The 72,089-nt window shown below is 36.2% G+C and overlaps 4 protein-coding genes across 10 annotated transcripts in view; 3 read left to right on the top strand and 1 right to left on the bottom strand.

Moving 5' to 3' along the window:
- The window catches only part of LOC141433431 (traB domain-containing protein-like), a 17,898-nt gene extending 8,767 nt beyond the window's left edge, over nucleotides 1–9,131 (top strand). The window contains exons 8-11 of the mRNA XM_074095468.1: nucleotides 200–351; nucleotides 971–1,076; nucleotides 2,436–2,571; nucleotides 5,169–9,131. Coding sequence (XP_073951569.1) covers nucleotides 200–351; nucleotides 971–1,076; nucleotides 2,436–2,550 — 373 coding nt within the window. The 3' untranslated portion in view covers nucleotides 2,551–2,571; nucleotides 5,169–9,131. The remainder of the gene's footprint in view (nucleotides 1–199; nucleotides 352–970; nucleotides 1,077–2,435; nucleotides 2,572–5,168) is intronic.
- Nucleotides 9,132–16,052: 6,921 nt separating this feature from the next.
- On the top strand, nucleotides 16,053–19,606 carry LOC141433801 (traB domain-containing protein-like). 3 transcript variants are annotated; one of them, XR_012451956.1, is made up of 9 exons: nucleotides 16,056–16,322; nucleotides 16,413–16,561; nucleotides 16,640–16,764; nucleotides 16,854–16,980; nucleotides 17,158–17,303; nucleotides 18,312–18,469; nucleotides 18,548–18,656; nucleotides 19,013–19,109; nucleotides 19,464–19,606. XR_012451956.1 is itself a non-coding variant. In XM_074095903.1 (8 exons), the coding sequence occupies exons 1-8, from the start codon at nucleotides 16,235–16,237 to the stop codon at nucleotides 19,564–19,566; spliced, it is 1,002 nt and encodes a 333-aa protein (XP_073952004.1). In that variant the 5' UTR covers nucleotides 16,053–16,234; the 3' UTR covers nucleotides 19,567–19,606. The 3 variants fall into 3 exon arrangements, 2 of the variants coding, with proteins under 2 accessions (XP_073952004.1, XP_073952003.1); XM_074095903.1 differs by lacking the exon at nucleotides 19,013–19,109 and having other exon boundaries at nucleotides 16,053–16,322; nucleotides 18,551–18,656; XM_074095902.1 differs by lacking the exon at nucleotides 19,013–19,109 and having other exon boundaries at nucleotides 16,055–16,322.
- A 1,616-nt stretch (nucleotides 19,607–21,222) lies between these two features.
- Nucleotides 21,223–23,819, top strand: LOC141433428 (formylglycine-generating enzyme). Its single transcript, XM_074095466.1, has 2 exons — nucleotides 21,223–21,988; nucleotides 22,385–23,819. Exons 1-2 carry the CDS (start codon nucleotides 21,448–21,450, stop codon nucleotides 22,579–22,581), a joined length of 738 nt encoding a protein of 245 aa, XP_073951567.1. The 5' UTR covers nucleotides 21,223–21,447; the 3' UTR covers nucleotides 22,582–23,819.
- A 135-nt stretch (nucleotides 23,820–23,954) lies between these two features.
- LOC141433425 (very long chain fatty acid elongase AAEL008004-like) lies at nucleotides 23,955–62,570 on the bottom strand. 5 transcript variants are annotated; one of them, XM_074095462.1, is made up of 10 exons: nucleotides 62,353–62,570; nucleotides 38,674–38,737; nucleotides 36,388–36,456; nucleotides 35,356–35,438; nucleotides 35,025–35,132; nucleotides 33,547–33,627; nucleotides 31,196–31,252; nucleotides 30,332–30,574; nucleotides 27,361–27,516; nucleotides 23,955–25,117 (listed from the first exon to the last, which is right to left on the bottom strand). In XM_074095462.1, the coding sequence occupies exons 3-10, from the start codon at nucleotides 36,443–36,445 to the stop codon at nucleotides 24,968–24,970; spliced, it is 936 nt and encodes a 311-aa protein (XP_073951563.1). In that variant the 5' UTR covers nucleotides 36,446–36,456; nucleotides 38,674–38,737; nucleotides 62,353–62,570; the 3' UTR covers nucleotides 23,955–24,967. The 5 variants fall into 5 exon arrangements, with proteins under 5 accessions (XP_073951563.1, XP_073951560.1, XP_073951561.1 ...); XM_074095459.1 differs by lacking the exon at nucleotides 33,547–33,627 and adding an exon at nucleotides 32,923–33,006 and having other exon boundaries at nucleotides 62,353–62,563; XM_074095460.1 differs by lacking the exons at nucleotides 33,547–33,627; nucleotides 62,353–62,570 and adding exons at nucleotides 32,923–33,006; nucleotides 43,878–44,096.
- Between the last annotated feature and the right edge of the window lie 9,519 nt (nucleotides 62,571–72,089).

Below are 72,089 nucleotides of genomic sequence, written 5' to 3'. Positions count from 1 at the left end.
GTTACGGTAGGTATTATGGGATACAAATCTATTTATTTCTTTTTTATTAGCAATAACTTTGCTCAACAAAATCTTACAATTCTCTTATCTTGAAATTTTCGGTTCGTTGGTCGAATTCTCTGGTGGTGGCCAAGCTCTCCCAAGATTTAAATAGTCTAGTCCACTAACCTCTCGGTTTCCACATAATTGTTTGTTCCAGCGTGGAGGAAGTAGAGAAGTGTAAGCAGAAGAAGATGCTCGAAGACATGCTGGAGGAGATGGCTGAGGAGTTCCCGGCGCTGAAGCGCGTGTTCGTACTTGAGCGAGACATGTACCTGTGCCACTCGCTGCAGGTCGCGGCCGTGCAACCACGTGAGTTCATCATCATCCCAGCCTATACAGGCCTCCTATCAGAATGAGAGGGCTTGGGCCATTCGCACGCGGGCCCAGTGCGGATAATAAACTTCACACACACCATTGAATTACTTCACAGGTTTGCGCAATGTTTTTCTTCACCATAGAGCTTGTGGTAAATTTCAAATGTAATTTCGCACATGAATTTAAAACAACAGAGGTGCGAGCCGGGGTTTGAACCCACGAGCCTCTCTGCTTGAGGGGTCATAGGTCAAACACTATATAGGCATCCATGGCTCCCTACGCGCGTGAGTTCCGTCACTCCATTTTTTTATATGATAGGGCGAAAACGAGCGGAAGAAATGGCCTGATGGAAATTAATCACCGTCGCTATGGACAAAGTTATGATAGGGATGCGTTGCCGGTTCTTTGTTAAAAGACTAGGCTTGTTTTTTGAAGATCCCCATGTTGTACCGGCCTCAAGTTTCAATAAACTCAAGAAATTTAACGCATGTATTGTGTGTACCCCCTTTTACGTATTTGTGAAGTGTGTTGCCAATCCTAATTTTTGCTTGTCAGACTTTACATTTTGTTATTTAAGACGAGAGAGGAGTAAAGCTTGATTGTACGGGGCCAGGTCGCGAGCCGTGCCGCATCGTCGGCGTGGTGGGCATTGGGCACGTGGCCGGCATCGTCGAACACTGGGGCAAGGTGCGCCCGCACGACATACCGCCGTTGCTCAAGTAAGTCATCAAATATCTACCTGACCCTAGTGAAATTTCCAAATTATTAAATCATGCAATATTACAAAAAATAAATAAATAAAAAAACTTCCTTAGGGGTGCCACTTTTTTAAAATTTAAATAGGATCAAATAGGAGGCATACTTTTCTAAATAAAAAAACCGGCCAGCAGCGTGTCGGACACGCCCAAAATAGGGAACCCTAATTTGTGCGTGTCCGTGTAATATTTTTCGAAGGATTTCGTATTTTATACGGAATCTTCCAAGTTTAGGTATATTTTATACCTTAGGCTGCTATTTCCCCTTAAACTACTAATAATTCTCAAGCAAACTTAGCCATTATAGTTTTCCTTGTAAGGTTGATATAGTTCTACAATCCTAATTTTTTTAAAAAAAATCCACCCACCGGTTTAAAGTTGTATGCAAGTTGAATATTTCGCAAACAAATCACTGAATCAAAAATCGTCTTAGCAAACCCCTAATGGCTTTTAAAGACCTATCCAACGATACCCCACACTATAGGGTTAGATGAGAAAAAAAAATCACCCCCACTTTACGTCTATGGGAGGTACCGTAAAAAAATTTGTTTATTGAATTTTTATTGTACCATTTTGTCGGCATAGTTTATATATATCCGTGCAAAATTACAGCTTTCTATCATTGATAGTCACTGAACAAAGCCGCGGACGGACAGACAGACAGACAGACAGACATGGCGAAACTATAAGGGTTCCGTTTTTGCCGCTTTGGCTCAAAATCCTAAAAAAGTTCAAAAATTAAGGATTTCTGAGTTAATATTATAACCAAATTGAGATTTCCTTTTGAAGTCTGAAGAAACCACATTCCAAGCAAGATCCGTAATAGTTCGAGCGTTTCCGTTGATTACTGGCTAGTTACCAATTGGTACTTAATAAAGGGACTCTTAAAAATGTACTCCATTCAATTTTTATTTTTTGTATATTCTATATTATAAGAGAATTATAGTATAATTTTATTTTGAAAAAAAAAAGATCTTTTGCTTAGTTTCTTGCGGCGCATTCTTCGTAGCAGTGTAGGTTTTTCCGAAAGCGCTGGTAGTATAAAAAAGTGACATGTAAAAGTGCCCTTTGCGGCCTACTTACGTAATCATGTGGCTGTGGTGTGGGTGTGTGGTTTCATGTTTTTTTTTGTAATATTGGTTAAACATCTCTAAATGTTTTATTCAATGATCTATTTGTGCTTTATAAAGTACATTTGGCCATTATTCTTAGTGTTAATTTGTTATTTATAAAGTACGCGGGGCATCACGAGGACAAAGAAGCCCTTTGCGGCTTATTACGAAATGTTTTTTTTTTAAATTTTGTATTTTGATTTTTGTCCAGGATCCCGCCAGAGTCGCTGTCGACGCGCATAATCCGCGTGTCGGTGCGCGTGGCGTGCGTGGGCGCCGTCGTGTATGGCTGCTACCGGCTGCTGCCGCGCCGCTGGTTGCCGTGATCGTGCTCGTAAACGCATTAGGTACGTTATTAGCTGACCACGTTACCAGTGGTGGAAGTTCATTCAAAACCCTACGGTAGGCACTGCACATGAATATTTGAAGGGTCACGGAAAGAACATGCCTAGTCACCTAAGCAACTTTTTGAGTTATAGCGGCTTGAAAGTTAGTCATCACCACAAACTTGAAATACTAATATAATAGCAGACTTAACATAACAAGTCCGAATCATGGCAAAACCTAACAAATCTCTATTACACAAACACACTAATGAGCCCTTAGGCCACTTGGTCCGATCGCCTTGTCCGATTGATCGGACGACGAATTTTTTTTTTACTGTTGGTTTGATTGATCGAACTTTAAAGTTCTCGTAGCCCGAGTGTCGAACTACTATATAGGACGATTACATTTCCTTGAAGTCCGCATCAGTCAGTAGGGCCTTTAGGTCGGTTTTTTTTCCTGTTTGACCACCGATTGATCCACCCGGCCACCACCCTGTAGTACGTTCAGTGTTTTCTGTGAATGAAATATATATTTTGAACATATGTGTAGACTTTAATATTTTTCTTTAAACATTTAAATAGTGTTTTAAGGAAGTAGGTGTGTTCGAAAGTTTAACGAAACTCGGAATACGTTAGTCCATACTTCGCTGGTAATTCATTGAGTAGCTTATACCCCGTTTAATTTAAGGTTGGAATTAACGGTCAAGTTGTAACACTCGTTTCTCGGTATTTCGAATACAAATGGACTAAAAATACTTACATGTACATTTATTAGCTGTATTTATTATGTTTTTATTATTATAGAAGTCAACACAATTTTAAATAAATTGTTGTTTCATTTAAAAACGTGTGGAAATTTTACCGTTAAGTTTGAAATGTTAAAATAAATGGAGTATAGTAACCAGTCGATACGTTCTTATATGTACCTACCACTTCTTATAATACTCTTTTTTCTGCTTATTTATTAAGATTAGATTATAAAATTATAATCGTTCTTAACATAATCTGCATTTCTCAACCCGAAAACGAGATGCCAATCTAATCTACTTTTACAACTTTACTGACAACTTCTCACTTGCTTTCCGCTAATACTGGAGTTGCCATCCGAAAAAAATCATAACACAAGGGATTTCTGTCCATATTATATTATGTTCGTCAAAATGTTTCGCACACAGGACGCACACTGGTTTTACTGGGCTTCAAATTTTTTAACCTACTTCAAAAAAGGAGGAGGTTCTACGTTCCAATGTTAGTATTTTTTTTCTGCATGTTTGCAACTCAGGCATTGCCTTCGCAATGCAAAATTCGAACTTCATATCTTGCCGTCCTGCTGACGCATATATTTAATACGAGAGTGATAGGAACGGTACAATAAGAACTTCGAATTTCGTAGTAGCCCCCGTCCTTGGGAAACCTAGAAAAAAAAACAAATGATATGAGTTAACACATTGGCAAAATTACAAGTAGGTAATGCATGCGCTTGATATTAGGAAAAAAAATAGAAATAATAAATTACGTCCTAGAATAAAAACCAAATCCGTCCCCAATTTCTACGAGAGTACTTACTAGAAATGTCAAAATTAGTATCAAAATATTTTCGCAACCAATAACGGTGTGTGTATCGGGGTGAAACCCTTGTGCTACTAATATCATGTTGACATCCTGTACCTTTGTCAAGGAAACCGTAGTGAAATTGACTAATAAAAGGTTCCACCCTGGTACAATCAAACAAATTGAATCATGACCCAGGGTGGAACCTTTTTGCTACTAATGTCATGTTGACATCTCATACTTTTGTCAAGGAAATCATAGTAAAATTGATTATTAAAAGGTTCTACCATTCATCAATTTTTCGAATTTACCTAAACCATTGATTGTATTTAACTCGTAATATGTGTTGCAACTTGCAAAGCGCTTGTCGCACAGTCCCTTAGATCTATGTTCAAAAACACATTAGGATCTGCGGATGTGTACATACGGATGCAGACCCCGATTTTTGAATCAGCGCAGCTACATGTGACTTAGGATTGATCCTACTGTCCCATACTTGTGATGTATAGATATCATTAAATCATTTTGTAAATCAGTTTTAAAAACTCTAGTTGAGTTTCTTGCCGGATTTTTCTCAACAGAGGTTTTTCCGAACCGATGGTAGATTTTTTTCGGCATTCATAAGTGCTTATTATAGCCTAAATTGAATAAAGATATTTTGACTTTGAAAGCCAATCGACGTCTTTTTCGCTCTAATTGTGTAGTGTAGACAGCTTTTTTTCGATAGATTTTGGGAGATCATAACGGTCAACTGTTATCCACTTGTATAGTCGAACCGTTTGATTCCTGACCCACCGTAGAACGTACTCACAGTAAGTGTCATAATAAATTCCGTCAAGTAATGCGATGTCACTATGACTTTTGCTACGAAAAGGTTCCAGAGTGGCTCACGATTCAGTTGGTTCGAGTGTACATCAAATATCAAATCTTTACATTTTTCATGTACCTACTTAATTCAAGCGAAAGTAAACAATGTTTCGTTGCTTCATATTTTTCTCTTAAGATCTTTTTTTTTTAAAACAGAAAGTTTTCTAAGTTTGATTAAAACAACCCAATTTCTTTTTCAGATATCGAAATGGACCATCTGAAACGAATAATGGAACGATAATCTTTATTTCTCTAGACTAAGGCGTGCATTTAAATAAAATAAACATTTGCTCGTCGCTTTTGATTAACTAAAGACTATGGAACAATTTAACTTTTAACCAAGCCTATTTTTGGAACGAAGTGTTTCTTAGCAAATTACACTTAGCGATTGAGAATTAGACAATAAATGTGTCCTGTTCTACACTTTAGCTATTCTACGTTAAATGCCGTGCTTTAAGATGCATGCACTAACTAGTGCATTAAGGACAAATACCTATCAGGGATTATTATAAGGATTTTCATAGGCTTTCGCCAATAGAAAAGGGGATTATTTAGGAAGATTGTAGGCTGTACCTAATTTATGAATATTTTTCGAAAATAAGCTTTCATTCTGCTGATATTAAGTCAGAAAAAAATTATCCTTCCTAAGAGTTCTTGTGACATGCGCTGCGTAAATAGTAAGTGTTACAAGAAATAGTGTTATAGTAGAATACTATCTGTCAAAAGGTTTAAAAAATCTGAACTAAGTATGACCCGTGCGCGTCATACTTACACCTGTAACCTCTCTTCACTATTTTCTAACTCTTATTACTGTTATGTAACTTAGCAAGATGAACCTCGTTCCAATTGGGAACGTATCCCAAGATTGTTGTTCTTTCTTTGACACTAAACCGATTTTTGTCACACTTAGATGGCATGGTTAAAGGTTAAAAGTATTGATTAATCATTTATTAAATTTATTTCAACATCCCTTTGATTTCAAATTTTATTCTAATGTCTTTGTTAATGTGTAATCTCGATTAATTTAATTCGTAATGAAACCCACAGTGAGTGTGGCACGTGGAGTTCTTTTTATCATCAGCATCTCTAAGACGTCTCACATGACACTACCAACGTTGCCAATGCCCCACTTCTCATTAGTTTATTCGCTAGTATATGACGTCCTCTATTATAACGGGCTATCAAAGCGCTTACCAGTAAGCTTAGCATTTTCAACTATGATCGACTAGACACCGAGTCGGAGACCTAACTGAATCATTTATCTTATTGTTGCGACTATGATCTTATGTAGATGTCTCATGAAAATAATGTAAATATTTAATAACAAAAAGAATAAGAATTCATACGTGGAATTAATGAATGATATATTTTTCATGATCGACTTAATTGTGTGTTGAAATCGTGTGGCTCGATATATGTATGTTGTATTTATTTCAAAATCTTTTGTCAATTAATTAATATTTTCTATTTCTGTTTTAGATGTTGTTGTTATTGTATGTAGAATAATTTCTATGAAAATAAGATGTAATATGTGGGATCAACATGGACGTATAGATTTAATGGGACTGGGCATTAGACCATGTATCAATAAAGATATGTATTTAAATAATTCTTACAAAGATAACACTATGTGGGTGATATAATCGTGCACATAGGTACTAACCTAAAAGAATAAGAAGAATAAAATAATTTATTTGAAATATAACAATGTTACAATCAATGTTCATGTAATAAACAAAGCTACACTGACATGCGAAGAAATATATAAAGTACACGTGATTATAATGACTTAAACTAAATAAATTTATTCTATTTTATTCTATAATTAGATGCATAAACTAAAGGACAGCTTACATGATGCACATTATTATTGCCCTGCACACAGTGGCGTAACTAGGCAACCAAAGGCCCTGGGGCAAAAAATAAACTAAACGATATAAAATCGTTTGTCGCGTATTCGTCGTGTTCCGAATTCGACGTACTCCGGATTTGTCATTTATAGTTTGTAAGTCAGAGTCCGAGGGGCCCCCTGAGCTTGGGGGCCCTGTGGCACTGCCCCGTCTAGCCCTCCGGTAGCTACGCCACTGCCTGCACACCAGCTGTTACAATTTAGGACATGACAGTTATGTTTTTTGTCATATCATACTCGTGATTCTTGAGGATCCAAGTAATACATTTACATGCTCCCTACACCCTCCCATTTGTGTGATAAACTCACAATGTGTCCCTCTATCTTAAAAAATCCGCATGCCTTTGCTATCGACAGTCTCTCAGCTTTGTCGATTATGTGAGAATTATATTAATTGTCAATAAATCGCATGGTGTCGTGAGCTCTTAATGTGTTTGACGAGCGTATCCACTTCGCATTCTTCACTGCAATAATTTCTGATTTCAATAAGGAATTAAGCACCATATATAATGCTATTACTTTTCTTTTCTAATCAATGCTGAGGTCGTGGTAAACTGCTGATCCTGTAGCTGTGAAGTTTATGTATACTTAGGTAATGAAATCGGGAGCTTACGGTTGTGTTGACTCTTGATAGTGACAGCAGCTGGGTTCCCCCCAGCAGTATCTTGTATCTTGAAATACTTCTCAGGTTAGATATGGCGTCTGCCGAGCCCGTAGATTTGAGCATGATTGATACTTTATTTCCCCTCAATCCCACTCGCACCATAAATATGATGTCATCTAGAGCGACGGTTTTCCTAAGATTGGACCGCATCTTCACTGCATCGAAGCCCACATAGTTTATGGTTGTTTCTGCCCATGCCTCCACAAATTTGGCTGTATTTTCTGCAAATTTCAAAAAGTTCATAATCCCATTTAAAATATACGTCCATGACAAATAATTATTTTATTACATTGAGCTGTCGATGTATTTGCACATTTTACGCTATTGAATTAATGAATTTGTATGTTTTTTTTACTTTAAGTTTACTACAGTAGGTCGCCGCTAAGAAGTCAATCTTGACACCTGTCATCCTGGTACTCAATACGTCAATGTTTTTGTTTTTGACGTACTCGTATTTAGTGTGGAAGTGACACGTTTCAGGATTAACTTCTAAGGGCCTTATCACACTAGCGATTTGCGGGCAAGTTGAAAGCGAGGACGAGCGCGTAACGATTTCGCCGCGAGCGCGCAACGAATTAGCTGCGTCTAGCGCCGAAGACGCCCTATTATTATTGTACGAGAGTCTACAATGTGGCGTTATTGGCGCTATACGCAGCTAACTCGCTGCGCGCTCGCAGCGACATAGTTGCGCGCTCGCGGCGAAATCGTTACGCCTCGCTTTCAACTCACCTGCAAATCGCTAGTGTGATAAGGCCCTTAACGGTGGACTACTATACATGTCTGGTTAAACTGCCTTACCCTCTCAACTTATTTAATTGAATTAAATCACCAAGTGAATTGAAGATAAGAAAGTGTTGTGGAATTATCACACATTTATTACGCGTGTTTGCCATTTTCTTGCTTGGCTCAGCATCTCCTTTTTTCAGTGCGAGTAAGAAAAGGAGGCAAATATTAACAAAGCTATTCGCTGGGTGCGCGATGACTGCGCCAACTAGCGGTTACAATTACGGCGGACTTTGAAATATCACAAGGCTGGCTGTCATTACAGAGCAAGTAAACAAATAAAAAAAATCAATGAAATATCGTAATTTACATATATTCTATTCGATCATGTAAATCTATAGTGTCGAAAATAACGTTGACCTTTTTTTGTTTCCCGTCTAAAATGGCACAATTAATTACTTTCCGGACACGGAATTTCTCATGAGTCAGATTTTCTTCACGAGAAGTAAAGAAATAATCAATTTTTATCGAATAATGCATTTTATATTTATTGCAGACGATTATTTATGACTGTAGTAGGTCATTAGTAATGCAGACTTTTTGTGTCTTTTCAGTTAATCATGGCTAAATTAATTATAAAAACTGGATTCCGAGCACACTAGTATATACGACATCTATTTCCAACCACAAACAACAATAAAAGGAAAACAATTAGTTTTGGCTCAATATGTCCAAGATGTAAAAGAAACCAAATGTGAAGATCATAAATTCATAATGAGCCACACCATTGAAGCTCGTGTAATTCGTCAAACTTCAGTGGCATCGACGCCGTACAAAACATCTTGCTTGTGGAAATTTATAGAATTTGTGATCATTGTTCTTGCAGCTAACTACGCAGCAGGTTTCGTAACGCATATTTATTTATTTTTGCTTACTAATGCACGAATACGTAAATTTCACTAGTAAATAGTGACCGTTGGTCCGCCGAAAAGTTCCTTGTTTGGCCACGGCGCGCGCTGCGATCGATTCGTGGTTCCCCCACCTCCTACTTTCCACCCAGCGAATAGTAAAGTTGATTAGTGATTACATATAAAATCATACCTTTTCATTGTCAATTATACGACTTTACACCAATCTGTCACTATTAGTATAGAGTTTAGCTTTATTTTAATGTATATGACGCCTTTTAGGATTCCGTAGTCCTACAAAAAATCCTTGTAGTTTCGCCATGTCCGTCCGTCCGTCTGCAGTTAAGTTAAGAAACTATTAAGTAGTGCTAGAAAGTTGTAATTTTGCATTAAAAAAATTTATCAAGCGGGGTAAATATTTTCTCATTTAAACTCATATTGGTGGTTTTCGTTAGGTACCTAGGTATTTTTTTAAATATTATAGGTTTCCTAAGATATTTATTTGATTTACGGATCCCTGCAAAATATTTAGAAACTTGATTCTAATAAACATTAACAGTTTTATTCATAAAAAAATCATATTTATTGTTAGTAAAGTAGCAGTAATAAATACCTAATTTAGAGGATTTTTAAATACAATTCCTAAAAATAATTTTTCCTAGCCTTTTTTTAATCTGTGCGTAACCCTCTCTTCACTAAAAATATCTTCGGTATGGTTTTTTGCTCTTGTCAAAGTCAGCTGTTCAAACTTGTGGTGGCCATTTTGTGACTTAGCAGGGAGATAAATGAGGGTCTACGGTTCTCTAACTTTAGCAGAGCCTTGATCGACTGATTAGCGCTAACAGACGTTTATGAATCATGTTTTTTAGCATCGGGCCTTCAAGGAGCCTTCAAGGAGGCTCCAACTTTTTATGAATAAAGCTGTAAGACTTTACATTTTAGTACTTATAGAATCAAATAAATAGTTGGCTTGAAAGATCTGAAAAAAAAACAGAGATTGTAGTATATAAGGGCGTTTTAAAAAAAGTTTACCTACTCTTTCTTTTTTTTAGAAATTTTGAAAAAAAATATGGTTTTTCCTACTCAGAATTAAGAGCACAATCGGTTCCGATCGTTTAAAAAAAATGTCCCCATTTTTTCATACAAAATTTTATGAGTCAGTTATCACGCCCATACTAAGTGCATGAAAAAAAACGACGCAAAACTGTCATTTTTTTGGGGACATTTTTTTAAACTGTCGGAATCGATTGTGCTCTTAATTCTGAGTAGGAAAATCATATTTTTCCAAAATTTCAAAAAAAAGAAAGGGTACGCTTTTTTTGAAAACGCCCATATAACGAAGTTAACGAGTAATAGTCAGTCAAAAACGAATATTGAAAATTAGCAGCATATTGGTACGGAACCCTACAATGCGCGGGGCCTGACGCGTACTTGGCTGGTTTTTCTACATGGCGTTAAAAAGGTCATTATTTTTTTTAGTTTTAAATTATTTGTTTCACGTTGATTTATATATTTTGATAAGGACTGTGATAATGAAAGAAATTAATGTTAAATTTATCCATCCATTTGTAACATAAGAGGAAAAACATGTTAGAAATAGTACGCTACACTTGTCCTATGATATATATAACCTTTCACAGAAGTAAAATAATTGCTTAGAAAAGAAAAAGTACTGAGTATATAGTTATTTACAACTAAGACTAAAGTTCTTGTCTAAGGACCAAAGGAACTACATTTTACTATATAATAAATAACATATCTTTGCAATTATTTTTTGTTAGAGTAATTTTAATCTTTGACAAAATAAATAATGTACGGAAATTGAGTGTCAAAATTATTGAATGATAAAATAATTCAATCAATATACTTAGCATAACCTACTTAGTACTCTCATTCCGAGAGGAGGCCTGTGCCCAGCAGTGGGATGTATATAGGCTGGGATGATGACTTAGTATAATGCACAGAAAATGGTTTCACATTAAGGTATTTTAAGAGATGTAAATAAATTGGTATAATCTATTATTGCAATTGCGATTAAACAATTTTGCATAGAAAATATTATGTTTCTATCTGGTTACTCCAAATAATTATTTGTGTATAAATATGAAATAAATGCTGTTTTAAAACCTACTATAAATTATTTAATTCAACAAAGATTCATTGAGATAATTCGGCGAAAACAATTTTTTTTTGCAGTGTCTATTTCTTAATTAAGTCATTACTTAAAGATAGAATTCTTCAGTACAAAATCTCATTCTGCATATAGTTAATAGTGGGAGATAGGTATAAGAAATAAATACCCTCATCTATTATTTACTCGTGATAACGTATAGGTCGCGACCCCACGGGGGGTCGCGGCATTTGTAAAATACTCTCATCGTTATTGTGTACTAGCTTTTACCCGCGGCTTCGCTCGCGTTAACCATTAACATTTCAAAGAAGCAAGCAATCAAGCAAGCAAGCCAGCAAGCATGCAAGTGAGCATGTAAGCAAGCATGCAAGTGAGCATGTAAGTAAGCATGCAAGCAAGCATGCAAGCAAGCATGCAAGCAAGCATGTAATTATGCAAGGAATAGTGCAAGCAATCATGCATTCGAGCATGCAAGCAAACATGCATTCAAAGTTGCATTCTAGCATGCAAGCAAGCATGCAAGTGAGCATGTAAGGAAGCATGTAATTATGCAAGGAATAGTGCAAGCAAGCATGCATTCGAGCATGCAAGCAAGCATGCATTCAAAGCTGCATTCTAGCATGCAAGCAAGCATGCAAGTATGTAAGGAATAGTGCAAGCAAGCATGCATTCGAGCATGCAAGCAAACATGCATTAAAGCATGCAAGCAAGCGTGCAAGTAAGCATGCAAGTCAGCATGCAAGCAAGCATGTAAGGAAGCATGTAATTATATTATGCAAGGAATAGTGCAAGCAAGCATGAATTCGAGCATGCAAGCAAGCATGCATTCAAAGCTGCATTCAAGCATGCAAGCAAGCATGTAATTTTGCAAGAAATAGTGCTAGTAGTAAGCATGCATTCGAGCATGCAAGCAAACATGCATTCAAGCATGCAAGCAAGCATGCAAGCAAGCATGCAAGCAAGCATGCATGCATGCAAGCAAGCATGCATGCAAGCAAGCATGCAAGCAAGCATGCATGCAAGCAAGCATGCAAGCAAGCATGCAAGCAAGCATGCAAGCAAGCATGTAATTTTGCAAGAAATAGTGCTAGTAGTAAGCATGCATTCGAGCATGCAAGCAAACATGCATTCAAGCATGCAAGCAAGCATGCAAGAAATCATGCAAGCAAGCATGCAAGCAAGCATGCAAGCAAACATGCAAGCAAGCATGCAAGCAAGCATGCAAGCAAGCATGCAAGCAAGCATGAAAGTGAGCATGTAAGTAAGCATGTAATTATGCAAGGAATGTTGCAAGCTCTGCTGCAAGCAAGCATGCAAGCATGCAAGAAAACAAACATGCAAGCAGGCAAACAAATATGCAAGCAGGCATGCAAGAAGGCATGCAAGTGAGCATGTAAGTGAGCATGTAAGCAAGCATGTAATTATGCAAGGAATAGTGCAAGCAAGCATGCATTCGAGCATGCATTCAAGCATGCAAGCAAGCATGAAATTTTGCAAGAAATAGTTCTAGTAGTAAGCATGCATTCAAGCCTGCATTCAAGCATGCAAGCAAGCATGCAAGCAAGCATGCAAGCAAGCATGCATTAAATCATGCAAGCAAGCGTGGAAGCAATCGTGTAAGCAAGCATGTGATTATGCAAGAAATGGTGCAGCAAGCAAGCAAGCATGCTTTTTAACACATTATTAAGTCAGCTCAGTCAGCTCCGCGGTTAGAATACAAAAACAAACTTTTGGTCATCCCTTGGGAATGGCAATTTTTTTTGGGATAAAAAATATCCTATTATTTATTCTGGACCTCTTATATGACGTATGCAAAGTTTCATAGGAATCGGTGCAGTAGTTACGGCGTGAAAGCGTAACAAACAAACAAAACAACCAAACAAACAAACAAACAAACAAACAAACAAACAAACAAACAAACAAACTCACTTTCCCCTTTATAATAGTAAGGATAAGTAGGTGCTTCAAATTACTTATAGATTCCAAGTTAGTCAAACGATAGCGTGATGTAGTCTACAGGCAGCGCCATCTTTTGGATGTTTTTATAAGTAATTGTAAGCTCGGTGCAATTTTGTGGGTTTCGAAAGCAAAATATTAATCGCTCGTGTGTCAAATTTTTGTAAATAAATATCTCTCTCTCTCTCTCTCTCAAATTTCCTTCCTATTAAATCCTGTTATGTTCTTCATATACGTATGTATATATTTTTTCTAGATTTTGTGATTGAAATTGAGGGTTTTGTGTTAAGAACATCATCATCATCATCATCCCAGCCTATCCTAGTCCTGCTGGGCACTGTTGGGCACAGGCGTCCTCTCAGAATTAGAGGGCTTGGACCGTAGTTCCCACGCGGGCCCAATGCGGGATGGGAACTTCACACATACCATTGAATACCTTTGCAGGGTTGTGCAGGTTTCCTCACGAACAACTGACCAAAATTTCAAGACTAAACCCAGCGTTTGAAATTTCAACATTTTATCCCGTGGGAATATCGGGATAGAAAGTAGACTACTTATGTGTTATTCCAGAAGTCCAGCTACCTACTTACCAGATTTCATGACTATAAACCCAGCGGTTGTTATTTCGTTATTTCGAGATTTTATCCCTATCCCGTGGGAATATCGGGATAAAAAGTAGCCTATGTTTTATTCCAGATGTTCAGCTATCTACATACCAAATTTCATCCAAATCCGTCCAGCCGTTTCAGCGTGAAAGAGTAACAAACATACTCACTCACTCACTCACTCACTCACTCACTCACAAACTTTCGCATTTATAATATTAGTAGGATGATTAATCAATGTTTGTATTATCAACGTAGGATCTGCCAAGAGCGCATCCAGCGGTATCGGCAATTTTTGAAAATAATAGTTTTTTTTTTTTTTTTTTTTTTTTTTTTTAATGGCAATATACAAGTTCGGTAGAACAGACGATTGTGCCAATTACAAAGTGAGGAAACGAAGCGGAATTTAATAAAAAATATTACGGAATTTTGAATTTGGATAGGGAAATATAGGATCAGGATCTATATGAAGGGCTGGCATAATTATATTTTAATATCATTTAAACAATAAAGGACGCAATGGAGGAAAGATACATGAATTATTTGATGAAAGAAGGCAGAGAACGGATGTTGGTAATGGAATACTTTGTGATATAATACTAATGTACAAAGTAACACGGTCATAAAGTGGGCAAGATAAAATCAAGTGATTCAGATCACCTACCTCCGAACCACATTCACAAGCAGGGCTATCTATGATATTAATCTTCGCCAGGTGTTCCGGCGTGCAGACATGACCTAAACGCATTCTTATTAAAACACTAGTACTTCTTTTGCATAATTTAAACTTAAAAAACCAGGGTTTATTAGGGATGGAGGGCTGTATGCGGCTGTAACTTTTACCTTTCACGATACAACTTTGTGACCAACACTCTGCCAGGAATGTTGGAGATATGTTCGCGGAAGATTAATTAAGTCATGAGTATAGTTTTTGTAGGGGAACATATTTCCATTTCAATTGCTAACATTCGCATTTTGTCAGAACTCATTACTTTGATGCCGTAATGACTTAATTAAGAAAAACTAAAGAGAAATTCTTTAGTACAAACACTGCTAAGAATTTAGTCTTAATTTAATGATTACAGGTATGATGGACGGATCTACAGAATGGGTATTTTCAAGAGCCTGCAGAGCACTAAGAGAGTCAGAGAAAATAACAGCTTCCTTTAGCTTCATGATAAAAATATTAGTTTATCTTTTACAAATATAAAATTTTACTCGCAAGTGTGATGAAAAACATTGTATGTCGCACGGGCGGTACTAAAATTACGAACATCGACTCATGGATATCTTGTATGACAAACGAGAGTAAGACCAATGTTTGTCAGAGGAATTTTATCCTGAATAATAATCGTATCGATTAGTATAATAAAATAGCGAGTGTTTGTTTTTTTAGTTTTAGTTGGTTCGAGTCCCGAGCGAGGCAAGCGTGTTTTCGAAAATCTTAGAATGCAGTTTTGTTTCTTTTTAAAAATAAAGGAATGTCTCCTTTAAGTAAAGCGAGCCAACTTAAGGATTTAAGGTAGTTTCCCTCCAGGGCCCGATTTATTTTTCCACACTGTAAATAACATTTACTCACCTTGCAATCCCAGAGTTGGGCAGGGGAGAAAGCAGGCAAGCCTTACTTTTTCAATTTTGTCGGGCATATTCTCTTAACTACCTAGTGTACGATTTTTTTAAATAACCGATGAAGGAAGTAGATACAATAAATTTAATTACAGCTTTTTTTATTTAATATTATTAAGGCAACCTATTTGCGATGTGCAGTGTATATTATCTAGCATTAATTTCTTATCACGAGTAAATAAAAATGAGTGTATATATTTCTTATATCGTACGTATCTTAGACTAATAGGTATGGTTAGGTTAATACATGGTCTAAATATTTACTTCAAATGCAAATAGGCTTTATGTACTTGCGATATTAATGGTTTTATTGGGTGATTTCGATTAAAAATTTGTATTTTGTCGAGATAGTCAATGTACAGTCAAGTGCAAGGATATCGACAAGGCCAAAGTTACAAATATATGTAGGTATACATCCTTAAAGTTAAGTGCATAACGTCGTTTAGATATACATATTTTTGTAACTTTGGCCGTGTCTTTGCACTTGACTGTACCTACTGGTATAGTATCTGTATAACACATGAAGGCTCAATATGCTTGGAAATGCACTGGCATATAATATTTTGACATTTGACTCGTCAAAATATACCCCTGACATGCACAACAAAATGACGTTGTAGGTAAATTATTCAAAAATGGACGAAACCCAATAAATTCTGGTCGCGAAACATTCCATCTACTCGTAATAAATTGTTTGTAATATGCTGAAATTTTATGTGATTTATTACGTAAACCAATTATGAGATGATTCGGACATGGGCAATCACCAGGCAGTTGTGGCATTTAAGGGAAACTGCTGTACTGTGCAAGCAAATTCGACAGAATAGATATTGTAAGTTCCTTTTGACGTACATTTGAAATGTTTGAGCACTTCTCATAATAAGTATATCTACTTTGCGTTCAAATTCTGGCGTGGTTTCAGCCGCGTGTTCGATATTTTCAAGACATTCCTCCGGTAGTTCGTTATCGCTTCCATCTGCAGCAACTCTTTTACAAGATGACGATAAAGCAACAGTTGTTCTCCTCGGCACTGTCCACTTCAGCAAGCAATCCGTGGAAGATGTGTCTCAGGTAGGTTTTTGCTTTAATAATAGCCAAGTATAATGTTGATACCTACACGTTCGTAATCTAATGGTTTTTATAATGCAGATAGTCAAGGTGTTGAATCCAAACGGGATTTTAGTGGAGTTATGTCGGCAAAGAGTTTCGTTGTTGGAGCTGGATGAGAAAAAATTCTTAGAAGATGCTAAGGCTTTTGATTCTAAAAAAATGAAGTGAGTAATTGTCATATATTTTTGTGGATCAAATATTTTCTAGCTTTTCTTAGTGGCTGATATTGATACTCTGTCACGTTTCGCCATAGACAAGCCATGAAAGGTCAGAATGTTGTCTCGGGCATGTTGCATGCAATGCTTCTCAAAACCTACGCGGATATAGCTAAGGAGTTAGGCGTTGCACCCGGTGGTGAATTCCGTAGGGCATACCACGAGGTAAGAAAACAAATTTAATTCTACTTTGGAAATAGTAAACTTATCGTAATATACTCAATGTGTTTTAAGTGGCAATAGTAACGCAAGCTAAAACATTAGCTACGTTTATACAACAAAATTACTTACGCGCAATTAAAAGCAGCATTTAAATTAATAATTATTCCTTCACTGTTCCAGATGAAAAAGATACCCGGCTGCAAACTGTTCCTGGGTGACAGACCCATCCAAGTTACAATAGCAAGAGCATTCCAATCTTTAAGCATTTATGAATTAGGCCAAGTCATGTTCCATCTCAGTAAATCAGGATCATCAAAACCATTAGAGTACGTTATTTCGTAATGATTTAGATAGATATATCTAGCTACAGGGGGAAACGATAAGTGATCTCACTCGATTATTTCTAAACTATACAAGATATCGAAAAACTGGTTATTGATCGTGAAAGTGCTTCACGAGATCTATCAAACTGTATCAACAATAGGTTACAGAATAAACTGGATCTATCCGAAAATTCAATGTTTCCCGCTTCCATACATTAAGTGCAGCCACAGATACTAGATAACAACATTAGAAGTGTTAAAAAATTAATGAAATAATAAACTCTTATAGTTAATAAACTATTAAATTGCATTCTTATTTAAAATAATTTATAAAACATTGGTTTCAGGCTTTACTTGCTATGGTACTATCAAGAGATCATTGCCATGTGGCTGTACTAAATGTATGGAAGCTCATTAACATCTATGTACCTTACGGCACTACACAGCAGGGCTACTACGAAACTCGAAACTCGAAGTTCGTGTCGTGCGGTCCCTCTCGCTCTCGTATTAAACAGTATAAGTGTCAGAGGGACCGCACGACACGAACTTCGATTTTCGTAGTAGCCTTGCTGGCTGTTTGGAACAAAACGCGCGGCGCATCAATCATCAACATTACTTTGACACAACCCCTGTCACGGACGTCAATAAACTACAGTGAAAGGTTCACAAAACCGCGCTGTGAACAAATTTTGTGCACCGTTTTGATGTAAGAAACATGCAGTCTATACTGTATAGACTATACATAGGTAGATGTCGATGATGGAAACTGAAAACATTGAATTTTCGGATAGATCCAGTTTATTCTGTAACATATTAATGATACCGTTTGATAGAGCTCGTGAAGCACTTTCAGGGTCAGTAACCAGTTTTTCGATATCTTGTATAGTTTAGAAACAGACAGAATAATCGAAGTTAACACGTGTAGAGGAAAGGAATAGCAAATGGTTTTGTTAATACCTCTATTCGGAACACTTAACGTTTTTCGTAATTTAATAAGTATTTGTTTCACAGCAAAAATCAACTAGAAAGATATAAAGATAAAGACTTCGTGCAAACTCAATTCGATGAGATTACGCGCGACGTGCCAGCGTTTAAAAAGATATTTCATGTGTTTGTCGACGAACGTGACAAATGTCTTGCTTATTCCTTGCAGGAGTGTGTTCGTAATAGTGAGTGTAATATTTTTTGTACGTAAGTATTTATACCTACAATTTTTAAATGGAATTAATTGATTTTTTCTTCTAAAGCAGTACCTAAAAATCCTCGAGTGCTGGCAGTCGTCGGAATGGGCCATGTAGACGGCATTATGAAATATTACGGCAAAATGAAACAAGAGGATATCGTACCTCTTCTTTTGTAAGTTGCATAAATTTACTTGTTTATTTATTTAACGCGTATAGTTCAACATACGCTTACGCACAATAAGTAGGTACGCACGCGCAGGCGCGAATTCTTAACAGACTGGTAGTAGGTAGGTACTAATTTCTATACTGTATTTGGTTATGAATTATTACGTAGTTCGCCATCGTAAATAGTGTAATTTCGTCTTAAATCACAGTCGTACGATGGTTTGCTTTAGTTAAAGTCTCACTTAAAATTGGTTTTAAAGCCGGAAATTGCAGTAATGTTTAATTTAAGATCTGTTCCTACGCAGTTTTAATTTAAAAAAATTGTACGACTGTGATTTTAATATTTTGTTTTCTTATTTTCAGCGCATAACTATTTACTATGGCAAACCACTAATTTTCTACCAAATAAGTATTATCGAGTCTCCTAAACCCAATCAGTCACCAAAATAATTTCAGCAAGGTGAGATTTATAGTTCTTTGGAGTTTTCAGTGTATATTTACCTATAGTAATTTATTAATATTTTTTTTACGACTAAGCCACGACTCACCTTTTCGCTCGCTCTTTGCATCACTTTCTTAGTAATCTAGATCTCACCCCAAAAAAATACTAGTTGTGGCAATTGTTCCAACCATGTGGGCCAAGAACATAAATAGTTGTTAAAACTTGGTTTAAGATTGACGGTTTCATACATATCGAAGCTACTAAACTGAGCTTAACACTAAATCGATATTTTTTTAGCAAGTGGCCATTAGTTAGTACACTTGGGAAACAAATGTAGTTACATACCCAGTTAATTAATCACTTTTTTTCCAGTGTACCTCCAAAGCCGTATTACACCGTATTGATAAGGAAAGGTCTTAAATTAACATTTTATTTTCTAGTTTTTTCTTTTTTCTATAGGCTATTTTTTGGTTAAGTGAGCTTCAGATAATAAATGTACCTACCTAAACTCTAAACCTGATTTTATTTATTAGTTTTAAACTTTAAAGGATAACATTTAAAGTTCTTAGCTAGATACCAGGCGCGGCGCACTCCGCGATATAAGTAGGTGCGATTCTGTAAGTATCAAAACACCCCACGCCGGCGTGGGTTAACTCACTAGGGCTATGTATGAGCACCGCCCGGCATGCACTCTCGCAGTTTCGCTCGAACTAGTCGCGCCGCGTAACGCTTCGTGTAGCTGTGTGATTTTCGTGAGGATATTAGAATATCTATCATGAAATAGCGTGGTGTTTCGATTTTTGGGATGAGGAGTAGGTATATATTTGAATTGTACAGTTTGAGCCCTGAAACAGTATATGTATAGCCACACTAAACAGTATGGAAACTACATAATGTTATCTGAACATGAATTAAACTTTTTAGGAAATTCATGAAAATTTCATTAATTGCAACACTAAAATATTTACAATTTTCTATTCTGTACATAACATTACACTAACTAACCCAATTCTATTCGAAACCATATTAAGTGCGAGTGCGACAAAAGAACACATAGGTAATAAGAATACATAGCCAATGCCCACTGCACGCCCACTGCGGATGTACAAAACCTTTGAGGCAGCCGACGACGCATTCGTCACGCAACCATGTACAATTATCAATAAAGGCTATCGTTTTTTGTCATTCTAGATGGCGCCACTGTTGCGTGAGGTTTTTAAGTTTGGCTTTCAAAGTCGGTTATTACGGGCGTGAAAACAAAAATTAGATTAAAATCATATTTAATACACATTAAAACCGTACCATAAAAATATTGAGCAACCACAGTGTTGCGTAGACCCGTTTTGTTCGGAAAAAAAGGGAGGACAAAAGTTTCCGAATGACAAAACTGTCTCAAAACACAGACATTCACTGCCCCGTAACGCATTATTGCCATAATTATTTTCAGGTAATGCAAAATATTCACAAAATTATTCTAATTGTAAATAAATCCGCGTAGCTCGCCCAAAAACTATGAGATTTGACATTTCCGAGACCTCACTCTACACTAGCGCCTCTAGCGGCGAATTCATACGCGATAGCCCTCATTTTGTGACCGTTGGAGATCGTAGGCGCGTCAATTTAAAAATGCTAAAAAAAGTATTTGTCCGAATTCACTCTTTAAGTTATCAATCAATCATCCCAGCCTATATACGTCCCACTGCAGGGCACAGGCCTCCTCTCGGAATGAGAGGGCTTGGGCAGTAGTTCCCATGCGGGCCCAGTGTGGATTGGGAACTTCACACACACCGTTGCTTGTTAAGTTATATGTGAGTATTATTTTTTTATTGATTTACAACCCTATCCTAAACCAAAACGTTGGTGCTGAATAATAACGACCTACGCGCGCAGCACTAGAGTTCAATGTTGCTTGGTGGTGCGCTGTGATTTTTCTAATAAAAATGAGGTAGGCAGGTATATAAAATGGCGGCTTTCGTCAACATAAAGAGAGAACCTTCTGTACTTGTACTATTACTTATTCTGTGGTAGAACTAAAAAGAAATGAAATAACCAAAATAAAATGAAACCAATTGTTTTTTAGGTATCTCAAATATGTCTGCTTTATCGTAACTGTCATCACAGCTGTCACTGCTGTCATCTGTCTGTTCGTTCATACGAAGTTACAATAATTATTGTTTTATTCGGCGGTCGCATTCTGAATACATGTTCCTAAATGCAGCGGTATCTTTTTAAAGGTACCTTCTTCATTATATCCTAAGGAGCAGGATTACTGCCGCTCAGACATTTAGTTAACTACTCGAGTAGCCACGGTCGTGTTTAATGTTTTGTTTACAAATTGAATTCTACGTCTGCAGCAATGGTTGTTAAAATTTTACTTATTTGCATAATAAGTTTTGAATATGTATACAATGATGATGGCGGATGTGGCTGTAGCGTTGATCGTGAACATGCCAAGGGCATTCAAAGTAAATATTTAGAAGGAGTTCAACAGACAGAAGCTGATCAATGCCCATTTGACAAAAGCAATACTTTAGCGTCAGGTGCTGCGGAAGGTATCACCGTAGATATGGTCACAGTACCCGCGGGAGACTACCAACTTGGGACTGATGACATCATGATCGAAACTGATAGTGAGGGTCCCCTAAGAACAGTTAAATTAGAAACTTTTCTCATAGACAGATTTGAAGTATCTAACAGAGATTTTATGAAATTCGTTTCATCTACAAATTATAAGACTGAAGCTGAAACTTTTGGGGATAGTTTTGTATTTACACTGTTTTTAAATGCTACATATAGAGAAGAATTGAAGGACTTCAGAGTAGTCCAGGCTCCTTGGTGGTATAAAGTGGATGGAGCTAACTGGAGACATCCTTATGGAAGAGATTCAAATATATCAGGTATCTAATAATATATACCTACTTGTTGATAAGCCAACTTAGTATGAAACTTACTTGAATGTATGTTAAAATATGTTAAATATACCTAAGTAAAGTTTTCTGTGACTTGTGCGTGCAAATACCATGTGCTACATGGCATGACTAAATTTGCATAAACTGTTAATATTATTGGATTATTGTATAAATAACTATAAATTTTAATATTTTTAATATTTACTGTTTTGTTTGGCAAAATTTGATTTTTTATTTAAAGTTTTAATGATGGATTAAAAAAAACATGTGTCTAAGAGTTAATTAATGGTGGAAAAGTATCTTAATTCTTTCAAATATAGCAAACAACTTCTTTGTTTTGTGTCTGGATATAAATTCTAAACTTTTTTATCTATTTTATTTAAGATTCCATGGATCATCCTGTAATCCATGTGTCCTGGAGGGATGCTCGTGCTTATTGCAAATGGCGCGACGCTCGGCTGCCGACAGAACCTGAGTGGGAGGCAGCCTGTCGTGGAGGCAAACATAGGACGAAGTACCCATGGGGTGACAAGTTGTTCCCTGACCGGAAGCATATGTATGATGCATTTATACATAAATGATTATGGACAAATAACTTTTTAACCCCCAACGCAAAAAGAGGCGTGTTTTAGGTTTGACCGCTATGACCGCGTGTCTGTGGCATCGTAGATCTTAAATGGGTGGAATGATTGGAATGCGGTTTTTTTATATTTGAAATCAGGTTTTCTAGCAATGGTTCTTAGACATGTTTTATCAAAATCGGCTTAGCCGTTTTTTAGATATTGAAGTTTGAATTGACAAAGTCGGGGGTTTTCCGACTTTTTGTTGGTTAGGTTAGGTTATTGAAGTCAAAAAAAACTTTGTGGGGTTACTACAGTCAAAATCATCAGTTTTGAAATGAAGGGTTTAAAATTACTAATATGGCTACTAACAATCTACTTAATCAAAACACTGGTGTTGCAGATGTTTATGGGCGGTGGTGATCTCTTACCATCAGGAGACCCACATGCTCGTTTTCCATACAGTCGAATAAAAAAAAAACATATTTTTTTTAAAAATTCAATTTATAAGGCTGGAAACAGTGCTCGACCGACGGTACGTCCTGACCGTCGGTTGCGAAAATTCATTCAGTGCTACGCTGACGGTGAACTGCGACGCGTCTACAGGTTGGTCGCTCTGTCAGCACTGAACGCATCCATACAATCTAATAGCTCGTCGGTCGACGCCTATGCCGACTGACGCCGCGCGACCGAAGAGCCGCACCAAATCACGCGCGTGCACTCAGCGTAGCTGTGCGCATTTATAGACTTGCATAGATATATAGACGGAGAGTGGTCTGCAAAATTTCGTACCTACTTGATACCGCGATGAAATGCAAATGATGAGTTAAATAACGCACCTTTTTTCGCACCGGAAGTTACTATTTTTTTGGTTCTTTCGGCAAGTTCGCCGCGGCAGACTATCAAATTCGGACTCTTCATCAGTTTTATGGTAAACCATTGTGCATTTCATCGCGGTATCAAGTAGGTACGAAATTTTGCAGTCCGCTCTCCGTCTAATAGCTACGCTGACCGTCAGTCGAGCACTGTTTCCAACATAAGGGGTTTGAAAAAGTAATATGGAAGGTTGTTAATAGGTAAGCATGGACAACTAAAGTCTTGTGAGGAACAAGAAACTGAGAATTAAAAATATATTATGTGCCACACTGCTGGGCAATACATTCCCATGTCTAGAGTATGTATACATACAGTGCCTTAAAACTATTTTAAGCAATTGCTTAATTTCCTTACGGGCTAATCTGGTACTGTATATGATACATACTCCATTTATGAATTATGCTCATTTAGCGTCGAGGTCAGGGGAGTACGACCTAGTGCGTTATGCTCGCATGGGGGAGGGGGATTAATTTTTGTGCAGCTGACTATAATGGTGATGTTACAATAAAAGAAAGGAAAACATTAAATTAACTTATTATTTATTTGCAATGTCTTTGTATAAAAAGAATAAAAGGTGAAACATGATTTGAAAAAGGATTCAGCATTTTAAAAGTGGCTTCCAGTTTTCCTGATAAAAACAAGGATTGCGAAAAGTACCGAAAAACACCTGGTTATTTTAAGAGTAAGTACAAAACAATGGAAGACTAAGAACTCAGTAAAGGAAGAACTTTGATAACTACAACTATAAAACCCGTTACTAATTTGATTTTATTTACAGATAATTTTGGTAAACCTAAATATATGATTGATAAATTAAACAATATAATAAATAACCAACACAACCACTTTAACGATATTATTAACTAAATCTGAGCTGAATGTCGAAGCTACATCATTCAATTTTATTTTACTCAAAATTATATAAAATCAAGGTAAAAATATGCATAATGTAGAATTTAAATTATATTGCAATTATATTATTTGAACAATAGCAGAAACATTATTATAAAAAATTAACTATAAATTTATCTATGCAGGTAGGTATGTCTCGTTTCATCATTTTAATTAATTGCAATTACGTAATGAAATGACCACTTTTGCTTCTGCTCCTAAGATTGCTTTAAAATTAATGTAGGCAAGGTACTCGATTTCATATAACGAAACGTTACAGATCTTTTGCAAGCACCAAGCGTTTCGTAAACGAAAGCGGTCGCGTAGTACAACCGCCGAAATTATATCTCCGAGGTCCTCTTCTATAAACCACACCACTATCTAATAAAGGTAGAAAACGCTATGCGATCACAAATCCAGCTACAACTTTTTACAAAATAATAATATACACCGTTTATACCGCCTAAATGTTTGTACACTAGAATTAAATCACATCGAACACAAAACTGCAGGGCGCACACGTCACCGGTTCGTTAAGCTAGGGCAGGTCGGGCAGGCTCGGGTGGTCGGGGCGGCTGGGGCGGCCGGAGCGGCCGGGGCGGCCGGCGGCGGCGAGGCATCACCGCGGGCGGCGGCGCGGTCAGTTCCCGGCCGGTAGCACGGTACGCGCGCGCAGCGCCGGCGCGCCGACGACGTGTCCGTTGCTGAACCCGTTCTTGAGCGGCGCCCCATTCTTGTACGGCACCTCTGGTATTTCTGTTATCTCCGGCTTGGGCGACGCTGCGCGCACCTGCAAGTTGGATTATCATTTTATAGCGTTGTATACACTAAATGAAAAAAACAGTATTCAAATTACATTGAAAAGACTAGACGAGAGAGTTTAGAGGCACGGAAATGCGCAAAGGATATTTATCAAAACTGATAACGCTTGTTTATGGTCGATTACCTACACATAGTTGGTCAACCTAGTACTTGACTCAGTGAAAATTCAGTCAGAACAATCATTGGATCAAGATTAGCTGATATGCAACGAGTCACTTTTTAGCACGCTTTATTAGGCTCACTTGTAACTTATGTACAATTAAGCTCAAAAGTAGCTCAACCAGAACTGTTACATGACAAATGGGAGTTTTTAATTATAGGTACGGTCAAGGTCATAAATATAATACGTTACCAACACGTCCATAATATCTATACACCTTTATGCTACTAAACTACGTCGATTTATACATATTTTGACGCTATGGCTGTATATATATTTTTGCATTCGACTGCACCTATCAAGTTTACTTATGTAAAAACGCACATAGGTACTTAATGATTTTGTACTGACAAGGGCATAATGAACGCAAGCGTGTTTTTTACCTCTTCAGAACAGGAAAATCTTTGTAGTTAATTAATTATTCGGAGATCACAGATTATCTTTTGTCAGAAATTAAGAGATCTGCAGGAGAACCAAAGCCACTGACATACGAGGGTCACACTGAAAGTTTCGGGAATAGATAAAAATATGCAGTTAAATTGGATAAAAGTATTTTTATTGTTTCTCAAAGTATTCGCCCTTATATTTTATGCACTTTTCCATGCGTTCAAACCAGTCTTTAAAGCACATTGAACGCTGAAGTAGGGGTCGATAAAATGGTCTTTTTAAAGGCCTCCACTGCTTCTTCCGGCGTCTGAAACCGCTGACCACGCAACTTATCCTTGATTTTGGGGAATGTGAAAAAGTCGTTGGGTTTTAAGTCGGGGCTGTATGGAGGATGGTCCAGGAGTTCGACGTTTTCACCGTTCAGTTACTCTGTTGTTTTCCGAGCGGTGTGGGAGCTGGCATTGTCGTGGTGAAGGATGATGCGGCGATAAGGGTTATTTTTTCGGAGTTCATCAAAGATACTCGGCAAACAAATAGTTGTGTACCAATCGGCATTGACCGTTCTACGATCTTCGAGAGGAATAGTACCTACATGACTCGATTTGGAGACAAACGTGACCACCATCTTCTTGGCCGTGCTGCGAGAGCGAATAACTTTTGTCGGCTTGAGCTCATCTTCGTAGACCCATACTCGAGACTGGTTTTTAGATTCAGGCTTATATGCATATATCCACGACTCGTCACCGGATACGACACTAAAAATTGCATTTGAGCCTCCTCCGTTGAATTTATTCAAAGTTTTGCGGCACCAATTGACCAGAGTCGCTTTTTGCTCGTCAGATAATAAATGACGGATCCAACGGGAAAACAACTATCGCACGCCCAATTCTTCCCGTAAAATGATTTGGTATCTGACTCATTCCAATACTCAAGCACTCTTGAATTTCCCGGTAGGTCACCACATGCCGGTCATCTTTTATCATTTGACGCACAGCATCGATGTTTTCTTGAGTGACGGCCGATTTTGGCTGTCCTTCAAGCACGTCGTCCGTGAGTTATACACGGTCGCGTTTAAAAAATGAATACCACCTGTATATTGTAGTCTTTGAAGGTGCTTCATTACTAAAAGCAGCAATCATCCGGTCTCCACATTGTTTTTGTGTTAACTTTTAAAGTCGTAATAAATCATAGCTCTTAAGTTTTCACGGGACAATTCCATTTTCATCACCGACTCGACGACTTCAAAAAACAATTGAAACCGAACCATTACTTTTTTTTCTATGTGGCCAGTGTGTTAAGATACTGAAACTTTAGAGATCATAAAAAGGTATAATATTTGCCAAAATTAAGTTTCTAAGTTTTGGATTCCTGAAACATTCAGTGCAGCCCTCGTAGTTCGGACTAAGTGGCAATGGGTAGGGCATACTGCTCGTAGAACTGATGGGGTAAGGTTCTAGTGGCGACCGCGAACCGAAACAACGTATCTTGGGAATGCCCCCCCAACAAGATGGACCGACGATCTTGTAAAATAGTAGGGTATGGGCAGCGCAGAACCGATAATTGTGGAACTTTTTGAAACAGGCTTTTATCCAGCAGTACATGTTTTTCGGCTGATATGATGATTCGTAAACTTCCAAGTACTGCGTTGACACATGGTTACCAACCTTAGGCTTCTTGTTGTAAGACTGGTTGTAGAAGTCTTTGAAGAGGAAGAAGAACATGACGGCGTGCATGCCGATCCACCAGACGAAGGCTCGCGGGTAGTCGCACTCGATGAACAGAAGCTGGAACGCGTGCAGCATGATGCCTATAAACTGCACCTGGAGACAATAAATAACTTCAAATACTTCGTTTATTTAAATATCTCCTATACGTTGACGATTTCGTAGAACCTGTCCTTAGTGCTTATCGACATGACAATAGGAAACCCTGTGCAGAATATCAAGTTCAGAGTCCCAATATTTTGGTCTGTCTTGGTTTATTTATTTGCACACACTTACATCTATTATTTATTACAGGCTTGACCTAATGCGACAGAGAAGTTCCAACATAAATATACTCAGCGGCATAAATTTGGCCCATTCTACATACAAAATTGCCTATTACTGCATACATGTGAGGACCAGATTTTTTGCCGCTCAGTAGGTAGGGCAGAAGTACCGGTTTTGGCGACCTTAAGCCCGTTTTTGGGCAGTTGACATTTGCATTCATATGTCATATATAAAAAGTTATAGTATTAAAATAATATGTTTAGTGAGTTTTCAAAAGTTTATACTGAAACCAATAAAGTTTATAATGATTTATTACTATCAATTTATTTCAAACGTACATTTAAACAATAAGGGGCTGTTTCACCACCCATTGATTAGTCTTAACTGACGGTTAAATGCGATGCCGTCTTTGTCTATTCGAACAAATCAAATAGAGACGACATCCATCACGTTTAACCGTCAGTTAAGACAAATCAATGGGTGGTGAAACAGCCCCTAAATGGCCATATCGGTACAGTGGCCACTAATGGTACTTCTGCCCTATATCTTATGTGTAGATAGTTTCAACGATTAGCTGTATTTATATCAGGAAATTAATATTACAAGTAAATCTCTTGTTTTATAGCAAAAAAAAAAAAACAAATAAATATACAATTATATTTTTGTGATGAGTTCTGTGAGGTTTCGAATTTGACAGTTTTAGAGATATCGATTTATAAGATTATTATTATTAGTTTTTTTAAGAGTGTTGCATATTATTTTGCCTATTTTTAAAGAAGTTGCATTATATTTAAAAAAATAATATTTTTCCAGTTTTCTGCCCACCGGGCCACTGTTTTCTCGTTCTCGCTCGAAATAAACCCTCAAACGAATTACAAACTCCCGACTCTGCGAGTTTAAAACAGCCTTTTTATAGACAGTTTCGGCATTTTTCCAAAAAATAACAAACTTAATGAGAAACAGTAACAAAAGTCAACAACAATAATAACAGAAATTAACAATAACAAAATACAATGCAAAGAAAATGCAACGGAACTCAACTCGTATACAATAAGGCAGACGCACTCGTACTGACAGTGATACTGACAGACAAGCACTGGCCACAAGAGGCATAAGATGGCTGCGGCCGTGTTCCAAATAGCCGCGTTTACAAAATCTTGCAAGTGTTTAAAATTTTAAAATCTTAGTGTTCATTGTTATTGAATAATGAACCGCGGCAATTGCCGATAATTTTGTGTCACGTCACTACTCTGTTCCGTTTCACAGATTGCGTCATTTAAAAAAATAATACTTTTCTATCGTATTCGATGGAGTCTATCTAATGGACACTGATATTGCTATATTTTTTAAAAAGAACAGTTTTAATTTTTTACTAAGTAAATATTTTATTTAATAATGGCGGCGTCACGAGAACGTGTGTACTGCAGTGTTTACGGGTGCCTAAATTCAACGCTGATAAAATCAACATTGTCATTTTTTCAACTTCCTGCTGATGCTGAAAGGTAAAATTAATACCTATTAGGTACTTTATTATTAAAATTTCTCTGGGTACCTACTCAACAAAATGTAAACCATAGTGACGTGTCTATTTATAGAAAAATACATTGAAAAAAATATGCGAATTGCTATTTACAAATTAAATATTCTATCAAAATATAAATCCGAACGAATTTATGAATTTGAACTAATACTAATTCACATTTTTAAAAACGTGTTTAGTTAAAATTCTTTTTGTTTACATTTTGTCAAGTACAGACAAGGGCATAAATATATGTAGGTTAGGTACGTTACCAAGACGTCAAAAATATCACATCTTTATGTCACTATCTATAAGGTCGATGTATACAGAAATGTAACGCTATTGCTGTATAGATATTTATGCCCTTGACTGTACCTACCTAAACAAATAGACTTAGGGGCTGTTTCACCACCCATTGATTAATTTTAACTGACGGATAAATGTGATGCTGTCTCTGTTTTTAACCTCCGACGCAAAAAGAGGGGTATTATAAGTTTGACCACTATGTGTGTGTCTGCCTGTGGCACCGTAGCTCTTAAACGGTGTGTGTGTGTCTGGCTGTGTGTCTGTCTGTGGCACCGTAGCTCTTAAACGGATGGACCGATTTGGATGCGGTTTTAGGGTTCCGTAGCCAAAATGGCAAAAACGGAACCCTTATAGTTTCGCCATGTCTGTCTGTCTGTTTGTCCGTCCGCGGCTTTGCTCAGGGACTGTATATGTAAACTAGGTATGCGCCGACAAAATGGTACAATAAAAAATGTTGTGTGTGTGTGTGTGTGTGTGTGTCTCTGTTTGTCTGTCTGTGGCACCGTAGCTCTTAAACGGGTAGACTGATTTGAATCTACACACGTCTGTTTTACTTTTTGTAGTTGCCAACCCTAGCGCTCCGCGCAGCCGTAGGTATAAATTTCAAGAATACGGCCGAGTCGGTCTACTGCCTGTTACTTGTATTGTGGCTTGTGCCTACTATGGGTAGGTACAGTCACGAGCGTTAATTTGGGACCCACTTAATATCGAAAATCTGTACACTTGACAATTCAAAGGATTTTTTGACGAAATGTCCCAAATTAATGCTCGTGACCATACTAGTATAGTACTTTTATGGTATGGGTAGTAGTAACTTACCATTTGCAGCGCAGTGAGATACTTCTTCCACCACAGGTACCTCCTCAGCGAGGGTCCCATGGCCGCGAGCATGTAGTAAGAGTACATTATGATGTGCACGAAAGTGTTGAGCAGACCGAAGAACGTGGAGTGCCCGCCCGGCGTGAACTTCACTCCGAACCACACAGACATCGGCATCACTCCGTGGTGGATCACGTGAAGCGTCGACACGTGGTCGTACTTCTTACGCATCACGAAGAAGATCTGAGAACATTATTAATTATAGCTCAATAAATAATGATTAAAGACGAGTCAGATGTAAACATACATATTATAGGAGATGTAATTAGATCGAAATTCAATCGAAAAAAACTCACGCAATATAAAGCGTTAAGTAGAACGCTATTTCAAATACGAGAAAATACTGCGAAGGAATGTTTTCGTGAAGTTTGCAATTTTATTAACATCGGCATCGATTAAGTTTCAGAGGTAGGTTTGATCAAACGTAGCCTGTCAACTAATCTTTCTTTTGCTGAAATTGTGTCGACATGCTTCCCGTCAGTAGCGGCGTTAGAGTAGGGCGGCGGTGGGGCGACCGCCCAGGGCGCCGGACTTAAAGGGGCGCTTGAAGCCTAATAAGTTGGGGGCGCCGTGGAAATCTCGCCCAGGGCGCTGGAAGTGCTAAAACCGGCACTGCTTCCCGTATTAGTGCGAATAAGTAGTATTGGGATAGTAAAATTACTTAGGATAAATAGATAAATATTTGTACACCTGCATTTGCGGGTAAGACATAGCGACCAAAATGTAAAATACCACCATCCACTATTATACCTACCTATGTTCTAGCAAATAAAGTTACTGATTACTGATTGAGAATGAACTTACCGTATCAAAGAATTCTGTGAATTTCGAGAAGTAGTACCACCAGCAAGCGTGTACCATCTGGAAAATTGCGGGTCACAGTAAAATACTCGTAATATCGTCTCAGTAAAAAATTATCAACAGATAGGCAAAAAGTGTAAATTAGTAAACTTTAGAGGAATTAATAGTAATTCAGGTAAACAAATTACGAAAAGATTAACTACTCAAGAGATAAGATAGTCTTAACCAACCAGGAAAGAAGATCTTAGCATTTTAATGAAGAAGTGCGTGCAGTGCAGTGTGCGTGCAGTAATACGTGCATTTGTGCAAGTGAGATAAAAACTAGTAAGGTGTCTGCTAAATCTCTTCTAAATCTGTCAGTAAATGAATTTATAAGCAGATTTAACAAGACTTTTGAGTTTTAGAAAGAAGAGGCGGATTGCTGGGGGTTTTCATGCTTTGAAAATGCAGAACTCATTGAAATGTCTAGTCTAGGTTTAATAGAAAGAAAAGTGGAGGTTTGAAATTTCGACGAGTAATGTTATTCCCCCTAATCCGCCGAGAAGGAATGCCAATTAAATAAGATTTAAATATGAAACTGCGGTGTATTTTGCGCGGAAATAACTTGGTAGAGTTTCTGCCCGTGTTACCCGTGGGCGTGCGGTGCAGGTGGCGGTTGCCTTGCAAGGACTGAGACCAGCGGTGAAGCAATGGTTCTATTTTTTAGTGAACTCAAGACAGAAACCATGTTGATTTACAATTCCTTAATAAGCATTCCTCCTACGTACCTACATAACCCGCGTGCAATAATCCCAAGTAAAAAACTTAGAAAAAACTACATTTTACATTTTTTATTTGTTGCAGAAATTTAGAAAGAGGGTTTAAAATGTACGCTGAGAGAAACCAACTGTTCATAGTTGTTTTGAAATGCTTGAAAAATAATGTTATGGAGTTGAAGATTGAAAAGATGTCTAGATGTGGAAGCAATAATAGAAGGTAAGTATCTAAAAGTTAAAGGAGATAGGTAGGTAGGTACAGAGAAACCTGGATAACTAACAAGTTTGTCTCGCTTATAACCAGGTATAAAATAAATACCTGCCTCTTTTGCATAGGGCTCCATTAAAACATTCAAGAATTTATGTTACAAAGGTACGATTATTAAATTTAATATTGTATTTATTGCAATAAATAATAATTAGACGAAGATAGATAATAAGATAAACGAAAATTCTTAAGTATTATATCATAAGGATGTATGTATGTAAACTCTTTATTGTACAAAAGAAAATTAACAAAATACATATAAACATATTTGTTACGTGGATTTTAAGGGCCCATGTTACATTCACCAACTAACTGTAGTCAGAGAGACAAAGAGACTTTAATTAAATGAAATAAATTCCCAGGGCGCCTTCTCCTGTTGATGTGATTTCAAGAAAACAATTTTTTAAGTATAAATAATAGTTATTTATATATTTTGGATTGGTAGATATATTCCTACCTGTCTTGGTCACTTAGTCAATACACTACGCCTTTAGCAGACGAAGAATTAATAAACAAAAATGAAAATGTATTGTAGTCCAAGTTAGAGGTATAAGTGTGCAAATTATTGAGAACTCAGCATGAGTACCAGCTACAGCGATTTCTAACTTATCCAGGTTTCACTTGACTATGTTATACTTTTCAACTATCATGTGTAAGAAAGGAAATATTTTGATAGGAGACTATTAATTTTTGAATTGGTAAATCACCCTCATTGTTTGTGGATGATTGGAGTAGTCGACCGGCTGACATTGATAGCTATACCTGCCTGTGAACCATCCCGAGACTGCGATCTGAAACAAGACACCGACACCTGGCCCTGTGTTACTTGTATATTTACATCTTCTCCTACTCTTAGCACAATAGCCGCCACATGCTATCATACATTGTCGAGGATTACCTCTAACTCAGATGATTACAACTGTTACGCGTGTTAGTGTGCAGACTAATAAACTTCTGATAACTTTCCCGTAATCCACATGACGCACGTCGACGTTAACGAGCTATTGTCCTAAGGAATTAAGCGGGACTTAGAAGAAAATAGTTTTTAGCAGACAGAGTTGGCACACAGGGCCTTTTTGCATTCATTCATTTGTTTGTAGGTATGTTCATTGTGTCGTCGTGCGTCATTGAATCAAGGCTGACCCAGTGACCCATCAACATTTATCACTGATATTAAATGTTGAAAAGTCCGAAAACCATTGCCATAATTCTTAAACTATATTCACATTATTCATTATCCTGAAAATAATGTACAATTATAGTGAGTATTGGTTAGTAATTAGATTACTCAATTCCTCATATGTCCGTGTGACACAGGTGGCTGCACTTACTCTAGTAGCTATTGGATTATCCGAGTAGTCCACGGGCTGGCACCTTAAACTGTAATATTGCAGCCAGCCGCCCATCAAGCACTGGCCATAGGCATTATAAAATAAATTATCCATTATAGAATGAGTATGAAAAATATAAATTAACTTTTAAATATTAGACTCGAGCTGCCAGCATAAAATTGCTTTTAGAATAAATTGTACTAGTCTAATAAAGTGCGGCAATAAAAAGTCTAAAACAGATAAAAAAGGAACCATGTTCCACACATAATTGTTGCCATCATTTAATTTATTCTACACTAACTTACGCCCGCGTGGAATTCAGTTATTGCGTGCATTTATAATATTATAGTATGGATAACAGTGAGATAACAACTATACACAAGGTGGAATGGCACAAAGACAATAAACTATCTGGCCAGAGCAATTGTTACTGTCATCACATCATGACATTGTTGTAGGTAGAGTAACAGATTCCATGCGGTAATTAGAATTGCCCTCGCGGAACAATGATGTTGAGCAAGAAAACAATTAAGTGGATATGGGAACTGTAGGCTGATCACGGACACCATCATACATTTACTATTTCCTATTATAATGGTTCAGCTTGAACAGTAATTGGAGCTGATTTGAGATTGAACAATAAATATATATTTTGTTTTGATAATAATATCGTAGTTTTTCAGGAAAAATGACACTTAATCATTTGGGCTTCCATTTTGGCTAAAAATAGGCCAAATCGGTAGATTAAAAAGTAAGTACTTAAAAAGTTTACTACACAACTTTTTACTTGCTTTCATACTGTGCATAATATTTATTATTATACAATTAACATATTATACACATTTGCTACAATACAATATTTTTATACTTTTAAAATACCTTTATAATAATGGTTTTTAAATTATATGTATGCAGATGCAGAGTTCAGTTTTGGTGATCTGGTAATATCTTGGATTTAAAGTACTGTAATACAACTATAACGTTTTAAACTTTCGTGATTCTCACTCATAGTCAAAATACCATATACAGGACTTATCACACTATTTTTACACAAGTAATATTTACCTCGACGTTTCGGCAACGTTACAGCTGCCGTGGTCACGAGTAAACTCGGTAAATATTACTTGTGTAAAAATAGCGTGATAAGTCCCGTACATCGTATTTTGACTATGTAATACACCTGTTCAGCATTTTCAAAGCAAATGGCAACTTACAGGCAGACAGACCTTTTAGACTTAAATTCATATTTAACAAAAAATATGGAAAGATACTTGCCAAATTTCCTAGGATATTAAACAAGTAAATAAATATTTAAACACCCTTATAAAAATAATTCCATTGAAGTGCAAATATTGTATGTTCACTTTTTTACACTTAATAATGATGTCATCTCACTGTGTAACATGACTTCATTCTAAGGAGCAAGATAAGTGGACATACAATATTTGTGTTTTAGTTGATTTCAAAGCAAGCCTTACCTCGTAAAACAGCCACGTACTGAACAGTACTTGTAGAAAATTGTATACTACTAAAATATTTCCTAAATTGTATGGTTTTCGGTTTTCCATAAACCTTGGTCCTAGAACCTGTAAAAGAATAAAATTATGAGATTAATGAGTGAAAAGAATCATATAAAAAAAAATTATAACATCAAGAAGGGTGCAGTACAGTATGTATACAACTGATTATATTTGATTTCAGAGTATTTATAGTTTCGAAAGTCCACATTGTTCCCCTTGATGTTACAACTGGTATAATGTATAATGTATTCTGTATGCTGTAATTTTTTTGAATGTAAATTCACTGTACCTTGACTAGATAAACATAGCTTAAACATAATATTAATGTAGGGAATGGAGAGCTCATCAGGAACCACGGATTTGTCCGGTAATCTGAAAATAGAAAATAAAGACATTAATGAGTGTACAATTTGTGTGCAACAGTCAAAAAAATTTTACTGTGTTAATAACCTTTTAACAAAGGACACACCCATTAAAAAGATTTCCAAATTAATGAGTACTTAACAAAAAAACACTCATATTTTTTGTTACTGTTACTGATTATATTCATACAAAACAATGAAAAATGCAACTATGAACTATAAATATAATGATAATTTACTATTGTCTTTAATGCTGTTACATTAAGTGCTCTTTTATTCATCATTTATAGCTAGCTTGTGTGGTATTTGATGAAGTTAATTTATTTTATAATTAAGCCAGCAGGAGTAAACATCACTATGTCAAATGCTGTTATTGTATAGTATTGTATAACCTGGTAATCCACTGATTACCACTGATCCACTGGTTATACAATACTATACAATAACTCTTTATTGCACGCCAACACAGTAAGCAGTACAGAAAACACAAGAAAATACATAGAGATCTCAAAATCTCACTGCAATACTTTAACGCTTGAGTTTTAATAGGTCATCCTTAAATAGATGCTGTACTCATGGAGTATTTTGGTAATTTTAGCAGCAGTGTCGTAGTGTCACAGATCAAATTAGTGCACTTATAAACATGGTTTATACTTAGTACTTTTTATCTTCAGACTAGGCCAATTTGTATTGGCCTAGTCTGAAGATAAAAAGTACTATAAATTTAATGAATATCAAAATGGTATAAATTGGCATTCCAATTTATTGACCAGCTGACTTTTTATTCCACTTTATTGAATGCCAAATTTTTTTATTTTTACACTTGCTCAGTTTTTTTATATATTTGAAAAGTTTTGTATTATGAAAGTGCAACAGAATAATAACTATAATTATTTTAATAAATACAGTGATTTTTTTAGCTTTTCGGTATGTGAAGATTTTTTTTTTAATTAACTCACCTCCATATTTGTCCATAAATTTATTTATACGGTCCATATACTCTAATATTAGCGCCATTTTGTTGAATCCTAGAAAATAAAAAAAATAAAAATATTAGAAAACTATCTGTGTAAGCAGTCAATTTATTTTAACCGGGCTTTTTTAATAGGCGGAGTCGATGCAAGTGATGAAGTAAGCTAGGTTAATGTACCTTTTAAGCACAAGCTAACTGAAGAGGTAACCTGAACTAAAGTAGCATGAATAATTCACGTGAAACTTAATTAATTCTTTACGATTGTTTAGCGCAAATGGAAGGAATATCAGGAATTTTAATAAAAAACATCGCGAGCGAAGCTACCCAGCCAGTTAGAATTTTTATCGCCTGCATCTGACAGTGACAGAAGACGGAACACAGCAGGGCTACTGCTACTATGAAACTCGAAACTCGAAGTTCGTTTCGTGCCGTCCCTCTCGCTCTCGTATTAAATAGTATAAGTGTCAGAGGGACCGCACGACACGTACTTCGAGTTTCGAGTTTCGTAGTAGCCCTGCAGAATAGAACATAACTTGATTGAATTGCCAGTCAAAATAAAAAAATAGTTTTTTTAAAGCACTAATTATCTACCAACTCATAATATCTACATAATTAGTATTTGAAGTTGTTAAAAGGTCAAATTCCTTTTAGTCTAAGCTTTTAGTATCTACTCACTGATACCGCAAATCGAAGTTCGTATCGCACTGTCCCTTTTACTTGCGTATTAAATGACATAAGCGTCAGAGGGACGGCAATATACGAAGTTCGAGTTTTGCACTTCGGAGTATAGGGCCAGAACTACAGTTAGACATTTTTAATGAACGTAAGTAACCAAAGAACGGGACTAACGCGGCTATCTTGCATAACTTTTTTTTTCAGTTCGCCGTTTGAATCTTTTGTCCGTGGCTCTTCGTTCCACGAAGTTCGTATTTTGTAACAAAAGCAATAAAGCTAATAATAATACTTTTAATAATATAAATCAAAATAAGCGGCCCACGCAAACGCGTACAAACGTCACTCACGTTCATTAAGATGTTGTCGCACTGTAGGTACTTCTCGTAATGTAATAGGCGGGTGGGTAGGTTTGGTGCAGGTAAATGGTGCAATAATGTTTCTGGACGCTTAATAAAAAAACCGGCCAAGTGCGAGTCGGACTCGCGCACCGAGGGTTCCGTACAAATTATTAAAAATATTTTTATTATGTGATGTTACTAAAAATTTACACTTCGCAATTTTTCCTTTATCTGTGCTATAAGACGTTGCTTCGTACCAAATTTCAAGATTCTGAGTTCACGGGAAGTACCCGTATCTAGGTTTTGATTCCCTTGCGAGTGTCGAAAATTTGCAGCATAAACGGCTGTATCTTTTGATTGCGTTGGCTTAAAAGTTTGATTTTTTCATAGCTCCAAGGTGAATATTTGATATGAATTTCAGCATGATACCTCCACGGGTTCCAGAGAAAAAGGGTCATGACAGACGGACTGACAGACAGGCAGACGGACAAAAAGTGATCCTATAAGGGTTCCGTTTTTTCCTTTTGACGGAACTCTAAAAACGACCAAGTGCGAGTCGGCCTCGCACACCGAGGGTGCCATACAAATTTGTTGGTATTTATAAATATCTTGTGTTAGTAGAGCCCGTCTCCTAAGCAAAATGTACGCAGTAGGTATGGAATGGTCATTTTAGATGGTTTATTGACCTAAACAGACATGAAAAAAATATGATTTTCAGACTTATCTTATTAAGAGCTACCCTCATACAAAATTTCAAGTTTCTAGGACAGTCGGACGTAGGTACCCTATAAATTCGGTAAGGCAATTTGTGTGGTATGGTATGGAATGGTAGATACCTTTTTTAATGACTGTATATTTTGATTGCGTTGACTTAGAAGTTTGATTTTTTCAGATTCATTCCCGATATAAAGGGTCGTGACAGACAGACGGACGGACGGACAAGCAAACAAAATAATCATTCCGTTTTTTCCTTTTGAGGTGCGGAACTCTAAAACTGTGGCTTTTACTAAATACAGCGAGAAAATGACTAGATATCTAAATCTATTCTAAATAGATGACAGGGGATTTGCCTCGTTAGGCTTGTTGCAGACTTATCTAGACACGCGGTTTCTGACCAGTAGCAGTAGGTACGCGTGTTTGAAAATGCTTTAGGTCAGTGTTAGATAGTTGCTACTGCGCTGCCGTCGGTACAGATGAAAGGTAAGCGAAAAATAAAATACATAACATAAAATAAAAAAATAATGAAATAGAATACTGACCTTATAATTAAGCTGACGAGGCAAATTTCAGAACTGACTGCACTCGAGTCGGCACAGCCGATGTCTGTGAACAAGAAAAAGTAAACTGAGCATAGTACCTATAATATGCAAAAAGAAAAATTGTACCTAAGTTATTATCAATCCATACTACCTACTTAATTGGGAAACGTTAACGATTTCCAATAAATTGATTAGTCTAGGTACCGCTTTGTTTACGGAATTAAAATGGATAAGGTATTATTATTTATTACTTATAAAGTTACCTAATTAATTATTGATTGCGCTAATGTTTCGATTTTTTCACCGTAATTATCACGTGTAGGTACCTATTGCTTTTTAAAGGTGTTTTAGGTATCTGTTTATGCGTTTTAATTACTTAATGCTTACAGGTATAATATTTATGCGTTTACCCAGGTGAGTCTATTAGAACGTTAGTAGGTACCTATAACATCTATCCATATCCTACCCTACCTTAAGAAGGTTATTATTTAAATATTGGGCGCGCGCGCCAATATTTACATAGAAATTCAATTCCGATTACTGCTAGTCCGAAAATGTTTCTCAAAAAATTATATCACCACTAGAGTTTACCCGCGGCTTCGCACGCCTAAAATATTCGATCAGCAGTACCCTTAGTGTAAGTTTTCGGTTACAAAATACGTCTCGATCGCGTTCGCGTTAAAATCTCAATTTGTATGGAAACACGAACATCGCAAACGTTCCGCTAGAGGCGCTGTTCGTGTTTCCATACAAATTGAGATTTTAACGCGAACGCGATCGAGACGTATTTTGTAACCGAAAACTTACACTAAGGGTACAGCACTCAGCTTTAATTAAATATTAATGACAAGTTTTTTAACCCTCACGAATTGTTTTAATTTTTATTAAGTACATGTGATTCTTCCCATGAGCATAGCCAAAGTTAAAGGACTGGGTAGAGCTAGCTAGTGTAAACATGAATTAAATAATCCCAAGGTACTTAGTAATTAAAGTTTCTCCATAGGCAAGGTAACTAGCGTTTTTCTTGATCTGTTTGTTTATTGATTACAAACCTATCTATTTGTTCTTCAAGGCACCGTTTTTCTTTTTCTGTTACGTACCTACCTCGGTGCTCTTTGCCTTAATTAGGTACGATTTTATTTTTATGTTATTCTTATTCTTACCAGGAAGGTTAAATCAGTTGATATATCGGGCAGTGAATCTGAGCTTCAACATTTATTCCAAACACGCGCACAGCTATTCCAAATAGCTACTTTAAGTATGTCAAAAATAAGATTAGAATAGGTACACAGATGATGGATAGGTAGGTACACTTAACATTGAAATGACTATTTAATACTTATCACAATACCCACACTCCGAAGAATTGCAACTGTTATCGATTACTGAGGTGGTAAGGTTATCCTTACCGATATATTAGTTTAAGTACTTTTGTCTTATTATTGCGAATATTATTAAGTTACTAGCCGTTACCCGCGACTCCATCCGTATAGAATTCGATAATCGCTATCCCGTGGGAACTATGCAATTTTCCGGGATACAAACTATCCTATGTCCTTCCCCATGATTTAAACTATCTGTATACCGAATTTCATCTAAATCGGTTCAATGGTTTAGACGTGATTTAGTAACAAACATCCAAACATTGTCACAAACTTTCACATTTATAATACTAGGCGTTACCCGCGACTCCGTCCGCGTAAAATTCTGTTATCGCTATCCCGCGAGAACTATGCAATTTTCTGGTCTAAAAACTATCCTATGTCCTTCCCCGGAACTCAAACTGTGTGTATACCGAATTTCATATAAATCGGTTCTGCGGTTTAGACGTGATTTGATTGAGTAACAAACATATTAACAAACAGACTTACAAACTTTCGCATTGATAATATTAGTAGGATTAGTAGGTAGGATTATTTCTAACAGTACTTCAATAGTATTCGTGTATTATTATCGCACCTACTCGGCAGCCGTACTGACCATGTGTTTTGAAAATACTAGTAAAGTAGTATTAGTCTAAGATCCGAACTTGATAAGATCTTCACCGGGTCTGATAATAGAATGAAACTTATTTTATAATAAATTAAGTATATTAGAAAATACATTACAAATGGATTTTCTAAAAAAATCCTGGACAGGCTATTTTTAATTATTTTTCAAAAAATATTTTTAATACATTTTTGTTGCATCATCGAGATAATAAGAAAATTTTATATTAACTTAAAGTATAAAATCTATAGAATATGTAGACGTTGGGTTTGCTATTGTTTACCTGGACGAACTACTGGGTTGCCAGGTATAAACTCAAACAGTTATGTCGATGCCAGTTACTTTCACTTGATTAAATAACAGAACAAAAATTGTTTATCAACGTAAGCGCCGTTTCATTGTGAACACGTTGATAAAGGTTGATTAAAGATCCCTTTTAGGGATAAGTTCGCCTTTGTACTCTTTTGTTTTGTTGTTTTCTTTTTGTATTATTTTTGTGTTTTATGTACAATAAAGTATTTACGTACATACAGGAGGGGGATACATATAGGAGGGTTGTCTGCATTTAATTAAAAACTATTAAAAGTTATTAAAAAATAATTGCCTGTTCAGGTTTTTTTTTCAAAACCATTTCTAATATTTTTTCTAATATACTAGATTTATTATAAACAACATTTCATTCTATTATCAGACCGGTGCAGATCTTTTCAAGTTCGGTTCTTCTACTATAAATATATATATATATATACTCAGCGGCATAAATTTGGCCCACTCTTCATACAAAATTAGGTACCTATTACTGCATATATTTGAGGGCCAGATTTTTTGCCGCTCAGTATATTCACAAATCCGCTGGGTTTGCAACATTTTAAATAGAGTCTAAAATTGTATACTACACCTACGTTCATTCACTGCAAACGCCAGAATTACTTGGAATTTACCTGTAATTTTCGACACTTACGTCAACGTAATGATGGGACAATAATATTATTGTTGGTAGTTAAATATTACACTAATGTGGTAGGTACTTTAACATTAGGTATAAACAAGTTCAAGTTAACAAGGCTTATTGATTTTTAACATCTTCCTCAATTTAATGTTTCGTTTGTTATAAAACCTATGTTTTCAAATTTCAATTTTCGAATATTCTCTGTATTCTTCTCTTACCTTAAAATAAACATCATTGAACATGAACATCTTCTACTCCTGTCTTTACTTCTACCTCATCCATCATGTCGCATCGTGACAAAGTAAACGTAAAATATCCTTATTTATTTATGCTATGTGCTAAAGTAGGTATTTAACATTAATTCGTTGTATTGTCAAAACGATTCGGATCATCACCAGCCTATGTGTATGCTAAATATATTTATTAAGGGACCTAGCTCGAAATTACCTTCAATGAGCTTCCGATATTTCGACGCAATGGCAGCATCATGATCAAGGGTAGTCTGAAGAATTTGCGGGTAGATGTTAATGTCGGGTAAATAGGGCATTGCTCAACATCTTAATGAATCGGGAACTAATCACGGTATTGAGTTACACAGCCCGTAAATTCAAGCACATATCTTTAACAGCTGCACTAAGAAAATGATACGTGCGTGTTCCCTACGTAAGTTCTTAGTTTAGCTGGGTGTCTGCCTCTAACTTTTTTTTTGCGTAGGTCACAAATGTAGGATGGTGCAGCGGGTCAAAAGGCAAAACAAATTGAAAATAAACATACTATTATTATGTCAGATGGGCCTGTAACCGAGCGAAAACCAGATTCACACGAAATCGCAGAAGATAAACCGGACTGTGACTGGAAGCAATATCAGTTGATATCAGGTTTGAACCAGTCTGAAATGGAGGTCCAGGACTCCAGGTGTTTACTGACGAAATGACGAATGATAAAGTAAAAATAATTTGCGACAAAGTACCTACCTACTCATGGATTTAATTAAAAAGTCGCTCGTCTAGCAACGGCAGATCGCATATTTGAACGTTTATTATAATTTGTTTTATGATTAGATATGACCTACTTTGGAATCGTCTGGTCTGGTCCAATCTTGGTGATAGTGATAACGTATCGGGGTCTAGGAACCTTTATCACTCTTATCTCCGCGATATAATACTGCCACGACGAAATTAATTTCTGAAACCGTAACTTGCTGATGTTCAGCTAAAAGATATTTAATAATTTTTCAGCTTGTAATTGTTTAGGTACCTAAGCAATATTTTTTCGTCGCAAACTAACAACGGTCAAGTGGAATTCTATCTATTTATATTTAATTTTATAATCTTTAATTTCGAATTATAGTTCGAAAAAAGAAACAAATTAGTAAGTATCCACTTGATAAAATATTTTGAATTATTCATCTGCTCTTAACTAGCAGCACTAGCAGCTTTTAGAAACTACATTAAAAATATTTAAAAAAATACCCGTGGCGTGGCTGCGTGACAACTTATTTCCCGCCGGATTGCCTAATTATTTTATATATGAAGTCGATTGACAATGACAAGTACGTTGAGGAAACTGAATCATATACCAGGGTGGAACCTTGTCATAATCAATTTCACTATGATTTTTTTGGGAAATGTATGGGATATATCACCCCGATATCAACATGATTAATATCATGCTACTAATGTAGCACAAAGGTTCCACCATGGTACGTGATTCAGTTTCCTCCACTGTGCCTATGGCAAAAATTTGTACACTAAGTAACTGCTAGGTGCTGCATCCAAAGGACTTACGAAGTCTCTGGGTTGTCTATCAAAAATGTAAACTGCACGCTACGGATATTGTGCTTAGTTCCTACTGGGGCATTGGCGTAGGTCAGTTCTTACAACCAAAAGGTTGGACTGCACTATCTTCCTACGGCCCAGTCTGGTTTTGTGTAACTGCATACAGTAATTTTCAGTGCGTACGAAATTTAAGCAGTATGTTAATAGCTGACATTTAATTTGTACTTGCTTGCCTGAACCGATATCAATGGTAAACTGGGTGCTTTTACATTTAGGTAAAAATGTCCGTACAGCTACCACCTACAACAACTACCAGAACTGTGGACAGGTAGGTAATAGGTAGTGTGAAATGAACTTTTTGTCATTAAAATTAATGGAAACTTACACCGTGAAATAATTGAATGAATATAAGGTTTCTGATAAGTAACTATTTAAATTATTAACATATAAGTATGAATACGGTAAAAAGCAGGTATGTAGGTACTAACCACAACTCAAACACGATACCAAAATAACAAATACATTATAAACTTGAACGATCGATTATCACAAATTCGCACAACTTATTTCCGATTGCGTTACAACTCGCAAATTTTCTGCACATTACAATAAATATTGTTACAACACAGTCACTTTTAACGTCAGGAATTATGAGATAGTTGGTCACACGAGCCGGCAGCGCGGGTGCCACGGACGTATTGAGAGGTTTGAGAGCATTCACGTCGGTCGGCGAGTAGCCTCCATCAAAACGCAGCTTCGTTATCACCTCGATACGTGATCTGGGACCCTCGTCATACCCTAGCAGCGTATTTGCACGTCTCTCGCGTCAGCACAAAATAATCACGCCTCCATTATCATCAGCTAAGGCTGCTTATCGTCGCTCGCATGTTTTTCGGACGAGACAACCCCCTGTACCAACCGATTACCTAAGACTTCGCCTTATCGTGAATTAATGGTACTACATTATGTGTCATTTGTACTGATTATTTATCTAGCTTCTTTTAATCTGACGTTTTAAAAGATAACGGATTTTCCATAAAGTTACGAAATAAGTACCTTTAGTCATATGTATAAGTAGGTAGAGTCATTCATGATGACGCGCGCCGTCGTTCTTATTACAATGTCATTAATGTCTAATTTTGACAAAATCATGCGTCTTCGTGGATGGCACTAGGTATAACTGACATGTTCCTTCAGATAATTTTATCTGTGATAACTTCGCCCATTTAAAACTGCTAAAGAATTGTGTCAATATTACCTTATATTAAGTATATAAGAACCGTAAGTATGTATACTTTGAGTGCCAAATTACTTTATAATTAGCAGAGCAGCTGTGGCTTTGCATTTTCTTGGAATAAAATACCTAAACTATGTTACTTGCTGATAATAGTCTTAAACTAATGAAAGAATTTTTAAAATCGGTTTAGTAGTTTTCGAGTGAGTTTAGCCATTAAATACAAACAATGCAAGTGAAATCTCTTCTCTTTTCAATATTACTAGCTGCTGTTCGTTTTATCGTCTGTGAAGTGTGAAGAATTCGTTAATCGCTAATATCCTACCGGAATTGTTAGGATCTCCAGGATCCATGGTTAAACTATCCTATGTCTTTCCTCGGGTCTTAAACAATCTTGATTCCAATTGACCTCTAAATTAGTCCAGGCGTTATTGTATGATTAGGTAAGTAACAAACATCTTCACAAAATCTTTTAAGTTTAGATTACCAGTAGGTAATCATATTGGGTTGCGGTATACATATTTTACGAACCTTTCACAAGCAGGCATATATTAAATTTCGCAGGGCCTTTGACGAAGCTTCATGGTCAACGATAGATTGAGACAGCGCAGCGATAGGCCTTGATTATGCGCTCTAATTTATGTAGAGATGTATTTCAAACAACATATTTACTTCTACATGGGATTTAATCAATTAAACAACAAAAGATAGTTTTTTATGATAAATTGTATTGAACCAAGTGGGTCATTGGCTGCACGTAAAGTTATGTAATCGCGCGACTCGGGCAACAGAACACACAACGCTCCTCGCGGCGCTCGCGCACCGTCTAATGAAACTTGCTTCACATACATTATAGAATTTCGCGATAACTCACAAAAACGCTAATTTACAACAGCCTTCTTCTAATAAAGCGCCTTACAACATTTATACTACGGCAAATAACCGGGATGTCCTTTGAATATTAAGAATGATTAAGAACTAAATTTAGTTGAATAGAGTTAAAAAAATGTGTTCATAGAAACAATTGATTTATTGACCCGAATTTAATCAACATGACATAACTTATAAAAAACCGACCAAGAGCGTGTCGGACACGCCCGAGATAGGGTTCCGTAGTCATTACGAAAAAAATCAAGTAACATTTTTCTAAGGGTTTCTTATTGGGCATGGACGGAATCTTCCAAGTTTAGGTATAATTTATACCTTAGGCTGCTATTTACTCTTAAACTACAAATCTCAAGCAATCTTAGCCGTTATAATTCAACAGACGCTCGATTTTAATAACCCCTAATTTTAGTGACCCCTGCCTTAGACTGTTATTTTACTCTTCAAATACTAATAATTCTCAAGCAATCTTAGCCGTTATAATTTTCCTTGTAAATTTGTTATTATACTTAAGAGTACTATCACGCTGAATTTTTTCAAAATTTTCCACCCAACAGTTTACTTTGTACTTTGTTCTTTGTACTTTGTCGGCGTGACTGATTATAAGTATATATCATCATCATCTCAGCCTATTACGTCCCACAGCTGGGCACAGACCTCTTCTCAGGGCCGTAGTTCCCATGCGGGCCCAGTGCGGATTAGGAACTTCACACACACCATTGAATTACTTCGCAGGTTTGTGCAGGTTTCTTTACGATGTTTTCCTTTACTGTAAAGCTCGTGGTAAATTTCAAACGTAATTTCGCACATGGATTTCGAAAAACTCAGAGGTGCGAGCCGAGGTTTGAACCCACGATCCTCTGCTTGAGAGGCCATAAATCAAACCACTCGGCCACCACGGCTTTATACGGATACTATGTATATTCATTCATGCCAAATTACAGCTTCCTAGTACTAACGGTCACTGAGCTTAGCCGCGGACAGACGGACAGACATGGCGAAACTGTAAGGGTTCCTAGTTGACTACGGAACCCTAAAAATGAAATTCAATATTGCGATGAGGAATCTGTATCTTTGTAAAATTAGGCTAAGCTTATAGAAAGTTAAGATTAGGCATCTACTTACTTAATTACCTATATGTTAGGAGAATGACTATCTCTCTACAAAATTCTATATCTCTAGACGAAATTTTATATTAAATAGTTTAACGAGGCCGTTTTGCTAACTGGAACTTGCTTTTGTCTTTTGAAATAAATGAAAGCCTTGATCAGGACCCGTGTCGTTTGTGCTAATAAAATTATATCATAGGTTAGGTCGTTATTATATTGATTGACTATACTATTTAAGAAGATGCGGAAGCAACCAAACACAGGTATTTCTGTTATGAATTAATAATATACTAGCTTATTACCTATTATACCGGAATAAAAAGTATCCTATGTTGATCCTTGGGCTTAAGCTATCTCTATACCAAATTTCATCAATTGGTTCAGCGGTTCGACGTGAAAGCTCATTACTTTCGCACCTCATCTACCATTATCTCGACCTATGTCCGCTGCGGGGCACACGCCTCCTCTCAAGACAAGAGGGCTTGAGCCGTAGTTCCCACACGGGTTCGTATCAAGTGCACATACTTGTCTAAAGGTTTATTTCATCAATAGAAAAATAGTTTATGGATGTGTAGAGTGATAATTCGACTCTCCTCTCGATGTGCCGAAATATCACGGTTTTTTGTCCTTTCAATTGTTATCCTATTTATCCTTATAATATACTAGCTTTTGCTCGCGATTTCGTCTGTGTACATTTCGATATTTACACAATACTCCATATTACCTAATGAGATTTTCTCACACAAACTTAAATGTCCCACATTATCCGATTCCATGGGATTTTTTGAAAACTCCTTTCAAACTGCGGATAAATATCAGCTGAAAAACCTGTTCACTAAGTGTCCCATCTATGTATCATGCTCAAGGAATAAGATTTTACATACAGGAAGGCATGGTAACGCCGAACGCGTATAAAATGAGAACCAATGCGAGCCCCAAATCGTTTGAAATTTACTTCGCAAACGACAAAGAAAAATGTCATAAAATTTTCATGGTATTAGTATATTTCATAGTATACGAGTTCGTGGCCAATATATTAAGTGTTGAATGGAGGTGATAGATACGTATGAATATTGCGATTAGGATTAATTTATGATCGAGTAAATTTTTAATAATTTTCTATTATCTCGTAGTGTACGAGTATCAAATAATTATCTATGCAGTAATCCCGTGTTGATAAGTGTGTGTGTGTGTGCGTGTATGTGTGTGTTTTTTTAAAAATACCTATGGCTCTGTCCATTGAAGGACAATTTTGCTAGTGTCTAGTGGGTTTTGCCGTTGTACGGTAAAAAAATCTAGAAAGTGAAATATGAGGGTGGATGAACGATGACAGCGCGAAGGAAGAAAGGCATTTTTAGTCCACATGATTACTTAATGTTTACTCAGTTCCCCAAAAGATGGCACTGTGCAATGTGTATGAGTTAATTTATTATCGTTTAATTTTGTTAAATCAATTATTTTGTTGATATCCGTACCCCATTTTCTAAACTTAGAGTTAATTCGGCAAAATCTTTTTCAGTGACGTATTCTTGTCAACGTATCTAGCAAGCAACGTATTATTAATTTCAGCGCCATCTATTAGTTTAGCCGGGTACTCGAAGTCGTTGAAAAAAAGTCATCAGCTCCTTCCTAAGAAACGTCATATGATTCAGCAGGGCTACTACGAAACTCGAAGTTCGTGTCTTGCGGTCCCTCTCGCTCTCGTATTAAATAGTACCAATAAGTGTCAAAGGGACCGCACGACACGAACTTCGAGATTCGTAGTAGCCCTGCAGGTGCAAACTAATCTCAATCGAGTGTAGTGGCTACCCCCCCCCTTCACGGGTTGAATTTTTACAGCCTATAACCTGGCCGGGGATTTTCTCGACAGATAAGTAAAGTTTGCATCAAAATCCGTTCAGCCGTTCTCACGTGATGCGCGGTCTAATAAACGACTAACAGCTAAACAGACAAACAGACAAAAATTTTGAAAACTGTTGGAATGTGTTCTGTTATCGATTCAAAGTATCCCCAGCCAACTTTTTGTCGAATACCGTCCATGTACAGACTTTCGACCCTCTTCTGCTTTATTATACTTACCTATGTGCCTATGTATAGGTTATAAGTGAAAATTAAATGAACAAAGCACGTACGTTAATCTTGATACATTACCCTCTGCGTATTCATTCAACATATACAATTATAAACAGTGTTAGAGCACACTCCGCACCGCATGTATGTAAGTATATACTCGTAGTGTTGCCTGTTCGCGGCACTGTCCTCTCGTGGGAATAAAGTGTACTTGGAATTACATATTTATATTCCTGACCTGTAGTGACGTCGCAACCTTTAATGTAGTTTTAACAGCCTTCAAGAAGCGATGAAAACGTGGCACTTTTGTATTAATTTATGCTACGAATGAGGAAAACTACAACACAGTGCGTGAGAAGAACGATGAACTTGTAGCAATTAAATAAGCCTTTATACTTTTATTTATTAAAAAATTAGAGACTATGAATCAATTATGCAAAATTGACACACTAAACAATTTGACCTTATACTAATGTCTATTACCTTCGAGAAGAAGGATTGACTATAGCCTTGTTATTGTCTTGTAATTGCAATATACAACTACATCTTTTTCATAATCTTCACTGTCTGAGAAATAATGGCCTGCTAGTATGACAGGATTAGCTACATAAGGGGACTTAACGTACAGTAACTATTGGCAATCATCAACTCTTTGTAATTCTATTGTAGCGTATACTTGTTCGACTCACAGACACTCGGATTCCGTCTAGCATTACCTACTTCGCATCACAAAACGAATAGTGACTCTACTGCAGTGGCAAATGGAATAACCAAATCAGTAGGTATGCATTGCTCGGTTAGTGACTCATGTTTTATAATAAAATAACGTAAAAATGACCATTTGCCTACTGTAACAGAGGACTGGTCGGCGGGGAAGCCCGACGGATATTGACATTCTGCCTTCGTGTTTAATGCCTGCCTCTGCAGCCAACCTGCGGCCATAAATAAAGTGTCAAGAGTAAACATTCCTTGCCATTTACATAAGTAAAGAATGTAATATAAACAATTATTTAGTTATAGCGTAAATACAGGTACCCATGGATCACGTGGCTAGCATGCCGGCAAGACTATACAAATTAACTAAGTAGTAATAAAACGTCGAGGTTTTCGTTAGCGTGGGGGCGATAATATGTGGCTACTTACGCATTAGATACTTCCATATCGCTATACAATAGTCGACTTGTACGTGGCAACATTGTTTATTGCGTTTGAGATCATCATTACTGGTAGGTGTTTCATTAACGCTACATCCGGAAAAGCTTTGCATGATTAAACATTTACTTTTTAATTATCTACTATTTTTATTTGCATGCATCAATGTTATGCAAATATTAAATAACGTTGTAGGTACCTATTTAAATCAAATAGATTCGTCATCATCATGACTTGTGGTGTTCAATAAAGAATATTTGTATTGTATTGTATTGTATCAACGTCGTTAGATTACCCTGTAAAACGTCCACGGCTAGACCGGCTAGGCCTTCTCTATAAATCTCTAAGGTGATCAGTTTTATGTTACCCGCAGTAAATGACTTCGCGCAATCTTTACCACCTTGTAGGAGGTCTTCCGATATTTCGCCTTCCAGCATGTGATTGCCAATCCAGAACCTTACGCAGGACGCCTTCCTCACGAATTGATTCAAACTGACGATATCCCTATGACCATAATTTTGAAAAATCATTTTAACTAATTATCTAGTTGGATGCTTAACTTTTACATATGTTAATGTAAACGATAATTCCTTAAGCTTATTTATGTGTTTGCACCACAGCACAGGTTTGTTTTGTATCAATCACTAGCGACCCGCCCCGGCTTCGCACGGGCAAAATAAAAAAAACTGGCCAAGAGTGTGTTGGACACGCCCAAGATAGGGTTCCGTAGCCATTACGAAAAAAATCAAGTAATATTATGTGCGTTATAACACAATTAAAACACTTACTACAGTCTTTTACCAGAAAAAGAGCGTATCCTTCACGGCACTTACGTCCTTTTGTTGAGAAGCGCAGATTTTCGGCAATAACTCAAAAACGGTATATTCGATCATGTTAAAACCAATCCCACCAAAAACATAAATGTAAAAAAGGAGAGCCAAGTTCAATACAAAAAATATGCTTGGCTGTGGGCTTCGCCGCAAAAAGAATGGAGATCTAAATGAGTGCCAAGTTCTATGCAAAATCCAAATATGTATTTATAGGAACAAAATAACATTATGAACAAGTATTAAACTCTATTTCTTTGATTTATTGGATACCTATAACAATTGCTGTTATTTAAAAATGTGAGATCTTAAAGTAGGTTAGATTTGACTTGGCCAGTTTTCATTACATCAGTCATTTTATAAAGTTATTCAATATAATATATATTTTAATTCTGATAAAAACTGGCCAAGTCAAATCTATTGAACTTGGCTCTCCTTTTTTACATTTATGTTTTTGGTGGGATATCATTACTTTTTGTAAAGAAAACTAGGCAGGTATTGAGATTTAATGTATTACAAGTTTTTTGTATGGGGACACCACTTATTTTTTGAGGTAGTTGCTTGAAATATTCACAGAATATTTATTTGTATTTTCATTCACTTTAAAAATAAATAATTACATTAAAATAGAATAAATATTTAAGGGGGGCTCCCGTACAGCAATAGTGATAATGAGATTACGAGATTAAGTTGTTTTTTTGTATAATAAACATAAGAAATTAATGTATTTTGATTATCTAATAATTGTATTTTTTCTGATATTCATATTCGCAAAACATTCGCACAAATTTTGCGAATGCGAATGCGAATATGCAAAAATATGCGAATATTCGCGAATGCGAATGCGAATATTCGTTACATTAATACTTCACACACATTTTTCAGCTCCATTTCCCAAAAACAACACCCGACCCTCGTGAAGCCGGGGCGCGTCAACGTAGAGTACTTAAATGCATTTTTTTGTTTACATTGATATTTTTAAATTCGTAATATCTTTTGAATGGAATGTCCGATTTGAATAATTCAAAAAGTAATCTACAGGTATTAAAACAGTCTTGAATATTAAATTATTTATTGGGTTAAGGATTAATACAAAGGTATGGATAACATGGTCTGATTTTTGTGTTCTATCATCAATAGTTTCCACAGCGTATGCGATGAAATATCTTTTATGGCAACTTTTTTTACACTTAAATGAGTAAATTAATGAGGTAATTTTTTCTGGTAATAAATATAGCCTATGGCACTTTGGAGTAATTTAGCATTCTAATAATGAAAGAATTTTTAAAATCGGTCTAGTAGTTTTTGAGTTAATACGTAACAAACATCCAAAAAGTACAAAAATCCAATTATACAAAAATCCATAAACCCAAATCTTTCCTCTTTATAATATTAGTACCTATAGATATAGATATACCTACAGCTGCGGCGCGCCGCTCGTCTTTGCGCGGCATTGACACTGGTCCGCGCATGCGTGCCTGCACGCTATGCTTCAAAAATTCCGTTTTGTAATTGTAATAACTTTCATTGAATATTCGTTGGTAGGTAGGTACGCTACGCGTGGCCGTGAAAGCATCGTCGCCGCCGATACTACGGACACTCTCGAGCGCACTATGAGCTCGTTAAAATTATTTTGCAATGAACGGCTAGGTAATCTAACTCAACATTATTCTGTTTAAACCTAATAACTTGCGAGAACTTGATATGAGGCAACGAAGTGTTCTTGTTTCATATTTGTTACAAATGCACATTAAGGATTTCCCAAGCAAGGTTGCTGTAAAATTAACCGGATGTATTTGGTAAGTTTCATGGGGTCGGCTTTTGTTAATAAAATAATTATTACATTGATAGAATTTCTCAGAATGTTGAGAACATTCCGTTAGTGATATGGAGCAAGCTGCATGTACGCAATAAGAGCAAGTTTACTTCCAGCAAGTGGGGTGTTGAAGTTGAAAGTGAAATGAATCAGCTCGCTCTCTGTGAGACGCAGTCACGGCTTGTGTTTATTGCAGGTGTGTAACGTTTATTTATTCGGCCATATCGTGGATTCGGTAATATTTGGCCACGCAGAGACGAAATAACAGGTAGACCTTGACTCCATCCTACTAATTATGCCGATTTGCTTCTTGGTTGCAGCTGATTCATTATTTAGCAGCTGAATAGTTTTATTAACTACCTACTCGTATAAATACATTTGCACTTGACCTAGGAAGTTCTGTTATCGAGATTCTCCGGACGCGCGGGTCGTCTTGGATGATTGGACTCGAGAAGGGGTCACCGATGACACACAATTGTTACCAAGAGTACTTAGGCTTCCAGATTATTAGGCATGACCTATGTATGATGTATTAATATTTACAGGATATGTATCGGAGAATATTACGTACGTAGGTATGTATATAAAAAAAACTTTAGTTAAAATCTAGGCACGGTGCAACGAACTCTAGAACTGTGACTCATGCGACCAATTAACACTTCCAATCTCCATAACTACTTCGCATGAGTCTCGTGCCATCTAAAGAAAATTGACGTCAGCGTCGAGTGAACGTCAAAAATAACGTCTAGGTGCTTATGTTCTTATTAATCAGAGGCCTTATTGTCTAACACACTTGGAATCACAGTCGTTTTCATCATATCTTTCGGTCACGCGGTATAAGATGAAGGTAGAAAGAGATGGTGAATACGATCGCGAACGTCAGCGCGTTACACATACGGCGCATGCTACTCGACAATACAAGAGCGAATAGGCGAGATGTTTCAATTGTATATAATCAGGGCTATATTCTCCGGGACCCAGAGTATGATAGTTAGCATATGCCGACGCATTCATGAATGAGGCTTTTGCGTTTTGTTTCTCAGGTGTATGTTCTGTTGCCGTGATAGTTTTGCGCAACACCCGGAGGCATCAAGATCGACCCTGAACTCAATTCGGGCGCAATCATTTTGCAACGGTCGGCGCGGGCGCGGCCGGCGCGAGGCTCGCCGGCTCAAATGTAAACATTTGCAGGCTGCGGCGGCGCAGCGCCGCGAGGCCGGCGCGGCGGACGTGCTGCCTCACCAACAACACTCATCCCTCTTCACCACTGATGCTATAGTATATTACAGAATAGTATACTGTAGTTAGTAGTACTTAGATCATAAGCGTATTTATCCGCATAGTAGCCCAAAAAGGTAGCCTAATTCTCGAGTATTCAGAACTGCTTCGGAAGTCACACCATTCGTTCATGATGTAGTAACGAGCAATAACATTTGTTCTTCTGAAGCAGAAGGTTGTGTCGGGCCTCGGTTTTTTTTTTCGAAACCTGCGGCTGGCTCTCGGCTGGCTACAGCTGCCATTGTCATTATGTTTTGCTGCCAACAGTTAAAATGCTTATTAACCGAATGCGGGATGATTACGAGTTTACTTACTGAGTTGTTAGTTAACGATCACGCAAAATTTTCTTCACCTATCTCGAAGAGGAAACCAAAGTAGAAACTGCCGCCTGTAGCACACTTCTTGGTCAAAGTGGCCCCACGTAGTATTATTTTGCTTTGCATAAGTCAATATTTTTATGATCGTGATCAGCTCATTAGTGTTGCGGTATGAACACAAAATAATCAATTTGTTTGATATTTCGAGTAAACGCAAAACCAATTGAAAATCGCCTTTTAGTTTGTCAGTAATAAATCCACGGAAGTTAACAGGCGCACGCTACAGAATTTGTTTTGTTTGTTTACACACTAAGCTACGTAAATAATACACCGCAGCGTGTGTGTGAGCCTCTATCGATTGTGCTATATCTCAGAAAAATAACAAATTTACAATGTGTTAAGTAAACTAACTAATGTAACAAATTGAACACATTATTATTGAAGAAATTTCAAGGTGCTACACAAACTTATTTCCCAAAGAGTACAAGACCTACCAAACGGACTGTCAGACATTAGAATAGGAAAGGATTCATTAGTGACGAAATCTTTTTCTTATATTTTTTTTATTTTTTGATTATTGGACATTATACTGAAAAAATATTCGGATGATTTTCCATACAAAATTAGTTATGATTAAGAACTAAATAGTAATGTATACAATAAGTACAATTAATTGCCTCAATTAGAGTTCAACGCGCTAGAAACAATCGTCCACACGGGCGGCGTTCACCACATAAGCACGTATTAAATTTGTTTGATTATTTTATTGACTTGTCGAAGTGATGCTCATTGTCACTTCCTTCTTCCTTCGTCTGTGAGCGACTATATTATCGACCTTCTAGAACTCAGCTTAGTTTTCCGACTTATTAGTTTAATAGCCTTCATCTTTGTTAGATTTGCATAATGTATTTGGCAATAAAAAAACTGGCCAATCCAATAATCCGATGGTGGCAATATGGCGTAAGTCACATGAAACTTTTAACATTTAAGACGAATGAAAATAGAAATCGAGATTGATGAACAAGGTAGGTACTTACGGGAAATAGTCGTATTTTTTTAAAATATATTAAGTAGGATTTGCCTCGAACAGAAACAATAAAGTAACACGATAATCTAATATAATCTGATAAAAACGTAAAATAAAATACCTATATATTTTAATTTGTTGTACCTGTTACAAAAAACAGCCAGTAAATATAGTATATTACACAATCTATGCTGAATATTAAATTTATAATCTGTGCTGAACAACTTTTCACTTTACAAGAGTACGAGTGAAAATAAGACTAAAAATAAATAATCTGGAACCTTTGATTCTTGGCCTTTGCCAAACATAAATAAAAAAAAAACGTGTAAGATACTAATTTATTTATATTTGTTATTATCGTCGTCACATTTATAATTTTGCGTGCGGCTATTGACAGATTGTAGGGAGAGAGCACCGCTTTTTATCGATGTGATCTTATCTCATCGAAAATTAAGTAGGTATATTAGAACATTAATACCTACTACATGTTGCATTGGCGGTGCATTCTTTGTATTAGTGAAGTGACGAATAACGAATATTGACTAATAGTTATACAATGTACATTTAATTTTAATTTTATTTACTTAATTTAATTTTGTTTGACTTAATTCATTTCATTTGATTATTTTTTTTATTTTCTTTGATCGATTTAATTATTATTACTATTATTTTTATTTTTGTTGTGATTTATTTCATTTAATTTGATGTTTGTTTTAATTCCAATGATGAAATTTAATTTAATTAAATTCATGTAAAATAATGTGTGACATAATAATGAAATGTAATAATGGAATTCATTCCTAAATAAAGAAATATATTATTATTATTATTAGTCAGTTCCAATATACTTGGACTGTTTTGAAATTTGAATTTCGTTACCACCTTAAATAAAGCACAAGAATTTGGTTTTGCTTTTTTGCAATAGGTTTTATCAATCGAGATTTAGCTATATTTATCTTGACCTTTCTAATTAGAGTCGTTTGCGTGTTTTAATCTTCGGTAATCGGAAAGCCGTGCCATATTTTATTTTACAGTAGTAGTATTAAGTACAACCTAATTTCTTGTGCAATTGAGGAAACAGTTGCGTACATGGTGGAATTTTTTCGGCCGATGTACGGAATGCCAACATGGCATTTACTGCAAAAAGGTCCCACTCTGTACTACTACGTAGTAGCTAATGTTTGTCCATAGCATACTATTGACAACAAAAATATGCTACGTACCTACAAGTGGAGGCTCAAAGTCTCATATCGACTTCCTCATGGCCTTATTAATGGTTTTAATGATTAATTAATTATGTTTTCGTCCAAATACACAGCAGTCAGCATTGCTCTCGAATAGGCTTCGAGTTAAGCCACGTGTTACACTGTTATTTTTTCTACATTGCAAAATGTGACCTTCAGTTTTAAATGTTTGTTAGTAAATGCAACGAACGCCATAATTACTCCTGTTAAAATTGTTATTATGACACTGCAGCAATCTATCTAACGGTTCGAATCGGGCGTGTTTACGACATGGCCCAGTCTTGAAATATTAGCAGTTTCATAATAGTTTGGAATGCAGTTAGTGTGTCCTTTTCTCTTTTTTTGCAACAATACTTTAGTATGTTATAAATTAAAAAAAAACAGTATCCTAGCCGAATATGTCAGACGCATAAGGTCAATTAATAGGTAATCCACTGTATTTCAACATATTATGGGAAAGCTAATTTTTAACATAACTCAAGACAGTTTATTATAAGTTTTATTTATTTATTTGCGCTGGAATAATCTTAAAAGAAACGTATAAAAGTGCGAGGAATAAATGTTAAGCATAGTGCGAACTTAGAAAAGCGGTAGATGCATGGAATTGTTTTTTTCGGTGAAATAGGCGATTGGAGCGCTGAAGATGAAGGGAGGGGAGGGAGGGAATATCGATTAAAACAAGTTATCCAAAATTTTGTAAAAAATTAAATTGTTTTTAATCAAGTGTCTACTCTGAAGAGATTAATGATAATACTCGTATCCTCATCGAAGCGAAAATAGAAGCGATATCTATGTAAGATTTTTACGAATTTGAAAGAGAATAAAAATGCTGTCGATGTAAATGAGATACACAGGGTTCCGGACTGTTTAAGTAAGAGCGATCAAGATTGTTGAACTTACAGGATTAAAAGCGTTAAAGCCTACCTTGGATGAGAGCTGCTAGAGATACTCGTAAGCATGATAGGGTGACTATCAGTGACGTGGAGTGAACTTTTCGTTAGGAAACCAGGAGACTGAGAGAAGCGTGAGTAGGCGTGTCTTCGGATACAACTCCTTGGGAGTTAGTGTAAGACGCACTGCAATACTCGTCATCACTGACGTCACAGACCACAGATGTAAGTCTGTGACTGAAAAATTGGAGGCTTGGGGAAACGAAATGTTACTTTGAATGCTCTTTAGCACCGTTACAATTATGCTTATATTCCTAATGTCCTCGATTAACCTTAAAGAAGCTGTCCTAATTGAAAATCATGGCACGACCAGCCTTAACCGCAACACCTAGAAACATGTTAATTCGTACAACGGCCTTATCACCAAACGTGCCTTTTGGTTGAAGTTGATCCGAGCGATCAGTGCTCTTGATTATGTCAGATAAGACCAAGCGAGTATTCGGACTGGTAAATTACCTAAGTATCATTGCAAGGTATTACAAAATCAAGCCATACGAATCATACTTTGCTTTCATCCCACCTATTGTTTAATTCTTAGAATTACTCGTCTTTAAAGACGCTGCAATCCTTACTAATATTATAAATGCGAAAGTACCTCTGGCTGATTTAGATGTATTTTGGTATGGAGATAATTTGAAATACTGGTAAGGAGATAATATAGTTTCTATCCCGGAAAATTGTATAGGTAGTTCCCGCGGGTGCACTATAAATTCATTGCAAACAGAGTTGCGGGAAACTTGTAAATAATACATAAAAACAAAAGTATGACTGAAAAGTCTCACTGAATCATAAACACTCAGCCCGAATTCTTGAGCTGTTGGAGTTCAACGATGGAAGCGAATCCGCGGGCGCTAGCTAGTTATGGGTGAATTTTTGATGCTTAGTTTAGTGTCATGCATGTGGGTTGAGCGGGTATTCTTTTTACCCGACTGCGAAGAAGGAGGGTTATGTGTTTGACGCGTATGTATGTAAGTATGTATGTATGTATGTCTATTCCTATGTCCTCTCGTAACTACTCAACGGCTTAACCGATTTTGATAAATGATACGTCATTGGATTCGTATTAATGACGCGAGTGATATTGGGTACATTTAATTCTTAAAAAATCAAAATGGTGGATTTTTGGCGCCAAATTGTAAGTTTTCAAAAAACGTTTTTTATTCAAACCTATCAAGTGGGGTATCAAATGAAAGCTATAAGCCCATTCTAAAAATATATGGGTTATAACCGTTTTAATATACCATTTTCACAGAAAAGTGTAAAATAAAACAATAAATTAAAGAAATCAAAAAAATCGAGTGCCTTATAAAATACTAAAAAAAAGAAAACAAGCCTAGTGGGCTAGAACTTTGTTAAGTAGCTAACTTAAAGTTCAACAGTCGGGACCCATTTAAATCGTAACGCTCAAATATTCTTACCTAATGGGTCCCGACGTTGAATTTTAAGTTAGCTAGGTACTTTACAAAGTTCTAGCCCACTAGGCCTGTTTTCTTCTTTTTACCCCACTGCGAAAGAAGGAGGGTTATGTGTTTTTAGTATTTTTTAAGGCAGTCGGGTTTTTGTTTTTTTTTAATTTATTGTTTTATTCTTCTTATTGTGGATGTGATCATATATTTGGTTGTTAATTATAATAAGGATTTCAAATATTTATAAGGCACCAATTAAAAAGGTGTACGTAATTATATGAATTTATAAAGGTCGACAATAATAACACGATGAACAAAATACAGAACTGTAATGAAAAAAAAATGCGATTTTCTCAGAAATTGTTTACCTACCTCACTGGATTGTTATAAAAAAACCGATTGAATCATTCTCTCGAGCCGGTAAAACTTTTAATTATAATATAATCTCTTGTAAAAGGTGACAGTAACAATAATATTGTTTTTCTCACTTTAGTGTAATTAAACTAAGTTACAATAGCTCAACTGCTCGTCACCTTTTACAAGAGATTGCTTTTTCCAATGCAGAGACGTTGATAATTGTTGAGGAGACCTCCTGGCACACCATCCGTTCCACTTTGCCATATTATGCTCAATTCGTGAAATACCTACTAAATTATATTGAGTAGATACTTAGTTCAAATAGCCAGCTATGGTATTCCTCATTATATCTTATCAAATAGTAATTTCTAAGAACAAATGCATGAATATAAGTAACTATATATAATATGTTTATGGGCGGTGGTGATCTCTTACCATAAGGAGACCCACTTTCTCGTTTGCCATCCAGTCGAATATACAAAAAATAAATAAAAAAATCTAACTAGGACCCACTTATCAGATCATGATTTGGTGACGAATTAAGAAAATGGACCTAATTGGAAGTAGATAAGTAGTCGCACTCCAACTAAAACAAAGTTTCGAATCGGTTCATGAATAATGTTACTAAGGTAACAGGCACAAAAAAAATAACAGAATTGATAACTTTTTTCGTTGTTTTGCAGTCGGTTAAAAATAAACCTAAAGTAGGTATTTTATCAAACGGCCGTCATGGATTTGGTAAGTATATTATTTTACTTAAATTATATTTAATTTAACACGTTTTCTTTAGAAGCTTATATTTTAAGAGCTATGACTTAAATTATAAATAATACAAAAGATTAAAGACAGGGTCGGTGTAATGTCAAGTTCAATGTAACTAGTTTACGTAACCGACGGATCATGATCATCGAATATCCGTAAGCTGCAGTTTTACCGGACTCGGCGAAGCAAAAGTATATCATAGTAAGGTATACTTTTATCGCGGTTTTAATTTTAAACCTATGTACAGTGGGGGTAGGAAAACCTTCGTCAGTTATTAAATTGATTCCTTTACAAAGTCATAGACTCTTAGTACGTTTTGAAACCAAAGTACTAAGTAGACAAGTGCATATCAAATTATACTTACTTGACATGACAACAAGGGTCAAAATAGTATACTATACACCTGTGACATATATCTAGTTTCAGATCAATACAAAACCTTTTTAATAAACAACTTCGTAAAAGTTTCAATCAAATAATGTGCTTTTTGATTGTCAGTGTTTGTCAGTGCCAAGATGTAGTGGTAGGGTTGCTATGGTCACCTGATTATGTTTAGCAGGTTGATAGGTTGACGCAGTATGTCCTACTCAATCGGTAAAGCAGATTAGCGCTCATACTGAGCAAAGAAAAATAGATCTTAGGGTGACGAACCTTATTTTACTCAGACTGTACCTACTGTTATATTATAATAATACTCCCATCAAAACATAAATGTGAAATGAGAGCCAAGTTCAATATTATGATATATGCCTTGATTGTTGACTTTAACGACAAAAGAAGTGAGATCTAAATGGGTGCCAAGTTCAAGACTTGGCTAGTTCTCATATTTTTATATGTCAGTCATGTAAAAGAATGAGACAGCGAAGCTTGTCTTGGTGCAAACAGTTCACAGTCCACATACGAACCACGTGCAGCATGACTTCAATTTACGAAATTGGTCCCTATGATAGAGTAATATGTAAGAGCAATGGGTTAACGGAATAAGACTACTTATTTGCTATCCGGAAACCGGATTAATAGTCACAACAATTAGTAGAAACATGGACAGGCTGTGCAGAACTGTTGCTAAGTACTCTTTTCTTTATAATGTTCTCATTATTAAGTTGATATAAATAGCGTCATTTTGGTATATGTACATTTAAACTTTCGTGAGGCATGATTTATAAGAATTAGATATTAAACGGTTATAAGTCAAAAGATGAACCTATAATCTTTCTTGATTTCTATATGATTCGTAGGTACATAATTTAATTCACAAAGAACGCGCGGCAGCCAGCGATAAGGTAATAGTGGTCAAACCCTACTATTCGATTAGGACTAAATAGGTAAGTTACGAGCAGCTCTATCAAACAGATGTAACGGTGATAATGTTACATTTTCACGGCATTGTTTATGACAGTATAGCTTGTTGCTTCTCGTATTACGATTTTTAATCTATCGTCCAGTCCAGTCAGTGTCCGATGGGCAGGCAGAGCGACCTTACGTCACGTGCCCACGCCTCGTCACACGCGGCGGGAATACTAACGCCTGCAGAACGCCTTGGGCGATCCTTGGCTTCAAAACCGAGCTCCTTTCTTAGCAGGCGGTTGCGTTCACTACGATTTGTTTTCTAGTAATCAGAACCAATCTAGCGATGCCTTTAACAGCACCACGTTGTTGTTGGATACTGTTCGTAGAGGATGCGCTTCAATCGCGGGATGTCCTCGGCACGGAATGTTGACAAACTTTGATCAGCCATATTTTGTAATCGCAACGCCTTTAGCAAGTGTTGCCTCAAAACAGGGTAATAAACTATTTAATATCCTACAGTATATTCGTAGTGTTTGATTAAACCCGTTAAAACTGATGAAATTATGATTGAAAAACGATCTCGAGGCTGCGTTGTACTTTTCCCGTTGTGCATTCAATAATTAAATTCTTAATGGAAAAAGTTATTACATATTTTTTTCTCAGAAAGTGACTTTTTGATCGGCCTTTAACCTGCAACCGTCTCATCTAGCAATTGCGATAACGTTCATTAGCACATCGCTCGGAAAATTGGATTGGATCATTCACGGCGAGGCCACCGGGAGGTACCTGCATGCCCAGTACCAGTAATCGAGACTACGCGGCACTTATGATCATAATTCATACTTAAATTTCTCAATGCTTACCTACCTACATGTTTTAATAAATCAATTCGAGCTAAAAATATGTTTAAAAATTCACTTCTGGTACATTATATAAGATTTTACATTCTTATCAAAACGTATGCTAAGTAAGTATAGCGAGTTTGCGATGGTTTGCGATATCTAATCTCACCATTGAATTTTGATCCGTCATTTATTAAGGAGGTTTTACACATTGAATCCATTTACGTTTTAGTAATGAAAAAAATACATTACAAATATCATCAAAATTGGCTTTGTAATAGATTTTGAAAAAAATAATAATTAAGTAACTTCGGAAGTAAGTAACGTTGCCAAATCTTATCTGCCGCCACTGCACTATAGAACTTAAATTGAGCCTACAAATTCCATACGAGCTTACCAAGGAGTTAGGAGCCTTCACACTTCCGCTGGTTCTTCCAGTTTTGGCACAGTCACTACCGGGTGGTGGTCGGCACCACGGGATGTTGGGAAATGATCGGCGCCAAGGTAGCGCTGGACAGGCGGGGTGAGGGCAGAAGGGCGCGGCGACGCCTGCGGTCGTCAGGCAGGTGTGCTCGGTACTGGCGGCGCGCGCCGAATCCTCGCACTTTTATCACATCGCATGCGCTCGCGCCTTCAACTTGACTCCTCGCGCGTGAGTTCTCTGTTCACACCTGCAGGCTCCACGCGCTTAAGTTCTTCTCTTCAGTAATTTTCAGCGCTTCCAACACATGCACTCTATATATACCTAGTTTAAGTAATTGCGTTAAATATTCGCACAATAAAGTAAACCTTTCACAATACAGTGTTCCTTATATCAAACTATCTCGTAAGTTAATTGGCTTTGGAAATAGTTGCTTGATACCAACATTTCCAAGACTTTTTTTAAAAATGTTAGGAAGGCACCCACTTAATACTAATTTCGATTACTTATTTTATCATATCATAATGTAAATACATAATATATGTATTGTACCTATATACGTATGTTTATTCGGTGGTTAGGTACCTATGTAGAATTAACATCGATGTGATTCAATGTAAATGAATTAAAATAATAATTAACATATTGGTAACATTTACATTACTGTAAGAACAAAAAGAACTTTTGATAATTTAATTCCGAAGTCTACTTATTGTTTTATTAGGGGTTCTTAGCAAAAACCCCAAAGGTAGGGGTGGACTAGCTCTTCTTGGTTTTTGCAAACACTTTCCAAACAACCACCATCTAAGTATTTAAGTATGTAGGTGGCATCAAAAATTAAATTCCTCACCTTGATCCGGTAGTTTGATCGTCAATATCGTCATAGACGCAAACTTAATTCCTATCGCAATTAAGATAAAAAAACTCGAGTTAAACTCGTATACTAGTGGTTCTATACTTATACTTCCCTATTAAGAAGCAACAAAAAATATGGAAAACATATAAAATTGGATGTTCTGTATAGCATATTATGTTATGTATAGCATTATAATATGATATCCGTGGTTTTTGTACGAAATACACTTGTTTTCAAGGGCTTTTGTATGTTTTGATGGTGTGCATTTAAAAAATATTTTTTTCACAATTCTAAATATATACATCCCATCACGCATTCGTGAGCAAAAAGGTCTTGGCAGATAGACAAACGAAGAACGAAAGGAAGGATCCTATTACAGTTTTTTTTTGGGTAACAGGACCCTAAAAATAGATCTACTTAACGCATCATAGGTCACTGTACCAGTTGTTACACAAATTTCCACTAATCATAATTAGTGTCACAGATCCTTGATCACGTGCTCTGGTCAGTTTCACGTGTTCTAGCACAAAACAATTGTTATGAAGCAAGATTGTTTTTTTTTTCTACTTTTCCCACTATGTTATACATTTCTAAGGACTATTTACTCTTTTACAAGGTTAATTTACCCGGAAGACGCGCGTGACTACCGTAATTAACACTTATCCTGTTATTACTGGAATCTCATCTGTAATAGTAAAATCAAATGCAATTTAATTTCTTTGACATTGTCAATATTATTTATGGTCTTAACTGATACCTCAATTTGTAATAATATAAGAATAGATAAATAAAAGTCCTGTTGCCTCAGATAAGCATTTAGGGTTCCGTATTCTTAAAGAAAGAAAGATACCATTAATTTATAACGGCAATAACACACAATAGAGTTGCGCCGTGTCACATATAGGCTAAAAAATACAAATATATAGATAGGTACATAGAGGCTGTTATAAAAAGCCAAAAAAAAACTGAACCAAAGGTTCCTATGTGACCCAATTAGCCCTAAACTTTTCACCTATAGTACTCTGAGCAAATGTGTGCTGTGTAGGTAGAAAACATCTGTTGTCATTCAATACGGAAACTAACAATTGTTTAGATTCTTAATTCTAAATTTTAGAACAACAAAATTTTTATGACAAAATATTATTAACCGACTATTGTATCTTAGATCTTTTAAGTAGACTAAAAAGCGTGAAAAATTAGATTGGTAGAAAATTATTTTCATGATTTTTTTTAGTCGGTTCAATTTCTTCTAATATTTTGTTTTTCACGCTTTTTAGTCTACTTAAAAGATCTAAGATACAATAGTTTAATGTCAACTGCTCGTCACCTTTTAAGAAAAATTCATTTTTCCAATGCAGAGACGTTCATCATTGAGGAGTCCTGGTGCTTCATCACCCGTTCTATTTCACCATGCATTATTACGATGAGCATAAATTGCTTAGCAACTGTGTTAAAGTAATGAAGTGTAGTACTTTTTATTGAGTAGTCGCTCCGTTGGTCTAATGTGATCTTCATCATCAGTTCCACTTCACCAAATGGTGATTTTCAAGAGCAAATGCACGAGTTACTACTAAATATATCGAAATTACCATAGGTGTTCCTACATTATTTGAAGAGTTTCCTCGATTTCTTTGGAATCTAATCATCAGACCCTGACTTGGTACTTATGGGACCTAATTGAAAGCATTCTTAGACGAACGAAATGTTTTTTTCAAGTCGGTTCATAAACGACAGTTCTGAGGTAACAAACAAAAAAAATACAACCGAATTGATAACCTCCTCCTTTTTTTTGAAGTCGGTTAAATAATCGCACCGAACAGTTTGCTGGCGGCGTTGCGTTTTCACCAGCGATCATGGACAGTGGTGATTTGCTTTTGGTAAGTGCAGCGTTTGTATACCTAATTGGAATTTTATATTAAAAAAAAAAACAGAAACAAAAATGAAGGTATTGGGTGTCCAATTTTTGAAAACAGCGCGAATCGTCACTGAACGAACACGTTCGTACGCTCAAGCTTTAGACGACCAGATGGCCTAGTGGTTAGAGAACCTGACTACGAAGCTTGAGGTCCCGGGTTCGATTCCCGTGTCGGGGCAGATATTTGTATGAAAAATACGAATGTTTGTTCTCGGGTCTTGGGTGTTTAATATGTATTTAAGTATGTATCTATATCTATATAATTATATTTATCCGTTGCTTAGTACCCATAACACAAGCTTTGCTAAGCTTACTTTGGGACTAGGTCAATTGGTGGGAATTGTCCCGTGATATTTATATTTATTATTTATTTATTTATTTAAGTGTTTTCATCTACCGCAAGAACGAACGATTGCTATCGTTCAGAACTGTCCAGAACACTTAGTGAAAACGCAGCTTCTGTCCAGTTCAGTAAAACTAAGTCAACCCTTTGCTTAAAAATATTTCGGAGTAATTATAAAACCCCTTGTATTTTCAATCAAAGTTCATTTCACTAAGACACTAGTGTCACAATAGCTTGTTTTAGGGTTCCGTAGCCAAAATGACAAAAACGATCGGTAAAAAATTTGGCCGGGTTTTTAAAATATCAATTTAATCTGTATACTAATATAACACAAACTGTATAATTGTTTGTTTGCATTTAGGTGCTGTCGAAGTCTTTAGGCGAGTAGGCCAGGACCGCAAGCTCATGAAGACCATCAAACACAGGTTGCCTACCTCGGACATGTTTTCCGTCACGAGAAATATGACTTACTGCAACTTATTATGATGGGCAAAGTTGCGGTTTACCGGTGTTTTCCGAAGAAAAAAGTCTTGGTTGAGAAACATTCGAGAGTGGACCGGAGTCACGAGTGCTGCTGAGCTGTTCCACCTCGCGAAGGACAAGAAGAAATATTCTGAGTTGATGGCCGACCTTCGGTAATTGGAGAGGCACCACAAGAAGAAGAAGATTTAAGTGGAACCGATTTTTTAAATTTATTCGTTGATTGAAAGCTGTACTATTCTAGATTAACAAAGGGTGCTTCCCGCAAAGTCAAAGTGCAAAGTCCGCGGAAGACAACAGATACTTAGTTATAACAAAAGCATTAAATATTTACGCTTTACGTTATTTATTTTTTCAACTGAGCTCATTCACTTATCTGCATTCTCAATATATAGCATTGTATTTTATACAACCCTGTTATTTGTGTTTGTTTTCGTAACCGCCACCGCCAACCAATATACATATATATTTATTAACATATCAAGGCGGTTTTAATCTGCTTTACTACGAGCTCGTTATCTTAATTTGTGGTTAACCAAGCAATGTCATTGTAGTCTCAAGTGGACGGGCTCAGTTGGGTTATTATTTCGAGAGGTTCAATTGTGTTCAGACTCAAATTTTCAGTTATAAAATTAGAAATATATCGTTTATTGTTTTTAAGTTGCTTAAGATATTATCACTGAAACTTGTGGTAAATACATTTTATTCTATTTTTATCTTTTTTTCCACAATAACTTAAATTTTCTGCACAAAAGTCAGTTACGTGGTCAGGTTCGGATTATCCCTGACTACTTTGTAGTATTGTAAAAAATACAAGGTATAGAAAAACTTGCTGTTTATAACATGGATTGAATATTCATAATATGATATACCATGCATGCAAACATAAAAAAATTAGGACACTGATAAGACTATTTTTTTCTACATTTCCCGTTGTTCCAAAATACACCATCATTTTCGTAGCCACACTTATTAAGTAATATTTTAAACAAAAAAAGAGGTCAAACCTCCTGTAAATCCTTTTTTAACTATAAGCAACTTTGAAAATAAGACTGCGTAAATATGACGTACGTGCGTGTGTCGTGAGGAAACCTGCACAAACCTGCGAAGCAATTCAATGGTGCGTGTGAAGTTCCCAATCCGCACTGGGCCCGCGTGGGAACTACGGCCCAAGCCCTCTTGTTCTGAGAGGAGGCCTGTGCCCAGCAGTGGGACGTATATAGGCTGGGATGATGATGTATGTTTACTGATTTCTCACTCAATTGTGTCCCAATTTTTAAAATGATTTTTTTATTCGAAGGAATATCTACTCCCGAGGTAGTCCCATTGTCACCAAATCAGAATCTGATGACGGGATCTCAGGGAAATCAAGGGCAACCTTCAAATTTTGTAGGCACGCATTACGTTTTATATAATATTTTCTCGAGTTATTTAAGTATTTCCGTCTGGTAGACATCTTTTGATGTTGATGAGCTGATGATGGAAGGTAAAACTCCTTAACGGTCAGGAGTAGAGGATATTTTTTTAAATATTATATTTACGTGTAGACTGATAGTTGTTTTCTTTCATGTTATCTAGGTGAGCTGATGATGGAAGGTTAATCTCCTTAACGGTTAGGAGTTAGAGGAAGTTTCTTTAAATATCATATGCATGTATAGGTACACCTGTAGTTGTATTCTTTCTGTTTATTCAGGTGAGCTGATGATAGAAGGTATAACTCCTTAACGGTTAGGAGGACACATTAAGGACCTACACCAAACCAATGAACTCATTACGTAACAAAATTTATCCATACCTATAAAACAGTATACTGTGACAGGCTGACTGACTGACAGACGACGCGTAGTTAAAATACAGATTTTACAGACCTGAATTTGGCACACATGTAGATAAAGTATCATAGAAGTGCACTAAGTAAGGATTTTCGAAATTCCCATGGGATAAGGAAATATTTAACTTTGTCTGCTTCTTTGTTTGTTTGGTTTGGGGGAATCTCTGGGAAAACTGAGCTGATTTAAAAAATCTATTAGTGAAAGGTTTTTTAAAAATCGATACCTGAAATAATGGAAACCTGTTTCAATTCAATCGCGGACAGTGTGGTTTTCTATTGAATTTACTAATTCCTATCCCGCGGGAACAATCTATGCCGCGTAAGGTACGAAGTCGCGGGCAAATGAAACATGTGGGATTCCTAAAATTACAACCCTGACCTAAAGATGTGAAATAGGGGTTCAAAGTTTGTACGAATTGACAACATTTCATATTTTTGTGCCCTAAATTTTATTGGTTCAGTGTATTTGGTTTAAAAAGACAAATACGCTGATAGTTTATTTATTTCTCTAGGTTTCGTATTTAACTTGTTATTAATTTTTCAATATTTACTTATTCTAAAAGGGCGTAACTCCAATTCTACGCAAGAATAGCCTTATCACCTTTGTCTTACCATGATCGGAAAAAAAGTGATCGGACATTGACAATGACATCTGCTGGGCTACTCCGAAACTCGAAACTCGAAGTTCGTGTCGTGCGGTCCCTCTGACACTTACACTGTTTGATACGAGAGCGAGAGGGACCGCACGACACGAACTTCGAGTTTTGAGTTTCGGAGTAGCCCTGCTGACTTTGCCATTGTCACTGGAGTATGTCTGTGGAGTATGTTTTTTTTCTGTAACATAAGGCAAAGGCTATCCGTTAACTATTTCGTAGAATGGGTAAAATTAGACCATGTTTTTATTTGTTTTTTAACTATTTATTAAGCTATATAATTTTTTATAAATATAGTATAGTGTTCAGGAAGCAATATGCTTTTGAATCATATATTCATTTTGAAGTGTTTATAAAATGAAATGTTGTCAATTATGACTATCTAGGTTGATTTTTAAATTCAAAAATTTGCAAATAGAATTCTACGAAAAATGAATTAAAACACGAAAATAAAGATCGTAGAAAGTAAATCTGTGTTACCCCACATTTAACGCGAGCGAAGCCGCGGGCAAAAGCTAGTATCCTACAGGTTTGAAGCAAATGAAATCAATATTGAATAACTTAACTGCAAATGACACAGCACCAATAAAACATTATATTTATTTACCCAATACTCACCAAGTCGCAACCGTAACGAAAATGACGCTCGATCTTTGACGCAAATCTAACTTGAACCTTTATTACATTAATTAAAGATAAATAATTATGGCTTGCGATAAACATTATACGTCATATTTACGCAGTCTTATTTTCAAAGTTGCTTATAGTTAAAAAAGGATTTACAGGAGGTTTGACCTCTTTTTTTGTTTAAAATATTACTTAATAAGTGTGGCTACGAAAATGATGGTGTATTTTGGAACAACGGGAAATGTAGAAAAAAATAGTCTTATCAGTGTCCTAATTTTTTTATGTTTGCATGCATGGTATATCATATTATGAATATTCAATCCATGTTATAAACAGCAAGTTTTTCTATACCTTGTATTTTTTACAATACTACAAAGTAGTCAGGGATAATCCGAACCTGACCACGTAACTGACTTTTGTGCAGAAAATTTAAGTTATTGTGGAAAAAAAGATAAAAATAGAATAAAATGTATTTACCACAAGTTTCAGTGATAATATCTTAAGCAACTTAAAAACAATAAACGATATATTTCTAATTTTATAACTGAAAATTTGAGTCTGAACACAATTGAACCTCTCGAAATAATAACCCAACTGAGCCCGTCCACTTGAGACTACAATGACATTGCTTGGTTAACCACAAATTAAGATAACGAGCTCGTAGTAAAGCAGATTAAAACCGCCTTGATATGTTAATAAATATATATGTATATTGGTTGGCGGTGGCGGTTACGAAAACAAACACAAATAACAGGGTTGTATAAAATACAATGCTATATATTGAGAATGCAGATAAGTGAATGAGCTCAGTTGAAAAAATAAATAACGTAAAGCGTAAATATTTAATGCTTTTGTCATAACTAAGTATCTGTTGTCTTCCGCGGACTTTGCACTTTGACTTTGCGGGAAGCACCCTTTGTTAATCTAGAATAGTACAGCATAACCGCCACTAAATAATATATGTAAATAATAATAAGTACCTACTTAATAGGTGCCTACTTGCATAAGTTTTTTTTTATTCGAGTTTTGGGGTGACATCTACAATACAATATCCGCTCCGGGTGCCACCCATGCTAGCTACGCCACCGCCTATGAGTTTCAAAACTAAAGCTTTTCTAGTTATTATAAGCAAGAGATTAAATGAATGCAATAATGCGCTAAAAGCTCGGCGCGCCTTTCAGTTTCCCTCGGCCTCTATCTACCGACGAAATGACGTGGTTAGAGAGGTTTCCAACTTCTAAACCTTTTGAACTGGGTAATTATTTGAGGTGTAAGATAAATGTTACAGAAATAAAAACACACATTTTGATGTGGTCTGTTTTATTTTGAACAAAAGGATATGTACCGATAAGATGCTTTATATTATAAGAGATCGATAAAGTTTATTTTGGTTAAAAAAAGCAAAAATCCAATTTTAACGGTAACAAAAATGAGCACCGAGACCACGAAAAAGAACATTTTGTTTATTTTAAAATCTTATAATTGTTCTATCTGAATGAAAATCCGGTCATAATGAGGAAACGAATAAGCATTATTTAATTAATCAGGTATCAACAGAAATAGACAATCGATATCTATATAAAAAAAAAATTAAAACTTGACCACGAAAATGACGACTACAAATTGTCATTTTTGTAACCTTTTAAATACTATCTAGAAATTATTTAATTAAAGTAAGATTAATAACTTCAACTCACAAACCAAAACAGCTTTCAATACCTTCCCCCCCGGGCAGGTCTACAGTAGACCAGAACGAAATTATTTTACAACGAAACAACACAACAAAATGCTCCTCTAAATGACGAAGTTTTTTTTAATATTTAGATATATACATTTCACACGTACATTCAGGACAAAATAATTCTTGAACCTCTCGCCAGTTAACAAAATTGGCGTCGCACTGGTCATAATTCCTATAACCACACCTGGAGCAAATGTTGTTGACGGTCAACCAATCTTTATTTAAATCAATTAAATCAATAACGGCATAAACAATTACACTGTAAAAAGCAGAAAATTCTATAAAAAGTGTTCTGTATTTTTTCTACTTGTAGGGAAAATCATCTTTTTCGTGGTCTTTAATCAGTTTCGTGGCCCATAGCACCACGAAAATGATGACCACGAAATTGAAAAGTTCTTACTTTCGCGGCTCTGCAGTAAATCTATATATATAAAAGGCAAAAGTGATTGACTGATGTATCAACGCACAGCTCAAACCGCTGGACCTAGGGATTCCAAATTTAGCACGTAGGTTACTTTTAAGGTCTAGGGGTGCACTAAGAAAGGATTTTTCAAAATTCACCCTCTAAGGGGTGAAATGGGGGTCCAAAGTTAGTATGGGGAAACAAGATTAGTTAGACTATTTTATTCGAAACTTCACAGGAGTACTCTTAACAATAAATAAGTAAACACCTGTTTCAGGTTTTTTGAGAATTCAACCCCTAAAAGGGGGCAATGTGGTGACAAAGTCAATCAAAAACCAATCGTTGATATATCAACGCACAGCCGAAACCACTGGACCTAGAGACTTAAAATTTTGCACATAGATACCTTATACAATGTAAGCATCCAATAATTTGGAGATTTTTGGAAATTCCTACGGAAACGGGAAAAAACGGGTCGATATTCGATTCCGAGTGACCCTATCTCAGTTAACTATAATAACTAGACTCTTAAAATTTGATTCACAAGTAGGTATTACATTAATCAAAAAATCGATTTCAGGATTTTTGGAAATTCCTACGGGATAAGGAAAAAACGGAATTTATATATTCAGTTTCATGGAATCCTATGAACTATAATTAGTACTAGACTTCAAATTTGGCATAGAAGTAGGTGATTATAATAATAAAAAAACAGTATTAAGTATTTTGGGAAATTCCCACGGGATAAGGAATAAACGGGATTTATATTCAGTTTAACGGAAGCCATTTTTCGTTTTACTGGTCCTAGAAAACTGATATTTGGCATTGAGGTTCCTTGAGAAGTGTAGGGGAACACTACAAAAG

This window comes from Choristoneura fumiferana, chromosome 12 (genome assembly GCF_025370935.1).
Source record: "Choristoneura fumiferana chromosome 12, NRCan_CFum_1, whole genome shotgun sequence".
Classification (NCBI taxonomy): Eukaryota; Metazoa; Arthropoda; class Insecta; order Lepidoptera; family Tortricidae; genus Choristoneura; species Choristoneura fumiferana.
Note: the sequence above shows the minus strand (reverse complement) of the source record. Positions and strands in the feature narration are given on the sequence as shown.

Bases quoted from the DNA above. Each gene is read 5' to 3' on its own strand.
- LOC141433801 (XM_074095902.1), top strand. From the start codon at position 16,235: ATGATTCGGACATGGGCAATCACCAGGCAGTTGTGGCATTTAAGGGAA. The intron at 16,323-16,412 runs GTAAGTTCCTTT...GCGTGGTTTCAG, and splicing joins AATTCGACAGAATAGATATT to CCGCGTGTTCGATATTTTCA. The intron at 18,470-18,547 runs GTGAGTGTAATA...TTTCTTCTAAAG, and splicing joins GCAGGAGTGTGTTCGTAATA to CAGTACCTAAAAATCCTCGA.
- LOC141433428 (XM_074095466.1), top strand. From the start codon at position 21,448: ATGGTTGTTAAAATTTTACTTATTTGCATAATAAGTTTTGAATATGTA. The intron at 21,989-22,384 runs GTATCTAATAAT...ATTTTATTTAAG, and splicing joins AAGAGATTCAAATATATCAG to ATTCCATGGATCATCCTGTA.
- LOC141433425 (XM_074095459.1), bottom strand. From the start codon at position 36,445: ATGGCGCTAATATTAGAGTATATGGACCGTATAAATAAATTTATGGAC. The intron at 35,439-36,387 runs GTGAGTTAATTA...TTCTATTTTCAG, and splicing joins ATTTATGGACAAATATGGAG to ATTACCGGACAAATCCGTGG. The intron at 33,007-35,024 runs GTAAGGCTTGCT...GTCTTGTTTCAG, and splicing joins GTACGTGGCTGTTTTACGAG to ATCGCAGTCTCGGGATGGTT.